We start from the raw sequence: 66,004 nt of genomic DNA, 5'->3' as shown, positions 1-66,004 counted from the left end.
CCCCACAATCAATACCATTTGGTGTTTTTCCCTTTTTTGACATTCTATCCATTCCGTACGCACAACCTTTTTTATTGGCTCAGGTGGTAGGGAACCCCAGATGTTGCATTCGCTTGGTTGCTCTCTCTGAGTTAAAAGTGGTGTCTAGAGACCATCAACAACCAGGCAATCTGGCCAACTAAATAGGAGCATCGTGTGGAGAGGCCTGCACTGGTTATTGCAGTGTGAATTTCTGCCAGTCTATCAATTTGAAGATGGGGATTGGATGTCTCAAGTCCACCTAGCTGTTTTATCAGCAGGGGGCCCCCTAGCCTTGCCACAAGGATGGCACAGTGTCGGATGCAAAATAATTGCCCCGCAGGACCATGGATTTCATCATCCTGTTAGCTGCTTGTGGCTCTCTTTCTCATTTTCTTTTCTGACCCTGCATTGTGATCTTTGTGTTCTAGCTATAGTAGGACAATCATATATTATGTAATGCTACCATATGCAATACTTACTATTAAATGAGGTTTGTACAAAGGCAGTTTTGTTACAGCTGATTGCATGATATGTGTGTATGTGTATGTGTATGTGTGTGTGTGTGTGTGTGTGTGTGTGTGTGTGTGTGTGTGTGTGCGTGTGTGCGTGTGTGCGTGCATGTGTGTGCGTGTGTGTGGATGTGTGTGGCTGTAGGGGGGGGGGGGGTTGGCTTTGCCCTCAAGGCTAATCTTCAGCATGCAGACGGATAGGCTGACACACACACACGCACGCATGCGCGCACGTGCACACACACACATAAACACACACGCACACATACATACATACATACATACATACACACACGCACATATATGTATTCACTGCAGCTCCCTTGCCTTGCCTCTCACTATGGCTACTGCATGCCGTCTCTCCATTCTTCAGCAGCTGCATTTCAAGGAACGTAAAATGAAGATGCCATTTTTTTTTATAAACATGAGAAGAGACAAAGGAGAAATAGAGAATTACAAGCAAGTTCAGAAAGTGATAAACAGTAAGAGTAAAATAAACAGACGGAACAAAACAATTTAAAAAGAGGAGCAGTGTCAGTCAAAAATTACAAATCATACGGATATTAGGGTCAGGAACATCTGGTAAGAATTAAAAAGGAAAATTGGCTGAACATGTGGGTCTAACTGAATTTGCCACAAAACCAAATTATTATCAATGTTGACGTGTCTCTGGAGTGTTTGAATTATCTCTGACCTCAACTCAGGATATATTTCAGATTGGAGAAGAGACCTAGGGACATTGTGTATGATGAGATGAGAAAAGGCTAGTATCAGCATCATCTGATATCCTGTCTCAAATGAAAGATAAACCGGGCTGATATCCTCCTCTTCTGCTGATCTGGATGATTAAAAGGTTGTTTTTGATCAGTTGTCTGTAGATAAACCTTTGCATTTCCACCTTGGGGGCAACATTGTCTACGTATGTGTTTTTACAACCATTGCTCTAATCTTTGTTTAGGAGTATAGTGTTTATTGTGTCTATGTCTTTGTCAACGCATTGTGTTGCCTATCATCAGAGTTCATCCTTTCCTATCCTATCCTATCCTATCCTATCCTGTCCTATGCTACCCTTAAGGAAAGGAAAGATGGAGAGCTTTGGAAGTTCAGAAAGACGCGTCATTAAAACAATTATCAGAGTTTCTGTTTTTTAATCTGTGAGAGTATTTACTATTATCAAGACCTCCTCTCTGCACCAGTCAAGTGTTTCCTAGAACTTCTCAAGTATTGTCATTGATTAGCACATCCGGGGAAAACCATGTTACACTTGTAGGACTGATAATGCCTTGGGGCGTACTATTCTATGGACATTCTACCTTTTCATCTACCCATGCAAGAGCACAATGCTCGGCTCCCCTCCAGTGTTCAGGATGGGGAGTGTTTTGGCAGGCTGGATGTTGCCCCTTGAGTAACTCTGGGACTCTGTGATTTGTGAGCAGCAGCTAACATTGAACCAGACATTACTTGGATGGTGTGGAAGTTAGATAAGGCCTTCAAAAAAATATGTTATCATGCTGCATCTGTTGGTAGACGATCGGAGGACTAAAACTGATTTGTTGGTTGCTGGTAGGTAGGTAAGGTGCCAGCGCAGACTGGAACCATCACAAAAACTTTTTAAGGATTTAAGTTTTTTTAATATTTTAGATTCCTGTAGATAGTTATACAGTGTGTACGTACATGAAGAATACTATTTACACTGCTTGTTCTAGCATTCTTGCTTGCATTTTTTCCTTAAAACAACTCAAATATATTTCACTACAAAAAAGTCTTTACTAAACTTACGATGATAGGTTTTCTTGTAGCAAGACATTTTTCATCATTGTTTATCTTCTCAGCCTCATCACTCACTGCATCCTCACCATTATTCTCCCGATTAGGTCTATAAAAAACGCAAACCATTTCTGCTGAACAATGTTAGTCTAAAACAAGATTTTGTGCCTCTAAAAGACCAGTTTGTAATTGTGCATACTTGAGAACACTGTACACAATGTATTTGTGTGATTACATATTAGTCCCCTTGAATACACAAAGCTCCAAGTCTGAGTGGTTGAGATTGGATCGAAACAATAAGCCCTACTCTACGGCGCTTTAATTATGCAAATACTATGCATGTTTCAATCAAATTTTGTACTCGTAATGATTTGAATTAATCACAAGGCATTTAAGAAAACTTACCACAAATGACTGAGTGCAGTGAAGAACAGTTTGGGTGATGCTATGAAGAATTATTTGGCTGGTGTAATCAAGAAACAAAACAATGTAGCAAAATTAACTAGCAATAAATCAATCTCTTCTGCCTGATTTCACTGTGTCCTCTTATCTCATAAAAACTAAGATGGATCATAATACAAGTGGTCAAACTTTGTTGGTACTGTGTGGATTCTCAAAATTCAATGATTTGAATTCTGCAGCAAAATACCAAACAAAGCGTTAAAACAGTCTCACACAGGCTGTTCTCTTGAGATCAGCAAGCTGTTCTCATAACTCAGACAGAAAAGACTGTTTTCTCAGAGGAAAACCCACAATTCACCTGCGTCTGCTGAAGATGCAATGAGGAGACTTGATACTAATGCCCAGTGTGTGGCTGAAGCTAATAGGCTACCCACAGGGACCTTAGCAACAAAGCTAATGCTAATAGATATGCATTAATATTCATTTATGAATATACTGTTATTTATGTCTGTGTTAATGGTAGAGGATACCAGCTGTTCAGTTGAGCAGCATGCGATGTGGATTGTATAACTGATCAAGTATAGAAAAGCAAACCTAAGAGTCTGTGAGTGTGTGTGTGTGTGCTTGTCTGTCTGTGTGTGTGTCTGACTGTCTGTGTGTGAACGTGTGTGTGTGTGTGTGTGTGTGTGTTTGTGTGTGTTGTGTTTGTGTCAGTACATAGGGATAATTAAGATACGTATGCCTTGAAATACTGGCTTTAACCCTGCATTAACTGATTTTATGGCACTTGGATGCATCAGAGACAAGCTGTAAACATGTAATATCAGATATTTGGAACCTCTTTAGCGACGCCGTACCGTGTACGGGGAATGTTCTCCACTGAAGCGAAGTTGTTTTCTCCACTTATGTACGTTTTCATGAATTGCGAGCATTACATTTTCAGGAACATGCTCACGCTGCACACCATTTGAAAGCTTAAAGTCTCATGAGTCAATTAAGTCCACACGTCAACACATATAAGGATTTAGAGCAGTTAAATAACTGTTTTAAAGTTAAAGAAAATAAAGATAAACGGAAATATTCTGCACCAGCAGTGTCTAAAGTGGAGTGTGAATCCATAACTTTTTCCTTGTGCCAAAAACTTCTTTTCCCTACATCGCCAACAATCCAAGGAATTAGAATATCCAAGCCATTTTATCCAAAACGAACTGTTCCCCTCACAATCTTGTAGTTTCTGGCCGAGTTTCAACAAAAATGAAGCTAAACAGTTCATCCTTTCAGGCTTTTGATTAATTCTCTCTTCTCTCCCGCGTCTGCCACAGTGTAACTGAGCACACCGGCAGATTTTCTGCGTCTAAGGATTTGATTGACAGGTTGTGTCAGCCAGTCAGTCTAGTGTAATCCGAGATGGCCCTAACAGAATCAATCATGTCGCAGAGTTCATGGTGGAGCAACATGGGAAAGATTGACATTTATTCCTTCCAGTTAAAACTAGATGTTATGACACCAGCCAACCTGTTTAGCCAATAAGTAGACAAATTGATTGATACCAAACTTGACCAGAACATTTTAACCCTATGATGGCTGCAGCTGTGTCAAAGCGAAATAGGGCCTTCTCATTGGATTTTACTATTTCATCAATTTATAATTACTCATTTCTATAAATGTATGTATGTACAGTGCCTTGCAAAATAATTTGACCCCTTTGAACTTTTCGACCTTTTGACACATTTCAGGCTTCAAACAAACATATATAGCTGTATTTTTTTGTGAAGAATAAACAATTTATAATCAATTTATTGGACATTTCCAACTTTTTTAACAAATAAAAAATCAGCCCCCTTAAGTTAAATCTTTGTAGTGCTACCTTTTGCTTCGATTACAGCTGTAAGTCGCTTGGGGTATGTCTCTATAAGTTTTGCACATCGAGAGACTGAAATGTTTGCCCTCCCCTCCTTGCAAAAAAGCTCGAGCTCAGTGAGGTTGGATGGAGAGCGTTTGTGAACAGCAGTTTTCAGTTCTTTCCACAGATTCTCAATTGGATTCAGATCTGGACTTTAACTTAGCTTGGCCATTCCAACACCTGGATATGTTTCTTTGTGAACCGATCCATTGTAGATTTTGCTGTATGTTTTGGATCATTCTCAGGTATTTTTCAGATTCCTTCAGGTTTTCTTCTAGAATGGACGCTGCCATTTGGTGATGGGAAGGTAGTGCACAGTAGGTCTTTAGAGCTTTTCAATGAAAACAGCTAAAATACGCTTAAAACGCTCCACTGAGCTGAGGTGAACTGCAGAGTTGATTGTTCATAATCTGTGGGTTTGTCTCTACTCACACATACACATAATTTGACCCATTGTTGGTGTACAAATATTGATTACATCAGTTTTAACCATGTAAAATGAGTATTACAAACACGGTGACAAAGGTGGGTCATACAAGGTACCTTGTGTATTTTTAAATGTCTGTCATGTTCCTGTTTGTTGAATTCAAATTGTGACTGCTGTTTGTCTTTGACAACTCAATTTAGCGATATTTGTTATATCTTGTCATAGTTTTTGAGATGATGTATTCAATTATTTTGCAGTTTTTTGACCAATGCACAAGCCTGGCAAAGTAAGCCTAAATTAATTTCATAGGCTAAGTTTCCCTACAAGATTGTAGTCTGGAAAGGACTCAATCAGCGTACTATTGGGAGTGGTATAGATGATGACGTGACGCGCAGCCTCTCAAAACCCCTGGTCTACCTGACAACTATTTCATGTAGGAATGCAAATTTAAAATGAACATGATTTCAAAACTGTTTTTGTTTCTTCAAATACACCTGAGGAAGGCCATATTTTGGGCCAAAACAATGTTTGCCTGATTCTGCACTATTAAATATTTTCTTGGAGCATTTAACTGTTGTGTGGAATTTTTCCATTTTTTTCTTGCTGCACAACAATTCCTTGCAAAGGATTTAAATTAAACTCAGTGTTTCAGGGAGGAGAAGCACTGCCAGTCATTTACTGCTTGAAACGATGTCTGCCCCAAGCAAATTCCATTTGAGCCTTGCCAGACCACAACTTGCAAAGCAAAGCTACAATGGTTCTGCATTTTGTTCACACATAATTTTGGCTTTTTTGGACTGTTGTTCGTCACTGGTTGTCTTAGAAACTCATGCATCAACTAGCTGAATCTCAGACCTCCTTCACAGCTGACAGCTCCAGTTTTTATTTGTGATTAAGCCCCTTCAAAGTCATAGTTACTGTAACAACTTTGCAATTTGTTGCCTGAGTAAAAGCAGCATTGAGGTTCCAATGTCAAAAGGAAATATCAGAGGAGGAGACATTTCAACAGCCTGGCCCTCAGGGAGTAAATCCCACATTCCTTCCTTGTTATCTTATCTCACAAGTTTCCCCACTAACTAGATCTGGTGTCACACTAAATCTGATAGTGTTTATTATGGCCAATCATATCACACAAATGCCAATTTCAGATACTGTAAATGTATTTATTGGTTCATCATGGTCATTTAATCCTATGTGTCTTTTGCAAAACACAGTTTTCTCCAAGGTCAAAGCAGTTCACATTGTCAACTTATAAGTATAGTTGTCGTAAATGTTTTACACTTTTTTCCTGTTGTCATGTTAACATTATGAAAAAGTGGAACAAAGTGAAAAGTCTAACCTCTCAGAGGTTTATGTTGCCTAACCAACTCCTGAAAGAATTGCAAAATGAAAACATTTTATAATGAAAACCTGTCAACTCCTGCTGAGTGTTCAAGTGATTTAAGATTAAAAATGCAATAATGAGTTTTGTGATTACCATCTCTCTGTCTCCACAGAATGCACGCCTGTCTGTGACACTTTTTTTTCCCATTGAAAAGCACAGCAATGCCATTTCAAATATGACTCCTTCCTGAGCTGAAATCCTAGCTTGCTATGATTGGGGTGACACACAAAACTGGTGTCTCAACCCCTGATGTGTAATTTATGGAAAAGGCAGAAATCCTTTATGCACTCAGGTGTCTAGCTGTGTGTATTAATCAAAAGATGTGACAGAATGCAGAAGGACGAGGCACTTGATGTTTTGACAGTTGGAGTGGCGCTGTGAGATGTAGGAATGCTGTATGATTCATCATTTAGGTGCTTCTATCAAAGAGAAAATACACCGGTGCTCCAGAGAGAGAGAGGGAGCAAAAGAGAGATACTGTGTGTGTGTGTGTGTGTGTGTGTGTGTGTGTGTCTGTGTGCGTGTGTCTGTGTGCGTGTATGTGTGTGCGTGTGCGTGTGTGAATGTGTTATGTAAGCAGCATGTTTTAAACATCCACAGGGAGTCAAAGTTTAAGAAGTTTTCTCTTTGAGTGTGACGGAGTGACAAAAAGTTGAATGTGTGTTTCAACAGCCCTTTACTGAGCTGTGGTCTCTGTGATGGCCGGACTCAAATGTGCTTATCAATACCCTTCTGAGGTACCTGCTATAACAAAATACAATGATGACGCATTGATATTCTTTGGTCTTTGGTACATGAACCATCATCTGGGTGGTTTTGCTTTTAATTAAGACTCTGATGGAGTGTTTCCACCCTAGCAGGGAGAAAATGCGAAGTGAGATGAGATAGCAAAGGTAGAGATATCTGACTCTCTGATCCAAATTTGACCTGTTTTGCTTCGGCATAAAACTCAAGTTTTGCACATTTGTAAATGGGTACAGACAATCATAATTTAAAATAATTCCGAAACCTAGGTACTAGAATAAAACTCTACTACACACTGGCCAACCCACATTGTAAATGACAGAACCTTTATTAGAGACACATCTTGGGGATAGTATTGACTTTAGTTCGACTTAACCATGCTGATGGATGTAATATTTACCCTTGCAATATTTCATAGAAACGTGGCTGTGAATCTTTCAGTTTGTCCAAGTATTGTTAATTCCAGCTGCTCTGGAATCAATGTGCTTAATAAATAGCATTTTACAGAGTCTGACCTCCAGGTCTAAACTGATGAGTGCATTTGTCTCAGTGACGAGGCAGACAAAGGGAAAAGCTAATCACACTATCATCATCAGTGCGTGGAATCAGATAGAGAAAGCGAGTAAGAGAGGCAGAGAGAGACAGAGGAAATGAAGAAAAAAGACCATGGGTATTTTGAGCATTATTTACACCAACTCCAAATAAAGAAAGAGAGATGAATGCTGCCATGGTAGAGTGACCATAGATAATATATTTTCGTTTCATGTTCAGTCATGACAGCGGACATATAATACAAAGATACTCTAAAGATAATAAATTCTTAGTAAATGTTCACATGGAAACTGACCATATATCCAGTCTCTCTTTAAGGCTCTCCAAGGTAACATCAGCGTAATTTGTTTGAAGATTGGCCAAAAAGCTGATTCAGCCAAAAGCAGCAGCTCTATGTGATCTAGGTGAATTATATCCCTGAGGGTGCATACTAACATCGTAACATTTCAGCTTTTCACAGTTTCAGATAATTTGTCTAAATTTAGGAAGGTTTGCATTAAGAAACTTTACGTAAACCGGACTTCAAATGATTATTCTGCAAACAGGTAAAAGCATGGTTTGACAAATTTAACAGATGAAAACTGTTGAGGCAGTGGTTGCAGATGGGAGATAATAAAGTCATTGCTATGCTGCAGAGAGAGAGACAAAAATAAGACTGTTCTGTTCTTTTTTTTTAGACCTCTAGTTCTCTGTTTTGTTGTACATTCCCACAAATTAAAATTACAGGGCCTGGCTAACAAGAATATCTTCCTTTAATAGATTTTAATAGCTAACAAAAAACAGAAACAGAGACCAACTCCAAACGAATTATAATGTTGCTTTGCATTTACTGGAAGTTCATCATTAGATCAATGTGTTATATCTGGATTCATTTCCTTTGAACTCCAAAATAGCAGTTGATCAAATCTTTTTTTTGTCTCTTATTTTACCCTTAGTGAAATGGCACCTTAGCGTTGATAACTTCAGTGAAAATTTGACCCATTCTCTTTGATTACATAAGAACAGTTAGGCTCCATATGCTGTAGTCACCCTAAAAACTGTAATTATATGACAGTGGGTTAAAATATCCACCTTAAGTTATCCACCTACAAGGTAATGATCTTACTAAATCTATTTTCAACAGCAGCAATTGGGTCATTGATTATCATGTAAGCATGATCAAATTGTAAACTAGCAAATGGCCAGTTAGAGAAAATGAGGCAACACAGACAGAGAGCCTATACTCAAGGTAAGAGGCAAGAACACAACATTTGCTTTACACATTTCATTAAACAGACTTCTGCAGCAACAGGCAGGTCATGTGCTCCCGGCCTGGTGGGTTCTCCAGCATGTTATTCATGCCAGCAGTAGAAAAATCCGTCTTGGATCTGGATCAAAGTGAAACATTTTGTATTTCTCTCCAGATCTCCCTCTCTGCTCTCAGACATTTAAAATTATAATGTATGCTTCCTCTCTAATCGTTGACGTGAATATGTATTTCCATCACCTGTCACTTTATGTCCGTAGCCACTACTGCAGTCGTTCTGTTTTAATGCCAGCCCTGAGAAATGCCCTACATCTGCCCTTGCCCCCACTCCCCCCTCACCTCCTCTGAGGCCCATTCATCTGTGTGAGTAATCAAGTGTTTGCACAGCAATGAGTTTTGTGATTGTGATAAATTTTGAAAGATAAATCAATTTTTAAAGTTTAATATTTAAGGGAAGAGAGAGTGTGGCGAGTTGTTGAATAATGCATTTGGTTATTTAGAGTTAAAGACAGAGGGAGATTCTGGACTGGCTCCATGCCGGAGGATATGAGAGCTCCAAAACAGTCTGCTAATGCAAAAGAAACATTTTCCTCCGCCTTCTTGTTTGAATTTCATAACTCAGAAGCGTGCCGTGTTGCTTTAAGTACACACTCTTTCTTTTCCTCCACCACACACACGCAGACACACACACACACACACACACACACACACACACCAACACACACACTTTCCCATAAACCAGACTTCTATTTCCACTGCACCTGACTCACTTATTTTTAACAACTCCTTTTCAAGCTTGGATTCTCAATATGGATAAATATCACAGACTGTGTGATAAATATATGCACCACTAACAATTGCAGAAACTTCACAGTGTCATTTAGAGCTTAGCTAGCAATTTAATTTCCATTAGGTATTCATGTATTACACTGTAGATTATGATGTGTTGATTACAGATAACTACCTCTCATTTGTGATGTACAATAATTTGCTTCAACCCTGTCTCCTGGTAATTCTGTATACTACTAACGTGTTTTTCAATTTACATTTTAGGGTAAAGTAATTGCTGCCAGGACCAAGTTTAGTGGGGAATTAAATTCTCTCCAGGTAAGTGCTATGGTCAGGATGGATAAGAGACATACAAAATGCAGGATTCTTTCTTGAGACCAGGGTTTGTATCCATATTTACAAATGGTTTAATTAGGCAACAAAAGTCCTTTGGTTTAGGTTGGCTGAACATTTGTGAGTTTGATTAAAGGCTTATAGAGTAAACAGTAGTAGCTTACAATCGTGCTTCAATTCACCTTTTCGATATTTAAAGGGAAACTTCGGTATTTCATTGTATTCAAAGCAGATCAAGTGATTCAACAAGTCGCCCCAGGGTTGTGCTGCGATGGGAGTGCGCTTTGTGTGATGTTCTGTTGTGTCCTTCAACAACCCCTCCCCCCAATGTAGCATAAGTAGACATTATATTTCACAATTATTGTTTTCTTTCCCATCATTTATAGCTCTTGATATTTTCAACTGAAGTAATAATTAAATAAGAAATAAGATGGTATAAAAAGTAACATTTTAATGTTCCCAACACTGCTGTGGAATACACCAGATAAATGTCATACAAAAAATGTGTGCTCACACAGTATCAGAAAAGTAAGTTGGAAGAAATAGAACAGCACATGGAACAGAGACTATTATAGTATCATTGTATCTTATTTGCAAAGCTCCCAATCTCTCTGAAGAGCATATTGTCATGTGAGTAGAGCTTGGTTTTGTTTCTCAGAATGTATCTCTACTCACAATTCTTTTCTTTTCACTTCCTCTATCTGCTGATCCCACTGTGCAATCAGATACGCAATTGTTACTGTTTCTTTAGACAAAACCACATTTTGAATGTAGGCGACTACTGAAGATGAGTCCCCTGAAATTGTGTTACAATTGCTTCTATTCTGCTCTAGCACCTACTCCTCTCCTTTTAGTTCACCTCCCTGTTACTAAAGAGGACAAATACATGCAAAAAATGAAAGCTGTGTACTTTGACCCTCTTTCCTCTGTCCTTTCCTCACTGCAACTAATGCAGTTTAATAGGTTTGATTCACCATGACATAATAGGCTCAGTCTGCATGTATACCATAGGCATGGTACAATTTGTGTAGCAAAGATAAATCCAAAGTGTTGTTAGCTCAGCTTCTGTGGGATCATCTATTTTAAACTTTATGTCCTGTTGGTCTATTTGTGCTGTCCAGTGGGCCTGGTTAAGCTAAAGCCTGCGGAAAATCAATACAAGCCTTGGGAAACCCTGCAGGGAAAATGTTGCAGTCTAGGGATAAAAATGAAAAAGATTGGTAAATAAGAGTCATTTTGTTGGTAGCTCTCTGTGTGCAGACACATGGTATGTTACTCAGTTGATATCTCAGAAGGTTAGATCAGTTACAGCTTTATTGATCCCCAGTAGGGAAATTTGGTTGTTGCAACACTACAGTGTCTGTTGCTCAAAGTACAGTATGTCAGGTTGTTGTTCAATAAGTCTCAAATGTAGCGGATCAGATTTTAATGTAGGACTTTGCATGGACATTGGGAGGAAATTGTGATCACATTTTATGTTAGCATTTTTCTAAATAAAGCACTTCCACTTTCACAACACACTTTAGAACTCTTTAGAGAATTCAGGTCAGGGTCACTACTAAACAACAACACTGAAGCTGGAAAGATTCGTTGTCTTGCTCAAATACATTTCAGCAGAGCAACTCACTGGCAATCACATTCGCATTTTACAGGCACAATTTCACACCTAATTCAATTAATGTGAATGGAATCATTGTGATAAAGCTTGTTCATTCACAGCAGGAGAATAGACTTAAACCTAAGGAGAGCTGTGCCGTGAATTTCCGCCATCTTAACATTTAGTCCAAAATGGAGTAAACTAATGTTTTGCTGTCTTCACTGGTAAAACGAATTAAAGTGCAAAGGTACCATAGTGTCTACTCAGATGTGACATGCTATCAAGTATATGTTCTTAAATGTGCCTTGCTTTTATTTCATAAACTAGTGCCCTAGATAGCTTCTGGTACTGCCCTACTGTACACATAAAGACATGTGGCTCTTCCACTTTCTGGCAGTGGTGGAAAAAGTATTCAGATCAGTTATTAAACTCGGGTATTAAAATTTCTACTTAAACAAAAGTCAGTTCATACATATTATTGGCAAAAAGTACTTATTTCAGGATTATTAATAGTGATGCATTAATGTGTTAGAAGCATTTTAATGTTGCAGCTTCTTGAGGTTCAGCTAAATTAACTAATAATAATTGGTGTTAGATCAAAACAATTGAATGTAAAAGTGAAGTAAAAAGTAGCCTTAAATGGAAAAACTCAACTTAACTAAAAGAATCTCAGAATGCACATACTGTAAATACTGCACTGTTAATAATTTCCACCACTGTCTTCTGGTGCAGCTGAGCCCTAAACTCTGTTCACTGGGGCGCCCTGTTGTGTTGTGTTGGTGTTCTTTAATTCCCCATAGTTATCAATTGTCTCACCCAGGCTCTTCTTCGAGCGTTAGATAGACATCACTCATATATGTAAAATAACAAAGGTTTGCATACACCTTCAGAGACATGCATCCATCTTGCTTCTGTGTCTTTCTCTGTGCTTGTGTGTCTCACATGTCTCTCTGCGTGCATTGGGTTACTGACGACTGCAGACACTGAAAACACATAGAGATTGCTCTTCTCCCAGCTTGACTGATCAGATGCTCCCTGGTGGATGCTGCTAGATAAAGTGAAGAGGAGCATATAAGGGAGTGGGAGTGAGACTGGCTGCCGATGGATTAACAGCCATGTTTACATAGTGATTGATTTAGTCTACTGGAGCTGCCCAGGAAGGATTTATTGATTCTGAAGGGAGATGGGAAGAGTATTAGAAAGTGTGATGTAGAGGATATAGAAAGACACAGAGAGAGAAAAGGGAAATGCAGGTGTATCTGTGGGTGAGAGACAGAAGGAAGGAGATCTTTTAAAACAGCAGAAAGTGTGAAGTCTGTGTTTGCATACATAACTCTAACCATGGATGCCTGGTTATGTTTTAAAATGGAGGAGTAAACTTGGAAAGACAAACAATTAGGAGTGGTGGTCTGGGTGGTAATTTACAACAGATTTGCTGCATTTCTACACCCCCCAAACCTCTTAGATTGAATCAAGAAACAGCTATCTGTACTAGCCTACGGAAGAGGATCAGGGCCACGAATTCTGAATGAAAAAAAAGTCAGAATTCTGACTTTATAAGTAATCTCAGAATTCTGATTTTGAAGTCAGAATTCTGACTTTATTACATACATTACATTACATTTTTTCACATGTGGCCACAATCCTCTTCCGTAAAAGATTAGATCCCGCTAGGCCTACAACATTTTATAATATTGTGTTATTAACCACCTTACACTAAAAAAGCCGACTCTTTGATTTGGCTCCTTTGCAAACGTCTTATCTCCACATCTCCAAATCATGTCTGATCAGCAAGCTAACGTTACTGTGCTGTCTGGCAAAGTTAGCTACCTTAAACTCGCAAATCAATTCAGCAGTTTTGCGACAGTACAATTGTACTAATAGCCAATTTAAAGTTTGGCTGGAGTCAGGTTAATTCAACATGCACTAACCTTCATCAGAAAATCTTCCTATGTTTAGTTTCTGATCGCATTTAAGCTAAATGGCATGTTTCTTACCTTTGTAAAAAGTCAGACTATTGTGTGGATTGACAGACTGTGATTGCTAGCCAAATATGGCAAAGAATCAGCTATAGCTTCAAGTGAACCAACTCAAATGGGGAAGGGTGGTCCAAAAATGTGTGATTTTTTATTACTTGTTTTTGTCAGTTGCTGAAAAATAGTATCTATATATTAACGTCTGAGGATTTATTGTTCTATGTGTACATAAAGAGGCCACTCCTTGCTTTTCTGCAGAAGGAGACATAGGGGCTCCAGAAGAGGTTACTGGAAGAAGTCAACCCAGATATGACATAATGGTATTACCTATCATTCAGTGCACCTTTGGGGTGAACAGAGCAGGAGAGGGCTGATAGGGGAGGATAAATGGAGCAAAAGAAGGTGCTCTCAGGGCCTCATCCTAACTCTGACTTCTGTCGACTGACTTCATCGTAAGAGACAGGCTTTAAAAGCATGTCAGACCGTGAATCTGAGACAGTTGGTTGGTAAGATGTAGACTGCAATAGAAGGAATGTGGAGGGTAGTAAAAATTTGACTTTGGAAGCATGTTGAATTGAGGGATGATCCAGAAACTCATTCTTCAGGGGCAGGTGTGCGACCATAACTTTGGGCCCAGAGTGAAAAGAGAGTACCTTACTCTCTAAAAGATGGTGAATTTTAGAGTTAAATTCGCAAGGGGGTTGTATTGTGGATGTACTTGGGAGAATGTGCTGAAAATAACCCAACATTGTATTATCGTGGTTGTATTGCATTGCATTTGTCATGTCAGTTATTGCCAGGTATTGCTCTTTAAATTTGGAGACGGTAGTTGTGGTTTTGCTTTGCTAGGGCCAAACACAATAAATAGTTCAGAATGTCCCCACAGATGTAAACCAGAATTTAAGTCATTCATTTTATGTAGAGAATTTTAAAAAAGATTGGATAATTGAAGGATAATTTACAAAATATTGATGGTAGTGTGGGACAGACATTGCAGACATTGATTAATAATAGATGGAGAAAAGTGAATTATCAGACATCAATCCTGTAATTATGTTGCCAGTGTTATTTATGTCTCTGAAGGATTATTTTGTCTCATGCTGATACTGCCTCATTGTAGCTCCCGAGAAACCACACGCACACACAAAGGGCACCTGCAATTGTTTGCATGATCCTTAAGATATCTATTAATTATATACACACTTTCCTGTTTGCCATGTGCTGTTTATCTGACTTTCTATCTTGATTATTATTATTATTTTTTGATCGCCCTATTTTCCTTATTTCTTTCCATCCCCTGGACTTGAAGAAGACAAAAGGGGGTGAAGGAAGAAGGGTTGCCAGACAGATGGAAGGGAGGAATAAGGAAAATGCATAAGCAGGAGCCCTGTGCACTAAAACCACCTAATATAGAATTTATTCCAGGCTCCACACACACACACACATACACACACATACACAAACACACACATACACACACACACACACACACACACACACACACACACATACACACACACACACACACACACACACACACACACACACATCATTCTCAGTGGGGATCTCTTTATTATTAAAATGTCTAGCGGTGCCCTCTAGGCCCTTCTCCATCACATCACCCGGCAGCCCGGTCCCTCACACCTCGGATGCTATGACTAGTCCTCATTAGTTGTACTAATATACCTCTCTACCACTCTCTCTCTCTCTTTCTCTCTCTCTCTCTCTCTCTCTCTCTCTCTCTCTTTCTCTGTTGGGCAACTGGACATAGTGTGAAACTCCTTTGCTCCGTTGGTGCTATGTGTCTCTTGCTGATTGACAGTTCTAAAACATACTGCTGCTAAAATCTCACTGGCAGAACATTAAAGTAATAACCTTCAAGAGACCAGCACCCACTTTCCACCTGGTATGGATCTGCTACATAGGTTGTGTTTTGAACTGGTGTGGTTGACATTACATGTGATATGCCTGTTTCAACCAAAACACAGATTGCAAAACAAGTAACATTTATATCCTCTTAATTGCTTGTTAGATTTTCTTACTATTCAAGTAAAATATACAAAAACTGTGTTATTGTTCTCTGTGCTCTGTTCTCTGTAAGAATCCATGAAAGGGTGACAGTACAGTGCACAGTACCAGGACCTGTACTGTGACATGTAAAAATATCAATGAAAAAATTATTATTGATTTTGCTGTTACTGTGTATTATGTGTATGTACAAACAACAAAGTTAAGAAGGAAATTACACAAATTGAGCCACGCATGTGGACTAACTGCTGATGACCAACCATCTCTTGTTGTCACAGAACATGTAATCTCTTGAGTATGATGAGGATATTTCTTTGTCATTATTATATTAGTATTGCTATTATTACTTCTTTTTTTTAACAGGTGCTAGGTTGTCTTTAAAATACACCATAACCTTTATGACATTTTGAAATAAAATATGATTACATTTCAGATTTGGATTTGCAGCATCGCCCATCTATTCATCATTCACAGAAACATGAATTATTTAGGGAAAACAGTGTGTAAATATTCCATATGTTTAAGTTCAGCCTGGTGATTAATTCTTAAAATTGTCTTCCGCTTAACAGCATTGGATGTTTTTGATGAATGAAAAGAAGAAAAGAAAGCGATGAAGCCACCAGTGAATTGGTATGATGAAGAGGTATATGCAACAGGCGCTTACTTTAAGGTAAGCAGACATTTTAGGGTACTACTTGTGCTACATGAAAATATAAAAAACAATTTATTTGGACATATTTATTTGCTGTGTGATGGTTTAGGGCATTCAGTAATAGTCTAGTCTCCCACAGCCTTGAAGAAAAAAATTATTAATTATTATCAAAAATTGAAGAAACGCTTCCAGAAACAAAAACAATTCCAACTACACTGTTAGCATTTGTAAAAGATATATTAATTTGCTATGTCGGAAGTAGATTATATGGAATTTGTCTTGATGTTTTTGCTGAGCACATACCATTGTGAATTTTACTGACCTCAAAAACAATGTTTGAACTATGTTGCTTGTTTTGTACACGATAATGAAGGCAAAATAAATCATTCCTATAAAACAAAAAGGCACGTGTCATGTTCCCCATAACAGCTCATTTCAAAAACACAGCTTTAGTCACATTTATCATCTTCAACTGCACCTGGGGCGTTTTGTTGTTGCTGTGCATTTCATCTGGCTCCAGCACCAACCTCTCTCTCACACCCCTTTTAGCAAATTAGACCGTTTAATTAGTAAAAGCTCATTTGAATCAAATCATTTACGTGGTGCAGCCAGCCTTTGCCAGGATATTCTAATTGATTATTGTTGCCTGAGGTGCTGTTGGCATGTGTGGATGTGCCTTTGTGTGAGTATGAATTCTTGTAAATGAGTAAATTACTTTGTGGTAATGATATATGGAAAGAAACGTTATCACTGTAGTGATTGCATTGTTCATGTATCCATGTACAACAATGTAAACCAGCCTGAGTACAAACTGAGTACTTTCAGTTTCTCTTACGTATTTGCTATTAAACCAGTATTTTCCCACTTTGTGGTAAATATTTCCAGTACATTATACTTGTAAGAGCCACCCTTCCTGTTTATTTTTCTTTAATTTCCATTTGTGATTGAACACATCTCAGTGCTGAAGTGCCTCTTAGCCACTTTTAGTGACTCCATTCAATCACCTCTACAGGCACCAACAACCAGTAGGAAACAAAGTTCCTTGATTTCATTGTATCCTTTCATAAAGCTCCATTTGGGAACAAAACCCTTTCTGTGGTCCCTCCAAAATGCTTCTGTTGAGCTGGGCCCCATTATGAAAGGAGCAAACCTACTTCCCCGCTGCTCTTTGAGTGAATAAGGAGGAGCTGAGTGTTTGGTGGTTTGAAGGATACAAGATAAACAAGATAAAAGACAACAGATTATGAGAACTCATCCAGCGGTGCAATGTATGGCCTTTCAGTGGCGAGTTCCTCTTTCTGTTCAGCAGCTGCACAACAAAGAGACATTCAATTATAACCAAATGGTTACCATGGCACCCCGTGTGAGTACATGTTTCAAATCTCTCTTTTCTTTCTTTGCATCTCTGAGGCTTTTTTAGGGAGCATCATAATAATTACAACCAGAGACTAAGAGAATGTGTCTGTGGTTAAAGGTGAAGAGACAACTTTTTTCTGCGTAAACAACGTAAATGGACACAACATTCTCAACTGCAATATTGTGCAGTGTCAATACAATAAAATTGAGTGGAAGTAAAGTTATACATTCTTGTAACATTTGCCGTAGAAAGACTGGACAAGCCCTGGTTGCTTTTAAAGAACTCCAACCTGAATCTGAAAGACATAACAAGCAGATAATTGTAGAAGTAAATAAAGGTGGATATGAGTTATTACCACAGCATTGCACTATTATAGCCAGGAAGTGATTAACCTGAAAGATTGAAACACAGCCTCTAGCTCACTTAATAACATGTTGTAACTCATTTGTTGTCCAAAACCTTTTACATGCTGCAACTGTTTATTGAGGAACAGAGACTGGGCACATAGACCTCCTGCCTAGTTATAGAAAGTAACTATCTTGAAAACCACAGCTTTGTTGTGTTTGGGGTCTGGCTGGCCGTGAGTATTTGTTTTGTTTTCTATTTTTCTGAGTTTGCTGTCAATCCGCCTTGTTTTGTTCCCTGCTGTTTCTTTTTCTTCTCCCTCTCCCTCCAACGCACACCTGTATCACATCCTCAATCACATGCTCCCGCCGCTCACACCTGCCTTCCATCCACAATCAACCACAGTATATCTACCCCGGCTCTTCAATCCATCTTCGCTTGATCGTTACCCCAGTAACCCTGGTAAAACTCTCACAAGCTACCTTATTGCTTGAGTGTCCTAGCCTCCGTGTTTTTCCTCCGCAGTCTTTGCCTCCACTCCTGTGTTCCGTCTCAGGTCAGCTGGCTTCGCCCCTCAGTCTCCCTCCCACGGCACCCTGCATCCGCCTGTCTCTTTCTCCGCTGCCTACTTCAGTGTCTTCCCCTCAGACCCTCGCTCCTGCTTTCCCCACGCCATCCACAAGTAACTTCCCTCTCAAGCCTCCCCAAGCCTCCCGGTCTGCATCCCTGTCCTTGGTGTCTGCCTCCCCATTTCCCCTCTCCCTCTGTCAATAAATCTGTTTGCAAATAGAGTCCTGCATTCGAGTCCACTTGTTATTGTCACAAGCTTGTCTTTTTTACTTAATAATGTAAATGTGCTGTATTTATATAGCGCTTTTCCAGTCTTAACGACTGCTCAAAGCACTTTTACATCTACAGGAAACATTCACCATTCACACACATTCATACACTGTGGCCGGGGCTGCCGTACAAGGTGCCACCTGCTCATCAGATAAACATTCACACACATTCACACTCCGATGCGCAGCACCGGGGGCAACTCGGGGTTCAGTGTCTTGCCCAAGGACACTTCGACAATGACTGCAGGGGCGGGGATCGAACCACCAATCTTTCAATTGGCAGGCAACCGCTCTACCACTGAGCCACAGCCGCCCCATAATATGTATGTAGAATAAACAAATGAGGTACAACATGTCAATGAATAGCTTTAGAGGAGCATTTGTTTTAACTTTCGACAGAGCAAAGCGATTATCCCTTGCATTCAATCATCTTACTAAGCTAATCACCTCCTGGTTCTAGCTCTATACATAACACCCTGCCATGTGGGCCATGTGGGGTCTTCTCATCCCACTTGAGAAAGTGAATAAGCCTGTTTCCTAAAATGTAATTTAAAAAAACTTACAAAGCTTGCATTTATTTAGCTCCAATGGACTCGGTCCACTTTGAGCTTCATTAGCCACAGCTATGACAAAAAGACTTAAATACTGCATCTGAAATTGGCTGTATGCACCACCACTGCGGAATCACACTGTGGTAGGAAGACATGCTGTGTCGTGTTTGGTCAATGATTCTTTAGTCCATGGGAAGTGATTGGATGCTGGGAGACAAGGAATAATTCCACATCTCTTCCAGCTTTGGGGAGATCTCACCAAAACCAATTTTGCTCTGCCTTTGGACACAGATTTGCATGCTGCACCAAACAGAAAATATTTAGAAATGTATAAATATTTCAGTCTGAAAATGCATGGTGTAGCAGTTTACATAACTGCTCTATTAGTTGAGGCCTTAATACCATTCATGGTAGGAAAAAGGGAAAGATTAAGAAACAGCAAATATGTGTCTGTGTGTGCGTGCGTGTGTGGAGGGGTGATACTGAATGTCTCATAAAGAGATGCCATGTCACATAACATGAACTAACATGTTATGATCTACACGGTTTTAGCCAAATTGACACATCCATCAACAACAAGCAGCCAAGTGGTGCAGAGAGAGAGAGGGTGACAAAGAAAGAGGTGTGAAACAAGAGATGGTTTAAGGGCGTGCATAAATGCAAAGTTAAATTTAAAACTTTTAAACGTGGAACAGAAAAATATAATTTGACTTTTGAACCTTTAATACAGTTTTATTGTATTTGTACATGTTACATACACACCCTTCCCCACAAAGCTATAAAAACAGGGCCGGATCTGCATCTGCAGGGGAAAGGGGGGACAGTAAAGCTTTGCCTCCCCCAGCTGCCCCCTGACTTTGGTGTTCTTAAAACTACTTCAACAATTTGAAACTATGTCCACAAGCTTCTCAAAGCATTGCATTAACAATAAATTGACCATAAGTGTCAGGTTCTGCCATGTTTAATTGTTGTCATCAGTATTTCCAGTTTTATTTTGTAGTAATCATCCGCTCTCATTTCAGGTCTCTTGTCTTCCTCTCTCTGTCTGCTTTCCAGCCCGTATGTGATTACTGTCTCCGCCCCTAATTTGATCCACCTGTTTGTTTTTCGCTTCCTCATTTCCCAGTGCTTAAATCGTCACCATTCCCACTCACCGTTGCCAGTTTGTAGTTACTCTCACTTTCTCACTCCTGCGGTTTCCCTTGTGTTTGTTTTCCCGGTGTTGGACTTTTGACTATTTCCTGAAGACGATTGTTATTGCTGTTGTACCTTTGCCTGCATTGTTCTTGGAACAATAAATCTATGCTGATGCTGAAGACGATTCAGCCCCAGCAATAACAACGCATCCATTAATTAGCAAGTGAAATCGCTCCCTTGTGATATGTAAGAGCATTTTGCCCTTTGATTAGTTTACAGTAATGCAAAGTACTAAAACTTATTTGATTAGCTGAGCCTGAACGTTAGCATAAAAACACTTATACTCACATATCACAGCAATGAGGCTGCAAAAATTAAACCAGATTACATCCTTTACTGTCAAATTGTGAAAATAACAAATTAAATGGGATTAAGAACTGTTGACATAACTGTGTGCATGTGATAAATATTCAGATTTTATATTTGTTATACTTATTAGCTACATGGCCTTACAGTGCAGTGTAATACAAGGATAACCAAACCATCTGAACTCTTGCAGGCCAGATTAGCTGGAGAAATTAGCTGAAGCCTAAAAGTGACAAGCAAAAATAGAGAAGGACACAGGACAGAGAGGATGAGGGAAATGAAGAAGGAGAAGGCATCAAACTGGAGAGATCCGGAGAATCAGAGCAGTAGAAGGTCCCAGATGGAGATGAAGAAATAAGTGAAGGAAGAGGAAAAGGAAGAATTGAATGTGATGGATGAAAAGGAGGCTTCAAATCAAGATAGATGGCCATAGGAAGGGAGTGATCACCAGGAGGAGGCAGACGAAGATGACAGGGAGGAAGCTGGTAATAACAATAATAACAATAAATTGAATTTGTATAACGCTTTTCACAGACCCAAAGTTGCTTTCCATGGCAAGGTAGAAAACAAAACAAAACAAAAAACACTTGAGGCCGGACTTGAAGATGGTAAGGGATTCAGAGTCACAGATCTCTTGGGGGAGGGAGCTCCAGAGCCTGGAACTTCCTGGGGGGGCCAGTTGGTGGAGGGCTTTGTAGGTGAGGAGCAGGATTTGTTGGTGATCCAGTGGGAGATGGGAAGCCAGTGGAGTTGTTTTAGGACTGGAGGGATGTGGTTGCAGGATTGGCTGTGGGTGATGAGTCGGGCAGCTGTGTTCTGGATCAATTCGAGTCACTTAATGGTAGGCCGGCAGTTACCCCTGGACCATCAGCTATTTTTGTTGTTTATGTTGTAAGGTTAGAGATTTACAAATGGGTCTCATTTCATCAGTATTTATGATCAAACCAAAGGTAACCCTAACCCATATGGGGATTCCTATGTACTGTCTTCCCATGCCACCCCATGCACAGTTTTCTAGACCCGCCACTGTCTACAAGCTCCTCTTTATTTTTTTACTCTCAGAAATCCTGCTGTGAATCAAATTTAGGGGAATCTATGACAGAACCAACAGGCTCCTTTCTGTTTTGTTTTTGATCAAATTATTTGGACCAGAGATGGATGGAACAAAGAGCTTCTTCCCATCTATGTATCTTTGTCTCTTGTTGTCTGAAAATGCCAGAGCCTGTGTGTCAACAAATCCATTTTTATTTCTTCTGTGATCCAAACCAGATGCAACTGTAGTCAGATCAGTGAGATTAACTGTGGATAGAGATAGGTGTTTGAGGTTCCTTTCTCTTTTGGTAATGAATTGGGGGAAGATAAAGGGAATGTGGACAGAGATAACAGAAAATAGCAGAAAATACTGTGTTCAAATAGTCAAACATCCGTAATGGAAGCATGTTATCTTATGATGTAGCCACATATACACAAATCAATACCTTGAATGTTTCATAGGCAATGTTACACACTTGGATGTGTGGAAGAATTGTCCAGGCGTGCATGATTTTTAAGAACATTCATTCTTCCAATAGCTTATATACAACATACATACACACAGGCACACAGACATATGACATCCATGCACACATGCATAGTACAAAAATACAAAGAAAAGCAAGGTTTAAGTTAAAGTTGAAAACTGTCCATACAGACAAAAAGACAGCATGGTGTATTGACCATTCAGGCAAGCTAGCAAAACAGGCAGGTGGCTAATATGGCAGCCCAGTCAGCCGTTGCCACAGAGACAACGGAATGTGTTCCCGCGCCCGGGGATCACGGGCCACGTGTGGTTGTTTCATTTCCCCATTGTTGCGTTCCCCAGAGCAGCCCAATATCATGGCAGTTCGTGAAATGGTCACATTCGAAAATCGTGACCTGTACACAAAATAAACAAGAAAATTATGTACACATATAAATATATCAAAATAACGTCATCATTTCACGAACTGCCGTGAGACTGGGTTGAAAATAGCCAGTAAGGGAGTCAAAAAGTGGCAATCAGTCCAGTCCAAAGTAGTCCAGGGTAGTTATGTGTGTGTATAACGGCTTAAACACTGAAGTCAATCACAGCCCCTGCCCCTGTGTAGTTTTGAAGAGCTTAATGGCCCTACGGACAAAGGACTTACGCAGCCTGTCTGTTTTGCAAGACAGAGACAGGAGCCTACTACTGAACACGCTCTTCTGCTTGGAGAAAGTGGTGTGCAGGGGGTACCAATTATAGAGATAAATCTGTTTCACCACACTAGTGTAACCTTTCTTCAAACAGTGCAGAAAACACAAATGACCATGTTACATTACTGGGCTACCCGCACTCATATTCAGTCTAGCACAATACATGTATTCCCATAGTCCATGCACATGAAGCCGCCGGCAACTACAAGGAATTCCCTTTAACTGCTTAGCTATAGCTCGAGCCAAGTGCCCTTTTCAGAGATGTACTAATAAACTTTTCTATCACATTAACCCACATTTCATTACTGATATCCACTATCTGTTTTTTCACATCTGTATTGGTACAACAACACCTACGCAACTACGATGCTCACCTGTAATCACAGAACATAGCCTCATTCACGACTGCACTAACTCAGGATTTACTGAATTGTGCAGGACCCCTCATAGCTGCCCACAGTGCCTGTGTCTTTGTACTCACCCATACCTCACACCTTATGCAGAACAACACATTAACATAATCAAGCAAAATACCAAAAGAGAAAGAGGGAATGCCTTTATGACTTTACATAGCCAATACTGCTTCTACACCATCATACAAGCTATCAAGCCAACAACTCTTTAATATCAATTTAAACCGGATAAAATGATTAAAACAAACTTCATCCAATTGAACCCTTAAAGCTAATGTGTTCACTGGAAACAGATGGGATGAAGGAGTTTCCTGCGCACTGGCAAACATTTGTTACCATGAACATGACCCCAACACCATTGTTTAAAAAAATGGTAATTTACATTTCCCTTGCAGGATTTATTAAGAATGTTAAATTAAATTCAGTGCTTTTAACACAACACTATAAAAATACCACGGCCAGTAAAACCAAAACACTTATATCACTAAAAATAAATCCAAGGCTGTGAATCCAATTACATTTAACAGTTGTCAGCCAGCATGTAAATATATACCTTGATTTTGACAGTAACTATTAAAACCCATAGCACTCTGACCTGCATTCATTTTTTATCACACTTGCTGTAGTCTCGCTTTGCCAGACCTTCCTCCGCAGCACTGTCGAAGAGGGTTTCGCAAGTCCACACAGCATTCCAGAATGGAATAAGAACGTGTTGTCCAATTTCGCTCCGGTAACGCTGGCACCAAGAGTTCAAAACATGCTCGAGTGCATCTCTGTGTTACTGCATCACAGTACAGTACACCCATGTGAGGGGCGCCCGCCCTCCCTCTCTATGTTGCCTGTGCCTGTCATGCGGTGGACTTTGTTGCTTTGGAGCTCTGGGCATTAAGGGAGGTTCGGCACCACTCATCTGATAAATACAATACAGCTTTTCTTGTTTTTGGAGCAAGAGGTGATCAATTTGAGTAGCGCTGGGTGAAATTCTGAGTTGAACACAGGAGCGAAGGGAACAAAGCTTTGGGAGAAAGGAGCAAGAGAGAAGCTGACAGTGAATGATTCACACATCCAGCAGACACAGAGCAACATTAGCATTAATTTGGAGTTGAGTTTGTGTCCAAAATGTATTCTTGTTTTAGCTTTGCTTTGTTCTCCACCAACTCCTGAGGGAAATATTTGACTTTTTTAGTAGCTTAGTGCTCTAATGGGTTCACCAGGTAGTTTCTGAAATTGTTTGTTGTTTGACAGCTGCCTGCTGCGACCGAAAATTAGTCAGATGAGAGCAATGGATTGAATAAAAACAGTAAAGTATCAGGCTGATAAAACAAAACAACAGCCCTTGTTAACATGCATATATTGTTTACAGCAGCATTGACCTGATTTAAATGTTTTATGCAATTAAATTGCGGTCAATAATAGAAGCAATAACCAGTTAGCTCCCACGCACGCACGAGACTAAAAACAACTCTGTGGAAGTTACATATATGGTTGCCATCTGTGGCTTATGGTTAAGTGGAGGTTTAACAATAGCAATGAAACAAAAACCTACTGCAGAAGACTGCATGAACATGAAGAAATGCATTAAATTAAAGCACCAGTTTAGTGAAGACAAGAGCAAAGCAGCTGTTGCAATATTTCACACATTTAAACATAAGACTTAAAACATACACCTATAATTTCTGACACATATAGAACAAAAGATAAGTGTTAGAAAACACAGTTTACAACCTGCTGTAGATTTTTAGTTGTTAGATTTACTCTTCATCTTTGACCTATCAAATTGCTGCCACAGTGCAAGTACTGTCAAGCACTGTCATCCAGCATTTTAGACAAACAGTTTTTAAACTAATGAGCAGCCTCTTTAACCAACATGCTGCCTTCAGAGCACATGGTTAGCAGAGGGATTTCCAATAGAAGCTGCAAAAATACCTTTTGGCTGACTATCCAAACGCCAAGGTTGCTGTCAGTGATTAGGCAAGTGGTCTAGCTAACTGACTGAGCTAACTGACCAGATAATCAGAACTTAGTTGTCCGCATTTCCCCTTTCCACACTGTGGCAGTCGGCCTTTGGAGCTCAGCGGAGCAGACAACCTGAGCTCACAGGTTGGGAGAAGAGAAAGTCAATACCTCTGACTTCCCTGGAAACCCCCAAAGAAATGAGCTGGAAAAAAACAAAAACAGACTAAGAAATCTACAGAGTCACTTACAGATTACATACACTATGAGACATGATCAATCAATCAGCCATACATATATATACATATATACTGTATATGTGTGTGTCAAAAACAATAGTTGCATGCAATGCATCCTTATCTCTATATTTCGGCTTTCACATGCAGAAACCGCAGTATTTTTTAAGTAAGGCAGGAAATAGAGGCATAGAGAAAAATCCATCAGCCTTTCCTATTTCTGATCCCAATTCTCAACCAAGGCATTATTTTCGAAAAGAGCTGCTTCAAGCGCCTCCTGAGCCTCGGTGGTTTGGTACTCAAACATGCAACAGGTGTGCTTTTTCTTCCACTCCTTCCCTCTCTCACAGTGTCTTTCTCATGCACTGAGAGAGGTACAGGTGATTCTCTCCTCATTGCCATCGGCAGTCAGCTGTGTATGAAGGTCAATCCCTTGAAAGAGGGCATGAGAGGAACAAGCCAATCAGAGGGGAGATGAGACAAAAGTGTGATTGACTGGCTGGGGAAGGGGAGGAGTGGCCAAGGGGGTGGGGGGGGGGGGGGGGGGGATAAAGGCACCAAACTAAATATGCATACCCAATGAGGAATCAGGAGATGAAAGGGCCTTGTTGCTATGGCAACACATCTGGCATGGTGTAATATCAGTGTGGCTTCGTTGATATGAGGACTTCAGGGTTTTAGGCCATGAGGGTTTGAGTGAGGTTAGGTGAAGTGCTCAAACACATTTTTGTGTGCGTGTATATTGATTACATACTTCTGTAATTGCACATGTGCTAACAATCTGCCACAAAGTGACTTGAAATGCAACTGTTAAAACTGCCTCTATCAATTTCTTTGCAACCTCTTTGCTCCTGAAGTTACCAACCAAGCATTTAGAACTACGTTTAGATTTTTGTTCAAAGCTTTTGTTTTCACCATATGTCTGACAATTAAATATCCAGCATTATAATTTTTAATTCTAGAAAATCATCATACTTTTTGTATGACATTGTTTTAATATTTATGAAACTACATGAAAACATTGAAGATGTTCATACAGTTACACATGTCTACTTTTATCACACCGTCTCCAAAAACAGACCTGAGGACTGAACAGATTGTCCTCACATGGTCCTGAGTCTGCTAAATGATTGATCAGATTATCAGATTTAAGTTGTCATTTCCTTGATGCTCCAAGGGTTGGAGCCCTTTAGCTGATAAAGAAACACAGATAACACTGATCAGGAAAGTATAATGCAATTTATCATACAGTAAATCTCAAATGGTTTATAACAGATAAGGAAATGATATATTTGTTTGGCTTTTTACCACATCCATTTTTCAATTTCTCAGCACACTAGCATCATATGTACTGTATTTGAAAAGATAAAATCACCTGTTAGAGAAATGTATTATTCTGACTGTGGAAGGTGGAAGATAACCTTGGTAGACTGCTTCTGTGTATGATACAGAAAATTGTCATATTTTGAAATCTTAAGGGTCTTTGAAGGATCTTGGGTACAAATAAATTTCCTTTTCTGAAATCTGTTTCAGTGTTGTGCCTCTAATCTTGTCAAAAGTATCATTTTATCAATAGAAGGACAAGTGATACAATAGACCGGTCACTACTAGTAGATGGATAAAGGCAAGAGAAGAAGAGTGGAAGACTTTTGACTGCCACAAGACAAAAACAGAGAAAAATTCATGAGAGTCATATGGAGAAAATGCCTTCCCCTCCTCCTCCACCACCACCTCCTCCACATCTCTTTCCTCTCTCATTTATTTCAATTTGTCATGCTTTACTTTTCCCTCAAGAGAGCACGCTTGCTGGTGAGCGGCCCCATATAGGCCGCGAAATTGTGTCTGCGTCTAGCCTGTAATGAAACATTTAGATGCAGGGGAGAGTGATGGTTGCGCATTAATACAAGTGGTGGTGTTGCCAATACAAGCCTCGGCTCCAAGCAGCCAGCTCAGCCTGCCACACCAAGCAGCATGGGGGTGACAGATGTCTGGCCTCTCAAGTCAACACAGTTTTTTTCTTTGTGGAGGGGTCAAGGGTTTTCCAATGGTGCGTAATGGTTGAGAGCATTTGTTGACATCTGATAAGGTGATAATGGCATCCTGGAAGGAAGGTCCTGGACTAACATGTACAGGTCAAAACATTTTAGTATTGCCAATAGTGTAATGATGAGCAGGATTGTAACAATGTTGATATGAGCTGATAAGAATGATTGACAGCTTAACACATAAAAATACTTGTAAAAATAAGGCATTATTTTCATCATAGTAATTTATACAAGTATAGCGCAGCATTAAATAGAAATAATTTGAGTAAAGTACTTAAAATGTGTACTTAAGTACAGTACTTATATACTTAATATACATACCGTTATCTGTCAATTATTGTTATTGTTTATGCAGTCATTGTAGCAACCCTTAATAAAATACCAAACACAATCAAAAACGGTAGCTATTCTATTTTTAATTGCTGTGAAAAATCTAGACAAAAAATATAGTTTTGACGATTGTTGCTCACTGGATGTTAATCAACCTCTGCCGTTTCCAGCTCTGTAGATAAATTATTCTCAAACCCCTTCATAGTCAACACTCCACCACATGTTGTTGCACACAATATGATGTTAGCTTTGTAAGTGTTAAAATTGTAAAGCAGTTTATCATTTTGCTTCAAAAGCATTAGCATTCATCTGCAGTCAGAAAGGGGCTAACCCTTGCCTTGGGTTGCTAACTGAAATAAAAGCAACAGACACAGCATACACTTATTATGTATCAGTGTTGTACACATGTTGCCTTATGCAAATAGCCCCTCCCATCTTGCTGTGTAGATCATTCGCAACAGTGCCGTTGATTCCTGAATTTTAAAATGTTGCACATCACATTATATGAGAAAAGTATTATGTGTAAAACATTTGTTGGCATGGCACAACCTAAGATTGCTCTTTTAGCACATCAAAGCTTCAAGCAAGTACAATTTTCATCTTCTTTGATGACCCTTAGCTATGCCTACCTGTTTTTTTTAGCCCTAAAGCATGCAACAGCTACAAAACCATTCCAATTTACCAGATGCATTTGTCTACATCTTCATACAGTGCTCCATGTAATATAATGCCCATGTATTCTACATTGTCATCCTTCATTCAAAATTTCAAAAATATTTCAAAAATAAAAACCCAAATAGTACACAGTGAAGTTCACAGTTTCCTTTTTTGCGTTTATTTTTTTTTCAGTACTGCTATTGGCTTCAGGCAAACACACTCCCTCTTGATTACATGCATAGCTCCAATGAGACTACATTTTGAGAGATCTTTTACGTGCAAGTTTTTCAGACCCTGGGTTAAGGGTTTGACATTGTATGGCAAGGAGAACACACTTTTGTCATTGAGAGATCAAAGGGAAGTGGGTTGGATTCTTACATCTCTGTGCTGTAGAAGCCAATAGGCAGGCTGATACTGATCTATTGAATACTACTTTGAGTTTTGCAAGAAAAGTCTGTGTAAGAGACAGAGAGAGAAGCAGGAAAATCTTGTCTTTGTTGCCCAGTTCTGTATTTCTACCACCTGGTTCACAAAATTATTCTTACCTCTTCTTACTAGAACTAGGTTTGTGTTGGTCAAAAAAGGAGTATGTGAGAACACACGGGAGAAAAAAACAATGCTACGTGCTACTGCATTTGAGTCAGAACACACAATAGGTCACTCCTAGAGATGGAGGCTGCAGCAGCTAAAGACAAGGCCAACTCCAGTACAAACAGAAATCTGAACAAGGAAACAATGTCAAATCAGTACTGATGGTATATGTAGTCCACCAAAGAAATACGTTCCTCAGTGTGTGCTTTTTTGACTGAGAAAGTTAGTTATCCTGCTCGCAGAGCATGCTACATGTACCAGGATGCATTGCGTACAATCAACAAGTTTGTTGAGCTCTTTTAGCTTTTTTAGTTAAAGTGACTATGTGTATTTCTGAATTTCTGTCATATTTTATACAAGGGTTTTAAATTAACCTTTTTTTAATGGAGATTTTAGTAAGACCTCTACCCAGGTCCGATTTCTCACACAAAGTCAAAGAATAATTTGTGGCAGGTAGAGAGTGCTATAGTAACACATTCTGAAGGGTCAATAATTTCTTTGTAACACCAGAAAAGCCTGTGTAATTGTATCCAGCCAGCTGAGCTAAGTAAATTGAAGCACTAGATTACTCTATATAGGTCAAATTGTATTTTAATGTTTTTTTAGAAGTTAGTTGTTATAGTTATGGCTGATGCTGGGGCACCACCTTCACAGAAAAGAAGGAAATTAAACAAAGAACTAAAAGCTTAAAGGGAAAGGGAAAGTGAACGGGCGATAACCGGGTCAACTTTGGTTGGGCTTTTAACAGATGGAAACAATTATGGGATTGAAAATGATTCCAAAACGTCCCCAAATTGGCCCTCATGTATGTAACATGTCTATTTCATTCATGAAATACCTTTACAATGTGTGGTGTGGTTGTACATCAGTAGCCAACATAAAAAAATGTCCCCCTTCCATTTAACCTGTTTTATTCCTTTGGTAGTGTTTGTGTTGGCCTACTAATTTCTTTCCCTTGTCCCCCTGTAACCTTACTTGTGTAAAGCATCCGTGGGTTTCATGAAATGCGCTCTATTACTCTAAATTATAATGACATTGGTTGCTACAACAAACTTCTAATGCTTCGGCTTGTGACTCAGTGACATTGATACACGGTTTAGCTCACGATACATCCAGGCTAAGTTACGTAAGCAAACATTTGAAACGCAGCAATAAATCTGTAACGTGTTCTTATATTGTAAATGTATGATTTCTTTCTGAGCGAAACATTCATCGCGACTTACGACCTCCCCATAACGCTAACTCTGTAATACAGTAGTCAATGCAGCACCATAAAGAAAAGACCCTTACAACAGCAGGTGTGGCAGAAACACCACGACTTTTGTCAAGAAAGAAAATATTCTTGTAACTAAACAGAACAATACAACTGTTCACCTTCTGGGTTTAAGTTTGTCTTTTTCACGAACCAAGACTAGATTTATTACCTGGTTAATCATAAACACAGTTCATTCAAACTGGAAAACACTACTTAAAACTTACCAAATCTGACTGGTATTTCCACTCTTCCAACAATCACCAACTCAGTATTGTTCTAAATAAATCCTTAATTTACAGAGCAAGATGTGAAAATATACCAGCTCCACATGCTGTATTTCCCCGTGTCTGTCTCTGCTGTCCCTGGTGCTTGATGGCGGTTGTCCCTCCTTCAGAGGCCGATCGTTAAATTAGCAAAATAAAATAAAAAAATAACAGGCCCATTATTGCCCTGCTAGCCTTGGTTGTCTTTTCCAGTTTATCTTGAGGAAGACTGTTTTCACCACACCTCTGTTCAAGTGAGCAGTAAAACCTTCATGCAGAGTAACACACTGTCACGGTGCAGTAACAGTATCCAGTGAAAACTGCCCATGCTGACATTCATTGAACAATACTTATTGTGATTCTGTTTGTGTCAGAGGGCAATTTGGGCAAAGGCACCACCAGTAGGCGTTTGCTCTCTGCAGCTCAGGTTCTGGAGGCTCCCAGCCGCTGGCCATGTTGTCTCCGCTGCAACTGCCCTCTTTCTCAGCCTCCCTTAGCCTCTCTCTGGCCAAATACAAAAGCAGCTGAACATCTGTGAGTCAGCCAAAACAGTAAAAAAATATATTGTCCATAACATGCTCTCGCTGAAAGAAACATAGCTAGTTTATAATACAAGAGAAGACAAGAACAGGGAAGTTTGTGGAGTAGCACTGAAGTAGTACTGTGTTTTTTTGTAAAGCAGATTTTGCAGCTGAGACTGACTAAGCCTCACAGACACAGATAACAGTGGAACAAACGGCAGGTTTTATTCACAACATAGCCTTAAAATCCCTGAAAATCACTGACTTGTCCGTTTAATGAAAGAATGGGGAGAGAAAAAGAGGGGGACAGCAGTTGAATTAGCATTTGATAAAAGAAACCACAAATGAGTTTGAAGACATTTATTCTTTCACATGACTATTGTCTTGTGGGACTAGCATGTGTGATCATTGCTTGTGTCAGTGTCTTGTGTCATTACATTGAACCATAGCTGATGTATGCTCTATCGGCTTGTACATTTGCCTATAGGTTCCCAGAACCAATTAAAAAATGGCTCAAATATTCCTCAGTAAGTTCATCCATTTGCACTGTGCAATCAGCTCGACAGTCTTATGACATAGCCATCGTGGCTAATGTAATTAGTCTGTAGTTATAAAAAGAAAGGCGGTAATGAATTGTTTAATTCTGGAGCGAGAGTAATCCGTTTTCCTGCTTAAAAGTTTTATTATCTCATTGTAACACATCCTCTCTGAGAGGAGATGTTGCACTTGCCTGTTTAACATTATACATTTGTGTAGTGCACAATATGAGGGACAAATCCTGCATTAACACATGAACACACAGTGGTAATAACAGTCACACAGTCATGCACACGCACACAGGCGAGAGGCATCATAACTCCCTGTCCTGTTGGCCCTGTCAGTCTTATCTCCCCCTCAGGCGATGACGGGAGCAGAGGTGGAGCAACTCTGGGTGGGAGTGCCTCAGGTCTCTTACAAAGGGGCCCACATAGTCACTTCTGTCCGCTGGAGGGTGAAATGAGCCCAGGTAGAGCATACTGAACAGTGGCTGGTGTAGCGAGACCAGATAGAAGGCTCTTCCACCTTTAGCCCTCAAGCATGTTTTCCAGCTGATAAATTGCATATCTGGTCTGGGAGTGTGAAGCGGGGACGGTCCGTCAGTTTTTGGAGTTGAGAGGTGCTCAGCTTGTGAGTGTGTTGGGAAGCTACTGGTGGCTATGGGGTTGTCAGCTCAAAATTCACTGATTCGCTCACAGCTGAGGTTTGCTTGGCTGGCCATGAGCGGCTCTGACTCAATCAATTAATAAAGCTCAGTACAGTACCACAAATTATGCTCACCCTGACCACTAAGGTAAGCTTTTTTATGACTAGATAACTGGTAATATTGGACATACATTGTGTCTGCTATACAGTGCAGGTAAGCATTAAATTGTGCTTTTTTGCTGGTAAATGTATCCGAAAAGTAAATGTAGCTCTTTTAGAAAGTTCTCATATTGATAATACAGCACAACTAACTGTAAAACCTTGTGCTGTTTATAACCCAATGCATCACCTCTCCCCAAGAGCAAAAACCAACAACTCTCATCCGATTGATTTAGATGCAAATGGTGTACTCACACATGGTGGAAAATGACACTTGTTTCCTATTTTCTTACCCCCTTACCCCTCCTCCCCCTCCTCCCCTATGTGCACTGCTTTGCAAATTAAGTGGAGTGTTTGTGACAGCTTGATGCTGGCGGAAGCAACAGCAAGCAGAGCTTTGGATTGCAAATGTTCCCCGAGGGGGCCGGCCCTGGTTTGATATACTTAATAAACTTCAAATCCGACAGGCTGGCAGAGGCAGCACGCTGCTGCTTATTTCTCTTACTTCCCACAGTGAGATATGGGGCCCTGTGGAAATGGGAATGGGGAAAGTTTAGACACATTTGTAGGAAGGATCAGCAAAAAACGTGTGTGTGTGTGTGTGTGTGTGTGTGTGTGTGTGTGTGTGTGTGTGTGTGTGTGTGTGTGTGTGTGTGTGTTTGTGCACACAATTTTGGCTGCCTGTTATGGAAAACTGAACAATATTCTGTAGCAGTAAGGGATTGTGTATACCGCATGTGCTGGGCAGGTACATCAAATCATCAAATTATCAAATAAAGAAGCATCCACAGGAGTGGAGACAGAAAAATAATGCAACCCAATACAAACACCCTGCAAAAATCCAATTTTTTAAGCTTATGTTTTGTATGTTAGTGCTCTAAGAGGTGCCAATTCCACTGCTTTTGCACATTATCATGTCGTAATCATGGCATGTACAGTATGTATGTTTGTATTTTTGATTTTGTTTGGAATTTAACAAAGCTGGGACTCTGTATGGAGCTAAATCAGGGCCAAATGTTTTGTTAATTTAAAAAAACATGCACTATATAGTTGAAAAACTAAAGCTTGAAATTGAAAATTTAGGTTTTGGTATTAAATTGGAAAATAAAATGTATTCAAACTAAAAATAGGTGTACCAATAATTTTTTCAGTTTGAATAAAATTTAGATTGCGTTCTGGAATTATTTTTAATACATTTTTAATTTTAATTTTTCACTTTCATATTTTTTTTCAGTTCCACAATTCATTTTTTTAGATTAAAAACTTATTTTTTACGGCTTCAAATCTTATTTTTCAGTTTCAGATTGTTTTCAGATGTTTTTTTACTTTCTTCAGTCAAGTTGCTTTCAAGAAATGGTGTTACTGCGACAACTCTAACTATGAAAGTCTGTCAGTGACAAAGTTCACTATAAGACACTAAAACTATATACACTATAAGAGCAATAAACTGTGCCAGATTGTGTGTGTGTATATATACTGTATACATACTGTATATATTCAATACGTTTATTTAAAAAAACAATGCTCAAGTTCTCACTTCAATCAACTTTTTTAACGGAAGTCTCTTGCTCTCTCTCTCTCTCTCTCTCGCGTTCTCTCTCACACTTGCTCTTTCTTACACAAACACACACACACACACCTCCCCATCCGGTCTCTCAGCATCAGCATAATCAGTGTTTAAAATTGTGTTAACAATTATAAGGCGTTAATAGGCAAAAAACCTTTTTAAGAGTATGATATAAAAAACGTACCCTCGTGTTCCTCTGACATTTGCTCAGGAGCAGGGGTTGTGTAATGAACAGAAGGCATCTGTGGAATCTCTGGCAAAGCTTCTGATCTTCCCAGCTTTTGCAGGGCCAGTTCTTTGTCAATGTTGAAGGAATAGTTCCCCATGCATTGCTCTCTAGATTTAAGCCTGTTTAAAGGAATGATTAACCGGGCTTTGGTCTCAATAGGCCTATTTACTTCTTCAGAGACATTCAAAGTCTGCGCTTCTTCTTCTTCTTCTTCTTCTTCCGCTATTTACTCAATATTGCCGTAAAAGACGGTTGTATTATGGTTACGTGTGTAATATGCTCTGCTGGAAAGATCAATAGTTACGAATTGTAACTCCTAGCCCTCTAAGAGCTGGCGCTATTGGGTTCATTCCTTCGCGCATGCACAGTTGTGAAGATTATCTTTCTTGCCTTTGTGTCCAGCACAGGCCCCAATTACGCCCGCCAATACTGTATACAAGCGGACCCATCCCTTCTGCAATGCAGAAGGGATTAGGATAGAAGGAAGAACACACATGCAACGGAAAATTATTCCATGGATATAGGCTTGCATGATTGGTAAGAAACGGCATCATGACTGACAATTTATGGGACAGCGGCAGAACACACATGCATATTGCTAGCTTGAAAAAAAATAGGGAAACGAACAACGGATCCGCTCATATCAAATACAGTTGGGGCCTGTGCTGGACGCAAGGGAGGGAAAGAAAATCTTCAAAACTGCACATGCACAAAAGGATGAACCCAATAGCGTCAGGTCTTAGCGGGCAAAGCCTATATGAAATAGAACAATTAAGTCTTGTGTAGTAAAAGACAAATTTGTGTCAGTTATTTTACTTGTGTCATGAAAAAACAACAGCCTTTAATCGTTAAACATAGCCTACAGTAATCTGTTTTTGTCAGGATAATATCTCTGAATTCATCATTGGTACATGTTAGGAAGATCAGAAATAAAGGTTGAAAAAGAATATTTTCACCACACTTAGCGGTAATCGTAATCATTAATACTAATCAATATTACTCACCAGGAAAGTGCAGTGCCGATCTCTGCATCATTTTTTACCTCCTCTCCCGCTGAAGCATGTAAACGAAATTGTTCCATGTGAAAAATTGACTAGGGTCCTCTTTTCAATACATGCACAATGCACATACATTGAGAGGTACACGTTTTTTTTTAAAAGATACATGCGAGGGTAATGTTTTCTCGGTAAAAAGAAAATACACCGTCTATATCTTTGTTTGCTCAGCAGAGAATGACCTTTGAACTGAGACCCTCATAACAGAGACAACTGACAATGCTGTGTAACAGATTTTTAACTGATCATGCTACTGTCTGGTTTTCTAACATACTGTGCGGGAACGTTTGTGTGCCTGTTGACCCTTCACGCCTATTAGTGGTACCCTTGAGTTTGATTTACAGATTGACTTCATTGGTTACGTTAGTTAACCCTCCCTATCACCCCATCTGTCCTCCCATCTATTTCCCTACCCTTCTTCTCTCATTGGTTTGCTGTGCTTGGTTATATTTACAACTGCTAATTTAAAAATATAAATAGCCATTATTAATTTTTCATAAATATTTTTCCTCATGTTTGGTATTTGTAAAGTTATATACTAGTATACATATTAAAATTTTCTTGGTGTCAGTCTCCCCTACACCTTCCTCAAGCTGTTAGAGCTATCAGCAGGGCCCATTCGTGGAGCAGGTAAAAATTTACCAGACATAGTATAATCCTGCAACATCTCTCATGAGTTACTTTTAATCCTCCCCTAGTAAATTAAAGTGAGAAATTGAATTAGAAGCTTTTCTTGTCCAATAATACAGATTTAGAACAAAGTATCTGATAGAGCGCAAATACCGTAGTCTCCTCTATTCTGACATATCCTCAGAAGTCTAATCTCTCACGTACATGCAGTGTTTGATGTCCAATTAACCAGAATGCACACAACTGAATATCGCATTTAAACCCCATTATCTAGACAAGGGAAATGTTCACAGCTACCTTAGAGTTTCCTGTCAAAAAAACATGATCTGCATTTCCAATAATGCCAGCTATTTCTAGACTTGGAGAAGAGATAAGTGCTGTGTTGGGTTCTTTCACAGTGTGTATAGACTCTTTAGTTGAACATTATTGGCAGTTAAATAGGACATGCTTGACTCACAGTTACACTTTACCTACAACCATAGACTTTAAAAAAGAACCTAAGTCTGGAAGTAGCTGTTATCACTGGAAATGCAGATTAATATATGCCTACAACAGAACCCGTCACTCCAGATATACTGTAATACTGAGCTCTCCCTATGACAAACAAAGTTGAATGCCAAACTGTTAAGATTACACCACAGGTTCATAGGGCTTCAACCTATATCAGGATGGAAAATTCTACAAAACAGATAAGAAGCAACTTCATGATTTTCTAGCTGTGGTTTAACACTGACTGCGCCACAACATGTTTTCATGTTGCATCCTCGAGAATGAAGGCAGGGCCACTTGCAGCAGATTGCCACAGACTGACCCTCATACAACAACATATACATATGTGTGGATTTCAGTTATTCAGCAACTCCAAATACCTAAATTTATTCTGGTAATGGGAACGTCTTACTGTCTACTCTAGCTAGTTAGCTGCAAGTTAAGCTGGATTCCAGTACCTAGGTAAAGGTGACCAAATACTGTATATTGTTTAAAATCTGAATTTTCTACTTCAATAAAATATTTAATCTTTTTTCAGTTGATTGCATCTTTATAATGTGCAGTTTGGCTCTCTTGTTTAAATTATAAACTTGTTAGACGATACCGTTTCTCAAAGTATGGCCAATGGAGTCCCTCAGGGGTATTTTGTGGGTACCATCAAAAAAGTCATAGTATAGTATGTGTATCCCCTTCCTGCACCTGTCACCTTAGGACAGCGCTAAGTATCAAATAGGAAAATTAGGATTGACTTAAATTGTAGATCCGATGAGGAGACTGCTGAGCTTTACCTGCCTAACTGTTGAATTAGACCTGCAGTATCTACCCAAAATGAGACACGCAACAACAGACTGACGGTTTAAAAAAAGGTGTGTTGAACCCGGTAAATCCTAAATCCTTCACAGCACAGTATCTCAACAAGGTAGGTAAATTAAAGTGAATACTGCATTGCATTACTTCCGTACCTACTACCCTCTTTCACAGAGAATGTCCAAGGTGAGTATTGCAATGGGAAAGATATGAAGATGTGGATGAGACCATTTCCAAAGGTGAGTAGCAACAAGGATGGAGATGTAGATGGATGACAGCAGAAGATGGAAGAGGAACCGAGGACTAAGGCCACAATTGAAGGACTCTCAAAAGAAAAAAACTTAAAAATCTTTTCTGACTTCTGACTCACTTTTGTCATTTACACACACACAAACACACACACACACACACACACACACCATTCATAAGTCAAGGGGAAAGCGGAGAGAGTGGTACCCAGGTAAGATGACCACTCCACTCAGTTTTTTCACGCTAAAAATGGCACCTAACAACTGAAGTTTCAAGTACAATAATTCAAGGATTTCAAGGAACAATAATACATACAGGTTGTGATTTGACTCAAGCTTAGGAGAAGATACTTTTGGTGCTTTTTCCTCATGGAAAATAATAATACATTTATGATTTTAGATTAGAGACACACATTTAGAACACAAATACATTAGAAAACAGCTACATTCTTAGAACAGATTACAAATAACATGGGGTTTAACTAACCACGGTTACACATGTCATAAGAAAATGTCATAAAAAGTCACAGGATGGTAGGCCTATGTCAGTAAAAGTCATGGGACAGATAGATAGATAGCTAGATAGCTAGATAGATAAATAGATAGATAGATAGATAGATAGATAGATAGATAGATAGATAGATAGATAGATAGACATATTTTCTTTCCATTACCCCTTTTGTACATACTATAGAGAAGAAGATTTAAACCTGAAAATGGCCAAATGATGTGCTCTCAACATGTGTTGAACGAACGGCATCAACACCCCACAGTTTCAGTCATTACTTTTGGGTATCTCTCTGACCTCAGGACCTTTCTTGTATACCATCCCACTTGTTGTCGCCCTGTCATTCCTTTCCTGTCAATATTCACTGTCATTTCTCAATTAATGGTAAAAAATCTGTTCAATAATTCCTTTGTCAACTGCAGTACCGGCACTTTTTACTCTTCAGCCTACCTGCAATTTTTCTTGGCCCACCCTTCAGAATCAGAACCCATCAAAAGTTTGCTTCTCCATTTGATGCTAGTTTGAAAAAGCAACTGAAAACCTAGACACTAATAAAGAAGTGGGTGAGTTTGTAAGTCGTTTTGTTAGCCTGTCTTCAGTAAGGAACTAAAAGACTGTGTGCTCCAGAGCCAGACATGTCAACAGAGGTCCAATTCCAACCAGAAACATAAGGTACGATTCATTAGTTTCAAACTAACGTTAAAGTTGATGTGAACAGAACCGCTAGCATTAATGAGGAGTCTGAAGCTACCAACATTAACGTTACCTTAGCCAATGACACCAACGTCAACAATAACGTGAGCAACGAAACATATGCATGGCCTGACTATCAAGGGAAAATATGATGTATGTGTGCTCCACAAACAGCTGGCTCTGTTTTAAAGATAACAAACCAGGCTGCAAATCATGTAGCAACATCGCGTTACTTGCAAATGATACTTATCTCCAAGACTTGTTTTTCACTGCAGAAATCTCAAATGTCATAATGATTTGCCAATGTAAGAGAATACCGGCACCTTTTTTCTCCACTTCAAGCACTGGTCAACTATAACAGAAATCTACAGATTTTGCTATCAGCTAAGGCTAACAAGATCCTGACAGATTGCTCTCTATTTATATTGTAAAGGATGACGGTCATGAATGTGGAGTCCACTTTATGATAAAGATCTTTGAAAACAGAATTTCAAACAAGCTTATGACCTTTCTGCTCAATGCTGCAGAGCCACTGCAGTGAGAATGTGTCTGAAGTCCGGGTGACGTGAGCCTGGTAATTGTGAACTTCTCTCCCCTTTCTCCGCTGGCTGTTGTGAAGGGAGCGTGTGCTAAGGTTGAAAAAATCCCTACCATTCCCTCTAATAAGCCCCTGTGGGACCTGAATGAACACTGCTGCAAGTACATGCAAGCCGTCTCAAAGTGAGAGCGCTAGCTACTTCCATTTTTTTTTTGGGGGGGGGGACATTCATAGTTATAGAATAATGACCTAACACCCCACTCCGCTGTGTGACACATGATTGGGTTACAATAAGTTGTCAGAATCAATCATGGTTGGGAGCTTAGTGCAGCACAAAATGCTTCCTTGTACAAGAACTGTACTACTGAGATATTGTCTGTCAATTTGTGTGACGTAAGTTAGGATATTGGTAAAGCTACTGATTTTGTACAACTTCTTTCAGCTGCTGGTATTTTAAGGGTACATCATTTAATAACAAACCTACAGTATGCAGTGTATGTGTGTATTGTTGAGATGAAAAGAGTTTTTCTTAAGGTATGTTTCCTAAATGTCACATGCACATGAATAGGAAATAGACAAAGTAATGTGATTAAAAGAAGAGATTAAAAGAAAAAACGATAAATTCATTGAGGTGCAATTGCCTTTTTCACATTTATGTTGTGCATGCTCCTGCCAACTTGATTTCTCCAACATGAGATTTCTACTTAGCCCTTTCTGTTGACATACAAAGCTCCACAACAGCTTGTTGTGGTCTACAATTGAGGCCCTCGATGAAGGCGAGCTGAATGTCAGCGGGTGCTGAAGATTGTGGCAAGGGGCTTTCGGTGTAATTAATTTCCTGGGAGCTTTGGCCCCAGATCTCCAGAGCCGCTTCCTTTCATTTGATATCAGGTCCAAGCATCTCCCCCCATGAAGCTCATGGTCCTGCTGTAGGGTTCTCCAGCCTTATCTGTAGCCCCGTCTTATCTCTAGCTTGTCCCTGCAACCTGACTGCAGGAAGATTAGCTCTGCACCTCTTGTCACCTCCTGATTTTTCTTTCAGTGAAGACAGAAAAGAGCCCTACATAAGCCAAGATTAAGCTAGTACTGTGGGTGTGCTAACCATGTTTTTCTGGAGGTCTTCTCAAGCTGTGGTGGCTAGGGTAAAGGTCAAACCTGTTTAGTTTAATCTTTCACTTTTACAAAGTAATTACACAGGGAAGGGGAGAAAAAAAGTTATCTTGGGAACATATGGTACTTCCTTATAGACCCCTGTATGTGACACTTAGAATTCCTTTCTTTTCAGTTGAAGCTCAGACCATCCTTAATGTACATTTCCTAGAGAATCCGGGGGAAATATGTTCTGTTCAAAGCTCATTTATGAGCAGTCGTACAGTAGATTTGGGTCAGTTGGTGGCTCTAAGCTGTCAGGAAGAGGGCTAAAAGCAGAAAGTTGAAGGCACTGATGATGGGACCTTTTGGGAGAGATTGCAAGCCCGGCCAATTAGCTAGTGAAAGGATGGTGTTTTGAACTTCAACCTTGCCTGCTGTACTTTCATTCAGCTGAGAGATTTGATTTTGTTCATTAAGCCCAGTGTAGTATTCTCTGCTGTCTACAGACCTATACTATTACACAAGCATCAGAGCCAAGGTCACAAACGGTCCAATTACAATTCCACTTCAGCATTTTGACATTTAGAAGAGAGAGAGAGAAAAAGGGTTAGTGCAAGAACAAATACAGTTGTATGTTCTTTTGGAGAGATACAAACCCAGACAACTCTCTGACCTTCTTTCAAACCTTTTCCCTCTGTACTCCAAAATTATTATCATATTGACATGTTGTGTGTTGTATGATTTCAAGTCTACACGTGATATGTGACTTTCTAGTTTCTAATTAGGGAGTAGTTTGTAAAGGCTTTACCAAAACTTTTAATCCAAAGACAAAAACAGCCAGCCTTCAAACTCTGACAGAATTCAGCAGCTGCTGTTCATCAGCAGCTTCTTTTTAATGGTATCCTTTTTTGGAGGGATAACATTGTGTATGTGTGTCAATTAAGAAAACCTGAAAACCCAAAGCTGCGTGCCTTTTTCTCCTACCAAGAAAAGACAAAATCAAAGCAGTATCTCCTGTTGTAAATAACTGCTAGTGTTTCATAAATAAACATGCTGAGGCAATATTTGAGTACATGCCGCTTGAATTTTTTAATTATCTCCATCCCCCAAATTGCAGTTGGAGAATCTCTCAGTTGATTGGGTTGAGTTCTTTCTATGAGAAATTGTGTGTAACATGATAAAAAGCACAATGGGGTTTGTGTGTGACTTACTTTTTTTTGTGTGTTCCCCTCTGAGACAAAGTTCAACAGCAAGGCTTTGTATTACAGACCTGCTTAATATTAAATCTGACTATGCAAAACCTAGTTTAGACAAGTAACAGTGGATGAGAATATTGTTTGTTGTTCATATTTTCAGAGATTGTTTCTTTTTTTTACAAGAGAAAAGGTTTTAAGGATGTGGAATAAGTGATGAATTTGGCAGACATAACACTTTCTAACAAAGTTGCTAAGTATTTCTTAACAGAATCTGTAACCCCACATAATTATGTAGCTAGCTAATGTGCACACAGCTTGCCCTTTGAAATAATGCTAGATTTCCACTCTAGGTGGTAGGGTAGTTAGCAGGTCATGCTGTGGAGCTCACGTCAGAGCAGACAAACATAGTTTAATCCATTCCTCACACCTTTGCTCTTGTGTTTTGGTTTTGAAAAAGTGATTAAAAAAAACTAGTGTCGCTCTTATTTGAGCTGCATTTACACAGTTTTTGCATGTGGAGAAATGCAAAGGAGTTACGGTAGTACGTTATCATTTGAAGATTACTGACATTAAAGTGTTATCATACATGACATTCTTTTCATTAGCTAGTATATAATAATAAGCGTTTTCCTCCCTCTACACCATATCTTTAGAACACACAACGCCACTGTGTGTATGATTTGGCATGTTACATCGCAGATATGCAGCAGTCTTACTTGCACAGCACGTGTGGCTATGTGTTTGCATGTGCATATACTGAGCACACAAGGATATGCACAATCCTGTCATCATTATTTAAATGAGGTCTCTCTTGCATCATTTCAAAATGCTTGACCATCTGCAGGCTTTCTCTCCACCCTCAGAGGGACTTGAACAGCATGGCAGTGGCTAACAGTGAGCCCACTGCGTTCGCACAGGAACACAGTGTAAAATCTGTCACGGCCTCTGTTTATACTTAGGCACCGCTTCATGTCTCACCCTGCTGACGAGGGTGGGTCTCAGTCTGGAGTGGGCCTGCTCCTTTTTGTGTGGAGATTTTATACTACCGGTATGTATTTAGCAAAGGATGTCCCCATTTGGCCAAACACAAATAGTGAATTACAGAGGTTGGCTAATATGTGCTCTTTCTGTAGATGCTGAAATTGTTAATTTCCAGTAAATCAGTTGAGATAAATACCCAAAAGTGTATTTTTAGGAGTAACATCAGAGTAGGGGTTGATCGGCTTCAATTTTTAGATTGGACATAAGTGTTGACATTTTTGTTTCTTTACGATGATGGTCACCATCTTTCCATAACCATCCAGTTGGTGAGTGCAAGGTAACATAACTGTCAAGGATGGTGGAGAAGGTTGGACCAAAATACTCTATATAAGCCATGTTATTGGTCCAGTGATGTGAGACTTATTGAGAAGGTTATAAAAACAAAGTAAGCTATAATAAAAAAAACATCAGGCTCACATATTTAAGAGTAACACAAACTGTCCTTTATTAGAGAAGGGCAAGCAACAAGAAAATGAAATCATTTATGTATCGGTCTCTGACCAGTCTGCCATCATTATCATCTGGGACTATCACTGCGTTGTCCCACTTACTCTCCGGAGGACCTGTATAAACCTGAAGCTGCACAGAGCACGGACGCCGCGCTGCTCATCTCTACTTTTACAGAGAGAGTGGACACTGTCATGACGCGCAGGTCTGCTTGCGGGCAGTCACCACTGGGCAGCCTCGACACACTGCCATCCCACCGGGAAAAATCTCTACTCTGCCGATTGCCACTCCGCATCTAGGTGCCAGTGTAACCATTTCTAACCATCTAAACAACTGCAATAGTAGGGGTTTAAAAATGACACTAATGGTGACAGATAATGCATGTTAATAAAAATAAAACAGAACACATGCAGAAGAAAACAGAATAATTTAAACATGTTTATTTCGGATTTCAGAGCGGCAGCGGATTTAACAAATGAGACCCCAGGATTAATCTTTGCTCTGGACCAGGCTAGCCGCAAAGAATAAATCTCCATGGTTACTTGGCTGGGTTTAATTCAACCTGGTTTTGTGCAACCAAGTCAAAGCTAAATTTATCCAGGATAACGTAAATATCCCGGCCTAATCCCTTATACTGGTTTTGTGCAACAGGCCTCTGACGAACAGAAAACAAGGGAAAAATCAGGAGAAAGGCAGAGGAATTCCCAGCACACAGCTTAATTTTTACAAGTTTTCAACATATCATGCTTTGACTTTTTTCCACATAGCCTGCTATTCCACTGTATGTTATTTTCCCAAAACATTTCAACATAGTACACACTTTTATTATACCTTGTTTCACATTCTATACTTTGACTTTTTTCAATATTCTATAACATGACATTTACAATTTACAATTTTTGCATTTACAATGCTTATTTTTTCCCTGTACATGACATTTTTCAACATGCTATAACATTACTTTTTATCACTTTTTGTATGACTTTCACATGACTTTTTGATATACTATACCATGACTTTTATATGACTTTTTGACATACTATATTATCACTTTTTGACACACTAAACCCTGTCTTTTTCATGAGCTTTTTTGACACACTATACCATAATTTTTGCATCACTTTTTTGACACACTATACCATAATTTTTGCATCACTTTTTTGACATACTACTACTATCATTTGACAAACTACTACTATCATTTGTGTTATATACATAGTATACTATGACTTTTTATCACTTTTTTCAATATTTTATACTATGACTTTTTTACACTCAACTCAACTCACTCAATACTATACTATACATTTTTATCACTTTTCCAACAAACTATTTTATGACTTTTTCATCACTTTTTACGACATGCTATAATATGACTTTTAATCACTTTTGCATACCCATACCATGACGTTTCGACATGCTATACTATGACTTTTCTTCTTTTTTAAACTTAAAATACTCCCCTTTTGTTTTAATACACTATTTGTATAATTCAAAGTACTATATTGAAATTCATAATAATACTAATTCTCACATATCTAACTTTTCCCGCACCTTTACATCTACCTTTATCCAGTATAGCTTTAGCAATTTAGCTTTTCAACATTCACAAGCTTTTTATTCCAAAAATGCATTTTCTATTTGAAAAGTATTACTTCCTCGGTTGGAACTGAAAAAATAGAAATATAGGATCACAAAAGTGAAAAAAGGGTTATCTGAGAACAGTTGCTTTCACTCGCCCTCCTATCCACCCATCGCTTTAAATGTTGCTTCAGCTAGGAATTGTGTGACAGCATTATCTCTTTTCCTTTTGTAAAGAATGGTCCAGTGTACCCTATGCTAAACGAAGAAAGGAAGCATTGAAGCACCTTTCTTTAGCGTTTACAGAATTCGTCCAGCTCTTATCATGGCCGCCACTTAGATACATCCAGGTCATTTTGCTCAGTTAAGAACCTTCCTAAGCAAAAAAGACTATTCAACCGCGGCTAGAGACGAGAGACAACTTTTGGATGATTGACAAGCAACAGCTGGGAAGGAGGATAACAGAAGCCACCGTGTCACAGTAACACAGGTGTCAGTCAAAACGGCTAATTAAAACAAAGCCAGGAGTGTTAATGAGAAATGGTGGGTGAATGTGCTGCAGCTCTCATTTCTGTCATTTTACCTTTGACAAACTTATCATTAAAGAAAGACTTGGTGATCTCCAGAAAGTTGGTAGGCAACGGAGACTTAATAGACAGAAAAGACCTCTCCACATTCTCATACTTTGATTGCTTTATTCTTGGATTACACACATGCAGAATTATGTTTATCAATGAGTTTAACCACTTCTCAACCACAAGCTGCATTTGCAACATGAAATCCTGATTTCATACTCATATATGTGCAGGTACACTTGGATGACAACAAAGAACATGCTAACTAACTCAGAAGAGGCTCAGAAGCTCATCTGCACTCTACTTAATATTCCCTTTGATATAGGAAGAGAATACCAAAACTTAATATTATAAGTGAAATTAACCAATTATTTTAGCTCATCAACAACCTTTCTGGTTTTAAGAATGCAGGGGCTCTTTTGGGATAATGCTTGGTCTAGAACCAATCATGGGTCACACCTTTACATTAAATCTGCCTCATCTGATCGAGAGGGACCAGTTTTTTTTTTTTTTTTACTGCACCTCTGATACAGAAACAATTCATCTTAAAACTACCCATACAATATGCTGTGTGACTGACAATGCTATATTGCGTAAGACAACGATGGGCAAAGCCTATACAAAATAGAACAGGTTGGTTAACCAGCAGAATTAAGTGGACATTTCTTAAGAGGATGTGAGTCCAGTCAAAGGCACAGGAAATGTCTCAGCCAGGATTTAGTCTTTCACTTCTCTCTTCTACAGTAAAGATTGATGTGGAAACAGCCAGGAACTATTATTATTTGGAATAAGAAATTCCAGATTGCACATCCTCACACTAAAAAGAAACATAATTTACATTTTAGGGCAGTGTACAGAGCATATGTGTCAAAGCTATTTTAGCTGAAGACTGTGGCTAAAATGTCCCCTGAGAGCCAGGAGAGTGAACCAAAACAGTAAATGTGCGCCCGTAAAACCAAAACAATTAGCTGAGAGACCCTAAGCGGCATTGTTGAGTTGTGTGATAAGTCTCTATGGCTTTGTTAATAAAAGTGACATTTTTCACATACTCATAGTCATTGGATTTAATGACTTATGTTTATGTCCTCTAAGTGCATTTTCACACCTACCTCATTTGGTCCGGACTTTCCGACTTTTCAGTTTGGTCTGAACCAAAATTGCAGGTGAGAATGGTGCCTTGGACCACGGTCCAGATCAAAAGATCACAAAAGTTCACTTATCAACCGATAAGTGAACCAAAGTGCTTCACAACAAATAAAACCACAGATTTAAAACAACAATACACCACTAACAAAAATTACAATAATGAATGAGAAAAGTAAGAAAAGATAAAAAAAACAAAAAACATTACAATCAATACAAATGTGCCATCAGGTGGTCCCGGTCCAAGCAAGCAGCTAGGCCAGTATTATAAAGTGTGTTACAAAGTGATGCACGTTTGTCACATTAATAAAGGCTTGACTACAATAGAGCTGTTTGAAGCAGTTTGTGAACAGTTTCTTTTCTGTTGGAGATGGTAAGTCCCTTTGGGGTGGACCGTTTCACTTTGTAAACCAATATCATGCACAAAAAATATATATATAACACAATAAAGGAAAGGGTAAAAGGCAAAAAGCATAATATGAGTATATTTACATAAAACATTGACTGCGACAGCTTCAAAGTTTGTAACTACAATAGGGCAGGGAAATGTGATGGTAGTTTACTTAACTAAACAATAAAGAAATAATGTTTTTTAAGTCAATACCTTTTAGAGATAAAATGAAAGGAAAATTGTTAAGCGCTACTTGACAACCCAAAAACATATGACATCATATCACAATATGGTGGATATTGGCCCTCTATTTACCTGAGGTTCCATACTGTGAAAATAGTTGAAGTCTATACTTGGCTGTGGTCTACAATTAACATCAGTTGTATTCCATGGTACCAGACCCAGACTCCAGAGAATAGTCACCATCTTTAGTTTGGTCTCTAGTCAGTTGAATGACCTTGTTGCGTAGGATGTCTCTCTCTGTTTCCAAGGCCTGATAATTCCTCACTAGTCTTCTCAGCAGGTTCTTGCAGCAGGAACATGACTGGGTTGAATTCTGTTGAGACTGGTCAATCTGGCACATGTCTGCTATTACGGAGCTGTTGAAAGGAAACTGATTGATATTTTCTTTTGAATGAACTGTCAAAAAACAGAAATTCAGGGTTATGATTGCAAAACGGAAACATATGCTGTGACTTATTTAACGTTTGTTAAACGAAATATAGTTGTTCTCAACTTACAGAAAAGGCGCAGGGATACATTGAGAGTGGCTTGTAGGATAAACAACACTCCTAAAGTTAAAATCCCAATTCTGAGAAGTCTTCTCATTGTGGGTTTTGCACCTACACGCACACACACACAAAGACAATCATTCTGTAATTCGGGATACTGACACTGTTATCTGACCCTCTCTAATACTGTCTAACACTTTGATGTGATGAATGGTCTTTCATTTTTCTTGCGAAACTTTTGAAAATCAAATTTCCTTTAAAGGTCGATGATCTTAGGCAACAAATCCGATCATCGTTGAGTCTTCCCTGAGGCTTCATCTTTCTAATGAATTTTTTTTAAACGTTCAGCTATTAAAGTAAACCGAAAAACATAAGATAATCCCTGATTAACAATGACGTTTTGCAGTATCCTTCAATTGAATTTCTTAATAAATGATACTGTTATAATATTTACTTGTGTTCTTACCTGACTGCTCAAGTAAGTTTGTTTTAGTTCCCTGAGGCTCATGGAAAGTGGTGAAGTCAGAAAGCTCCAAGTCTTGCGCCATTGTGAGCTACTGTGAGAAGATTTTGTCTTAAATGTTGCTATTCCAACAACGCCAAGGGTGTCACACTGATATGTTGTTGCTCCGAGGGTTTCTCAAGTCTTTCAAAGAAAGGGAAGTTGTTCTTTAGTTTGTCAAGGTTCTCATTATGACTCAGCCTCTTCAAAGGCTAAATTTAGCCAGGCTTCTGTACACGTATTTTACGTCACCTTTCAGTGTAGGTAAAAACCAATTATGAATCAATTTGATTGACATCATTTTCTTAGAAAACTTTAACAGCTAATCTTTATGCGGTTCCAAAATGCCACAAAATGAAAAGAAACCCAATTTATTAAGCTCTTGAACCAGGTTGGTCCAATCTTATGGTAAATTGATTGGCAATAATCAACTGAACTCTGATGTGCTGAATCGTTTCAATGTTTTGTATTTTTTCTAATAAACATTCACCGGTTACAAATTGATACTGTGTGTTTTTATATTAGCTAATTTGTTCTTATTAAACCACAGCACCTCACTGACATCATATGTATCACAACAAGCTGGTGTGACACCAACACTGGAAACACAATTTATAGATACATTTTAACTAAATGGAATTATTGAATTTGTTAGAATGTTAAACACAGTGCAGGCAGGTCAACATATTAACAGTACATGAACTAGTCAGATTTTTTATTAAGTGACACATTTGGCCACATTCAGAGCCAATGCACTTTTCCCTGTATTTTCAGGAAAACAGGAATTCACAAGAAAATGATATTAACAGCTGATATCAACTAACATACAAGGAGTGATAAAAGGTGAATGCATATGTTTGCAAACGGCTGTCAACCTTACAGTTAAGCTGAAACCAGGAACTTGTAAATTAGACATGTGATAAGGCTCCAGCATACACTGGTCCCTGTTCACCTTACATTTATGTATGAACTCTGATCCACCCAATATATTATTTTCCCCAGAGGTTTAAATCCAGGGGAAGAAGAGGTTAATACCTGTCACCTGAGCAGGCAGACACTGTAGAAGCTCAACTGTATCAGTTCAAATTAAAGCTTCAGTGGTGCAAATGATACAAATACTGACAAAATTGTACTACTCTCTTATCCTAACACCCTGTACCTGATAGAGTTGTGTTGATAGGTGAAACTAATGGGTGTGTTCAGCTAGAGAAGAGCTGCTTCATGATACCGAGGTGGATTACAGGGTACAACAGTGCATTCTAGTGGCCAAAAGAAAAGTACATATATTTTTAACTGACAGCACAGTGACAGAGGCCTTTTCATTTCTGATGCCATAGGTTTAGATCAAAGTTGTCTATTGCCTATTTGCTGTGGGGAACCACCATTAGAGGAGGGACAGAATATTAATTTCATTTCATTTCATTCATACTGTGAAGTAATAAATGCTAGATAGAGTAGGTCTAGACCACAATATTATTTACAGAAACCCAACACATTCCCCAAGAGTGTACATTTAAATAAATAAATACAGAATTTTGACTCATAATAATTATAGCACTAGACATAATGGAATGACATCATGGAAATTAAAGTACCACTTATACATAACTATTATGAAGTTTAACTTTATTAATTATTATTAAGGAGTAGTAGTTGCAGTGGGAGAAGAGCAGGATCCCGGCAGCAGGTCCAGGTGCCACCACAATCCAAAGATGTCTGCGAGGCGAGAAGCACAAGGACTCCACAAGAAAGCTATTTAGTATCATGGATTAATGGGACATGAATGCACAATGATGGAGAGAGATGAAAAGAGAGGAGCTCAGTTGTCATAGAATGTCCCCCAGCAGTCTAAACCTTTATAGCAGCACAACTGAGCAGGTACAAGGCAAACTTGAGACAGCCGTAACTACAGTATGAGCTTATCAAAAGAGTTTAAAGTTTTCTCTGCATTCTGGAAACAGTGTTCTAGTGGGGCAGGAGCGTACTATGAGCTCTTTAAGATATGGTGGTGCCTGACCATTAGGGGCTTTGTAGGTCAGTAGGTTACTACCACCAGGTGACTTAATAGTCCTTGACCAATGTTGATAATGTTCAACTTTAGCTAAACTGACTAAACTAATTTGTAATGCAAGTCGTGTAGTGGTATGGTACAAGTGAAGCTCATGAAAATAGACTACAAAAGAGATGAGATCTGGGGCTGTGTGGTTTAGAAGATATATCATATGTGGTATATACAGTATTTATAGCTGAGTCCATTCATGCAGAAAAAACAATCCCAAACTCTAAGGCAGCGGCACACACATACCTGCACACATGGTGAATGCACACATTCACTAGAAAACACTCAGCCATTCATGCTCATAGCACCTCTCACACTATTCCATATCATGCACCCTTGCACACACATTCCCATTCAATTACATGAATTCAGATGCACTCATGCAGGATGGACCGCACACAAACACCCAGCTGCATGCATAAAGGTATTTTAGCTGTGTGTTTGTGAGTGCATCCACATGTGAGAGCGCAGTTTTTAAAAACAATACATACATCATGGAAACAATGGCAGGCTGGTGTATGGATGCATCCACTAATGTCTACAATGCTGCCAAACAGGCCATGCTGTCACTCTGCTTGGCAGGAAACCTCATCTTTATTCTTTAAAGAATTATTTTAAGCAAAGCTAGCAGCATGGCTCAGCTAGGTATGGCAATTTGTTGCAGTTGACTGTTGATCGGTCCATCATTTTAATCCAGACGGAATATCTCAACAACTATCAAATGGATTTACACATTTTTGTTCAAATGTTGACCTTTTAAATGCAAGGTCAACATTTTACACCATAGGCATGCTATAATACTTGTGAGATTCCTAACCTCAGCTGTAGTTTCCGTTTAGTGCAAATTAGCAAATGTTAACATGCTATGGTTAACTGACATGGTGAATATTAGTGTGTAAGAGTTGTCCTTCTGAGCATAGAAGTATAATGTTAGCTTTCCACGCAAAGCATTGCACACAGCGGTTGTCAAATTTGTTTATTCTTGTTAATACGCTGATTTGTTTACTGACACTGCCCCAACTTAAAGGCCATACACCTGTTTCTTTTACACTCTGAACTTTACTTGTCCTCACATACAGTTAAAATTGCCTTTGTATTGTCACAGATGAATACTAGTTTAATCTTGAAGGGCCGACAACATCCTTTTTTGCATCACATCACCTGCGGTGTGGTCAGTGTGCACTGCTGTTTCTAAATACAGATCCTACAGACACTGCGTGCAGTTTTTTCTACGATAAACTTGTGCAGGATGACCAACGAATCATCTTATCTGAGGAAATGAGCCAGATGTGGCGTGTTGTTTCTCATTAGTGACATGCAGCTCAGTCTTTTCCTTGTTAAAACAAATACCGTGCCTTGACTTTTTGTATGACAGCTGGAGATGAGTACTCAGTTAAGTGGAAGAAAATAAATCAAAGCACTTGCCATCTTTTTGTGATGATTTGTCTAATTCTTGTCTGGCATGTCCAAGGGAGGGGCAGGAGATGAAGAGGGAGTTGAGGAATGAGTAATGAGGAGAAATGTTTTGAGTGTGTGTGTGTGTGTGTGTGTGTGTGTGTGTGTGTGTGTGTGTGTGTGTGTGTGTGTGTGTGTTGGGGCATGAGAAGAGAGAGACAGACAGACAGAGAGAAAGTGTGTTTGGACCAGCTGCACAGCAAATCTGTTTATTCTGCACAATTTGGCATCAAACACAACAGACTGCTGAGTGCCTTCTCCTGCTTGTGGTGCCCCATTAAAATGGAATTTATTGCTGCCTTAAGAGCAAGCCCAAATTACACATTTTTCCTTCTACTTTCCATCCTCCCCCTTTTACTCACTCATTTGCAACTTTTCTTTTTCTCCTGCTGTGGTGATGGTAGTGGTGTGGGCTTTTTTTCCACATCTAGCAGCAGCTGTCAGACAAGTCGTCAGATCGGCTCATTACAGACCCAAACAGGCAAGTACGGTTGGCATGCCCAGCTACCTGTCAGCCCTCTCTGCCATCTCCACTGTCACCTGAGTGAGTGGTGCTCAGACATCAAATTGAGAAGAGCCTGCACCATCCATTTTTGTGGTGGCATCTCATGCAATCAGTATACTGCAGTGTATACCGTGCCCTACACTGAATCATTTTAGGTTTTATTTTCTTCCATTTCCCCCTCAGAGGCCAGTCATAAAGGGGTGTCATCTCAAGTATGAAAACATTCTTGTCACCTGAAGGTAGCCTATGGTGTGTGGCTATTTTTTTTGAAAGGGCAGTTTAATGTACATTTTTGTGTCAGTTGAATCCAGATAACAGAGACTAAAATAACCACATCCCTGTTTAAGCATAAGGACACATAACACCATGAGCCTGACAACCTCTTACCCATTTAGTTTACACAAATTTGTAACTAGACTATGAGCTTATGCTGTAAAGAGAATGTTGACTCGGAGCCCACATCTCGCTCCATAAATCTCCTAAACCAATGATAAATTCATATTTAATGACCATGGCCATCGTCTGGGAAGGAGGAGCATTCTTTCATTATTGCCTCTTTCCCCTGCTGCTTGGTCGAGATAATTGATTTCTCTGTGGTAACAAGGTATCGACCATGCAGGGTAGCCGGCTAAGACGGCGGTTCGATTCAAAGGAGGGGTGGAGATAGGAGAAGAAAAAACAGAAGGAACGAGGGATGAAGAGATAGAGTGAGAGAGCAAGAGCATTGAAAGCCAACAAGCCATACAATTATTTGCAGTTAAAAAACTCACTGACTTTAGGTGGGTGTAGATTGGACAATGTCTCTTGTCGTATCTTGTTTTTCAGGGCTTTTATAAGCTTAGTGCAGAACGGTGTGGTATTGCAGTGTTGTATTTTTAATTCCCCAAATGGAAAACATATTGATCACACAATCTGTCACACAATTCACTGAAAACTGTGTCAAAAACAAATCTGGAGGACCATTTTTCAAGCACATGCTTAGCCTCCTAAGGAAGTATATTGGTTGTTGTCTACATGTTTATACATATGCTGCATTCTCTAAACCAGATTAACTGCTACTTCTCCCTTGCCCATTATTATGTCATTTCAAAAGCAAAACTGCATGATGCCTATCCTGATCCAGCAGTAAACGTTCCAAGAATAGTGAGCAGGTTCTACAAATGACAAAATATGTAAAACAATCTGTTTAATATAACAAATGTACATACACAAGGGGTCAAATACAAGAAATGCAAGGACTATTTGTCTTGTGGCTGGCATGGCTTTTTGCTTTAACATATTGATTAGATACATGATCAGATCGGTGGATTTGACTGGCAGTTATTGACATCTGAGGTGCTGACATTATTGACACTGACCTCAAACAGACACCCTCTTCACATTACACAGCAAGCGCCTGACATGCATACACTGAATGTCAATAACTAAAATAAACCTTATGAATTGAATAACGTATTGATTGTGTTTGGCTTCCAGAGACAGTAATAGTTTTGTTGCTTTGTTTTGGCATCACTGCCTGGAGGTCACTCTAGAAATAGAGGATTTAAATAGTGCTGTTGCTGTGTTTACCAGCTTACATTGTAATTTATTTAAGAGCTCTCAATTGGACTAGTTACTCATTTGGCCCTCGTTGGTCCCACAGCTGAGTGGAGCTCTATCACTGCACACTGGGGCATGCTGGAATATGGAGCATACAGAGACTCACTGTACACAGCCAGCTGTTTGATGTCTGCAACCGCCGAGCGCATGCTGCACCGTACAGCATAAATAAACACACAAGGCCCCAATGAGAGGACACATCGACACACAGGAGACCTTATTTCAGGCTAATGAACTATTAATGTTGATTTGAAATTCAAACATTTTCCGAGGGCCTTCTCTGCAGTCATGCATGGCTCTGTGTGTGTGTGTGTGTGTGTGTGTGTGTGTGTGTGTGTGTGTGTGTGTAAGAAAGGATAGAAGAGAGAACAAACTCATTTGGATGAACTCTGCCCAGCATATTTTGAGTCCTCTCCCAAACAGCTGGGCTCAGATCTCAAAGGACCTCATGTATTGTTGAAGCTCTGTATTGAATGAGGCCATACAAAATGTATGTCAATGAGTTCAGCCTGGCTTAGCACTCTCCACAGTAACTGTTAATGGAATAACTATAAGATGTATAAATGATCCCTGCTTTAATTCATAATAATGTTGGACCTCATCGCCTGCCCACTCAGCCCAACAGATTATGGAAATAGCTGTAATGACTATTGGAACAATGAACCAAATCACATTATGCTTCAGTGCCACATAGGCTTTGGAATAACAGACGCTGTGCTTTTGCTCTGTCATTGTAGATCTTGAATAACAATGGCCAACATTCAATTTCCACCAGGAAAATGAAGATCAAGTGTAAACATGAAGGTTTTGGGCTGTGTTAATTAGGCCTTAATAACCTACTCTGTTAATATTGTTAACACTATACCACGTGCAGGTGTAAGAGGAGGTTGTTGTTTTTTTAAGGTTGAATTGCTGGTAACACTATCCACACCCCCTACATGTATGCCTTGCATGCTCTACGGTCTCATTTTAGCAGGGCTCCTCACCCCACATGTCCAACTCATGCATGAACATCACACACCACGATGAAAGAACCAATCAAGGTTTTATTTTAAACTCAATGATGGACTTTTGTGTAATCCTTTTTGAGCTAATACAAAGAAATTAAGTTTTACATTCAGTCCACAAAATCTTTGGTGAAAGTAACATTAGTTAGACAATATTTCATTTAAGAAATAAAACCATATAATGGAATACATGTAGAAGAATCTATAAAACATAATGTAGTACAGCTGGAGTCTTACAACCTCAAATCGATGCACATTTCTTAATTTGCAGGCAAATCATGGTTCTACTGACCTTTTGTCAAACATTTCTCCTCGATAATTAATACTTAGTAAATAATCTCAACATCACTCTAAAATCTGGAGCATCTAAAGGCTGACATTGAGAGCAGCAGAGAGGAAATTTCCTCAGAGGAAGCGTTCCTTCTTGTGTATTACTGGTGATGAAACTGTACAAGAAAGCCACTGTTAATACGAATATTTAAAATAGTGAGTGTGCATGCAAATCGATATTCATAATTTAAACAAGCACTAGGTTTTATTTTGTAATGTCCACAGATGGGAGTCTCAGATGTCTGTCTTGTGAGACAGAAAATATTGTCTTAAGTGTCCTTGGTCACAGGAATAACAGTTTTTCCAATGATCGGTTACTTGTTTTCAGTGTCAGTATTACTGACTTTGTGTGCATGATATACAGTAGACCCTCTTCATTGGCCAAGGCTTGCATAACTAAAGTGGTGCAACAGCAGCCTCTAGTGGCGTGTAATCCCAGGTAGAATACACATTTCTTAAGATTGTTACATAGTGCAATATGCAACATTATTCCCATTTAGTATCAGTTTTTAAATTGCAGTATTGTTAAGGTATATAAATTGTCATGATTGGTATACATACTAACACACAATCAACATAAATAGAAAATAAAATGTTAAATCATGAAAACAAAAACAATGTCTTCAGGACAATGACAAGGCAACCAACGCCAAAAGACAAAAAGACACTGGCCAATAATACAATGGATTCCCTCTTTGTCCAATGCAGCCGTGTATTTCACGTGTGCTTGAGCACCCCCGTTGCTGTGGTTACAACCACAGGTTCAAAGATGGACCTACACCAGTGAATGCATAGATTTTTTTTAACATCAAACCAACGTGTTTAACACAAATCAGAAGATAATGATCCTTGAATTGGTAGAAAATGGTTGCTTGGTCAAAGCCTTCCAACCTCTTACAATCACATATATGGCGCCACAGTTTTGGTCAATAATGAATCATTAGTAATCAAAGATATAAAACAAACACTCATGCAGGAATCTTTTCAAAGGAGAACTCTTGTAAGAAAGTTGTGTATAAAATACTTGAATAATAAAAAATAAAAAACTCAGTGATAAAACATGTTAAAATTGCACAGTAGTTTTCCCACATGATTATGTGAAAATATATTCAGTTTTTTTGCAGTTAGTACAATACGGCTATTTTTTATCTGTCCTTTGCCATTACTTCAGTTGTGGAGAGGCGAAGAAGGTGCCCTGGCGGTTAGAGGCAGATGATGCTTTGCTTTTGCTCCCAAATCTATGAAGGAGAGGGGGAGGGAGGACAACAAGTAAGTTAGCTTCATTTGACATAAGATTGGAAATTTTTTCCTTTAGTTGAAAGCTACAAATGTATCTGGATCTGCCGATTGGCCTTTACAATAAAATCTGCAAATTTTCAAACTTTATCAAAACTGGATCTTGACCAATAGGCCTACTTTTTAGGATGTACTTCCACTAAGGGCCTATGCTCAACCTGCAATTCCCACACAGAGTTAACGTTTATAAGATTATTTTTAAATTGAACCATACCTGTGACACCTCTGTGTCAACATGGCTGCATTACACCGGCCTGCTAAACATTTATGACTAACCTTTTTTCCCAGTGGGATATTGTTAATTTCCGTTTCTTTCTTTAAAAAGGAAAAGACCTAAATAATCACCGTGTATTAATTTAATTCGTTTTTTATAAATCTGACCAACATTAATCCATAGGATATATAACTCAAGCCGTAGAGTTAACGGCGCACACACACTGTTTTGTTTTTAACTTATTATGCCTGATTAGACCCCTTCTCAGGACATTTGACTTGTCATAGTAGGAAAAGCCCATGTACAACATTAACAATTGATTTGATCATTTCAAATACCCCAGGAAGTCCTGACAGTGAGCCATAGAATAGACAATACCAGGACCCTGAAACTAAAGTCATAACTAGTGTATAGTATTATTTAGACCTGTGGTTTATCAACAAACTGTCCATTGGGGAAAAAGGTTTATTTTGAATAGAATTACCATTATCATGCCATTTGTATTATCATTTTAAATTCACAATGGAATGAAATTAGTTTCTAAAGCCCCTTTGGAAATGGAAAAACTAAATGACCAGTCAGAGGGAGGTGAGAATTTTTAAACAGATAATATAGTAATTAAGTAATTCAAAGTTTTCTTTCATTTTCAGCAGCAAGTTAGTCATATTTAGTCATACCAAAATTTCCTTTGGGATGAATAAAGTATCTATCCATCCATCCATCCAAGCACTAATCATAGTTTTTATTGTCCACACAGCAGTAATCAAAGGTTACTTTTTTTAAAGGTTAAAGGAACATGCCACCTTTTGTTGAATAGGGCTTATCACAGTCTCCCCTAGCTGTATATGTGGGCCAACGTGTCTTTTGTCTCAGTGTTTTGTTTTAGTCCAGTGCAATGAATGTTGACCTGCTTTTTCTCTGATTTGTTTCAACAGACTGTGAGAGAGCTTACATGGTGGTGCTGGAGAGGGTCTGCCTCATGCGCTGCGACAGCGAGCTTGAGGAGGGTGTTTTGGCCATCATCTGGTGCTCTGGAGTGGTCAGTGGTCCCAATATACTCACTGCAATTAATTAAATATTGACACATCAACTGATTGTGTTATGTGTCAACCAAAGATGCAGAGAATAAATGCTTAAATGGAGGTAGTCCCCTTTTGGTGATTTACCTTGGTGGTCTGGAGTATCAGTGTGGCAAGCATTGTCCATGCCTGTAATATCTGGATAAGCAAACTGGTCCCAGTACTTTCCCGGAATGCTGAGAAGGCGCTCTACAACCTACAAAGACATCAATGAAATCCAGTATTTGTAGTCAAAACCATTCTTATGAACAGAAACACTGATCTGGAAGTTAACAAAATCACATCCACCCATATGTACTGCTTTATAAGCACTGGGCTGGGGCACTGAACGTAATGCCGAGCAGTTGTTCTTTATTCTCAATGACTTTACCCTTGGTTGCCTGTTAGTGTCATGAAGGATGGTCATAGGGTCTGGGTCGGGAACAGCATGACCCACAAGAGTAGGGCCAAACACTCTGGCCAAGTTGTTTACATCCATCTTGGTATCCACACATTCAGAAACCCTGGGAAAAGAAAGGGGTAGAAAATGTCAAAGTCTTAGCAAAAATGAAAGTTGATCTGATCAGAGATGTATGAGGTTACAATTTGTCTTGTCTCAAATAATTTGGATGAAAGTCGTTCTAGAACACATAGTTGCTTACATTCCTCCCTAATGGGTGGGAGGTAATGGGAGGATGAAAAGGATAAAATAAAAGGCTTCTTAGCACTGTTGAAATGTAATGCAAATTACTTCTGTAGATGGATCATCAGGCAGGCCAGAGTGTCTCGGTTTGGTTGAGGCAGCTCGCTGATGGTCTGATACAGCATTGCGAGACTGTTGCCATCATCCTGGATTTCTAGAAAAACAATAACACCAGTCTTTTCATATTCATCCATGTGCATTTTAAAAAAGAATTGTTCTTTAAATAATAATGTTGCTTAAACATTCAGACAGAGTGAGACCACTGCGGTTACAGCAAACTTCTGTAAGTAATTCGACAGGCCTCGGAAACTCACCGGCTGCTTTTATGAAGGCTTTGTTGAGGTTGAAGGTGAGCAGTGGCTCTGGAAGGTTTCTGAGGAAGTCTTTGAGGACACCTGCAATGACGTTAATGTCGTCCACTTTATGAAGTGGAGGCAGAGTCTTTCCTCTAATCAGCTTCTCCTTCAGCTCTTTCACCATGCGCTCTTGGCCAGAGACTCTGTACAGGCCAACCTGGAGCAAGGAAAATATAAAAAAAACAGCACTCATTGTCTGGCAGCCTGTGATACCTTACTAATGAATGAGATACCCAATTAGAGAGAGAAATTATCTGTTGAAATTGCTCAAGATACAGGATCAGAACATGACATAACATGAGGGTGACAAGTTAACAAGGACATTAAAGGTTCAATGTATAGGAATTTCTCCCATCTAGCGTTGAGATCATACAGTATATCGCAATCAACTCTCTCGCGCCACGCAGTTCAGAATACAGAGTATTAGCAGATTAGCAGCACCTGTGAGTTTATCATGTGACAGCGGAAACGCAAAAGGTGGAGCAGTATGTTCTGTATGTCCCTTACTGGCTAACGTATTTCAAGATGGCGCATGAATATAGAGCGTCTACCCTAGTTCATGGAAATGTAAAATGTCAAGCCACAAGGAAAATATTCATGAAAAAAGGACAATTTTGTGAATGGGCAACACGGATTTTGATAATGAACAACTAAACACGTTACACACTGGAACTTTAATAAAGTCTGTCTCACCTCATGTAGGCCTCTTTGTTCAATCTCCCTAATGCAGTAGATAACCAAGGCTGGGATCTTTGGGGAGGTGACTGGAGCAAAGTCAGCCAGGGTGATCTGCATACAAAACACATACAATTGATCCAAACATGAAAGTAATAGAAAATAATGAAAAAATGATGTACACCTACTATTCATGTACCTCCGTGTTCTTGATGGGAGTGCCCACCGCTGTGGGATTACAGGGCAGGGGACAGCAGTCACGACACTCTGGGTGGGTCACAATCCTACAATCCTGGCAGCGGAGGTACATCTTGCCAAACTTTGTTCTTCTTCCACATGGTACGCAAAACTCAGACTTGATCACCTTAGTGATGGAGGGACCACAGTGCCCAAGGTAAGTATATACTTCATGTAGTAGTGCCCAAACAAAGTGAACCTGCTTGTAATGTTGATGCAGACAGAACAAAACGTATACGTTCTTACTGTTTTGGGAACGAACTGATGTTTCTTCTCTCCTCTATTAGCTCTGGGGGTTTGGAGCCGGGCAGGGAAATCGGAGACGGGTGTGCTTGGAGTCTCACTGGCAGTCTCGGATTGGTCAGTAGTGGTTGTATCACCTAATGCTGGAGCAACTGTAGGTGCAATCACATGTTGGTAAACATCTCCAAACCAGTGAAGAAGTTAAAAAAAATCCATTAATTTCAAACATACATTGGTTTTATAGTCAAAAGAATTTTCTTTTCTTTTGTTATAAGGTCCTGTAGAGAGGAATCATACAGAAGATCTACAAAATTCTCACCATTCTTTCTGCTGCGTGTCCAGTAAGGCAAAGTTTCAATGGTGGAGACAGCCTCGACAGCACCACCATTCACTGGCACAGTGATGGTAGTTTTGGCCACTATGGACTCATTCATCTGAATCATTTTTATAAAAAAAATATATATAAACAATATAAATAAATAAATATACATATATACATATACACACATACACACACATTGTAAATACATTTAGGGCTCCTTACAACCAAACTGAACAACATTCGAGTGACAATTATTGATTGACAATATTGAGGTTTACTATTTGTCTGCTAATTTAATAAAGAGACAATCACATCAAGCTGTATTAGTGTTACAGACAAATTTAGTGGTGCATTCAGCAGCAATGCATTACCCTTGCTGATGTTCGGCCATTGGAGCGGGGTTTCTTCATTGCCTGTGGAGGAACCTCAGGGAGTTTTCTGGAGGAGCGCTGTGGATTGAAATGTACAGAACTTAAAATAACAAAAACAAAAAATATGTACGCCAAAAAGTAAGACAAAGTTCTGCTGATGTATTGAAACACATGAATACAAAAAATGTTTTATCAAGATTACTTGATCAATAATGCATGAAAGGAGGCATATATTCCTAATGTGAGAAAAGAAATGACTCACTCGTTTCTGGCGTTTACGCAGTCTTACAGTCTTCATCGCAGAGGAATCCCAGTCCTACAGGAAAAGTGAAGAGATAGAGCATAGTACTTAATAAACTAAAATTAATAAAAACTGTTTTCCCACAATCTGATCATCAAATCAGCAGTTCTCCTAAAATGAACAGAAAAACTTTCAAAGTAAATGGGTCAATATACCAAAGAGTCATCTGTTTGGTCATAGCTGATGTCTGACATCAAAGAAGCTGATTCATCGATGGTGGTTAACCTGTAAAATAGATTAAAGTCAGCATATAATCGTACCTTATCGTATCTTAAAAGGAACATGCCAACTTATTGGGACATTAGCTTATTCTTCGTTACCCCCAGATTCAGACAAAATGATACATACCCTTCTCATCTCCGTGTGTGCTGTAACTCTGACCCCCAGCATTAGCTTAGCTTAGCAAATGTCCTGCAGGTAAATGGTTCCAACTAGCTTCTGCTTCCAGTAAGTGACAGAATAACACCAACTTGCTCCTATTTACATGTTGGGATTTGTATAGTCACAGGGTGTACAAATAACAAGGTCACATAAGACAAAGCCATATTCTAACCGCATTCTAACTAGGAATTATATTCCCAGAAAGGCCTGTGCTCGCTAATGACTTGGATTCCACAAATACACCACCAGTCCGTGTTCATTCTGATTCTCCCCTAGACCTCAGTTTGTTTGGCATTTTGTCTATCAGCTTCCAAAATGTGTAACTCATTGTCTGTGTATTCTGGCTCAGAAAGATATAGTTCTAGATCTTGGTTTGATACCAAGTAAAAATCCTTTTGAGTCAACCACGATCACCAGTGTTTTTCGCTACTGGGTTTTGCTGACAGAAGTAACTGTGCTTTTTGGTGCCAATTACTCAGCCCAAGTCGCAGTGCTTCACCTTTCTGAAAATATAGTTCCCAGTTAGTATGCGGTTAAAAGATGGCTGTGTTTTATGTGACCTTGTTACTTGTACACACTGTTGACGTTATTTTGTCACTTATTGGGATCAGTAGCTAGTTGGAACCAGTTACCTGCAGGACCTTTGCTAGGCTAAGCTAATGCTGGGGGTGAGAAAGGTATGTATCAACTTGTCTAACTCTGGGGGTGAATAAGCTAAATTCCCAATAAGTTGCGTGTTCCTTTAAGTACTTCCTGTGCCCAAGGCTAGTTGAAAATGTATTCTGGTGAATCATACCAGCTTTAATATAGGAACTATATTTTACATACAAAAATTCTATTTCCTACAATGTACAGAGCGCTGCAACTCTATACAGTTTACAACAGAAAATGCATTCCCTAACTACATAAAGTGCAGTAGTAAAGAAACTTTAACAAAAGTGAAAGCTCACGAAAGGTACAGTACTGTATCTAAAAAAAAAAAAAAAAGAATTAATAGTGCACTTCTAGCCGTTTCGGAACCAGACAATGAGGATCTGACCTTCGACTGGAGTCAAGGTTGCTCTTGGCAGCCTGTGCTGCCTGTGAGTGGGCATTGAGGAAGGCAAGGGCGGAGCGCTGCTCCTCACTCAGGTGGAGACTGTTACCATTGTTCTCGGATATCAGCAACTCCCGTATCAGCTGTAGCTGACGTTCCTGTTATACCCAAAAAAACAGCAGGTTGACAGGGACAGGTCAATATATACAAAACAAAGACAAATGCAGAAAAAATGTATTATTATTATAATAATAATAATGAACAAATAACCAGATATATATTCACATACAGTGACAAACACAGTAAGGTTTACAAAGTGCTGTGACCAATAGCATTATTTGAAGATGAACATCTAGATCTTTAATTTTTTCTACTTATCCCATCAGCAACCACACAATATACAAGACTTATAAGTAGTGCTGCACCAACCAGCTTCTCATAAACAGCCTCAGCCTTCTGCCTTCGGCGGATCTCCACATCCACCTGGTTGCGGGCATGTTTCAGTTTGACCTCCAGGGCTCCCCTTTCAGTCTCTGCTTTAGCTAGCACCTCTTTACAGGAAACCAACTCCTCACCTGCCCGCATCCACTTCTTACGGCAGTCCTCAAAGTTCACTGCCATCTGAAGGAACTCTGAATACCACAACAGAACAGGAGATTGTTGTATTGCTGCTGTGCACAATATACTATACTTCTGTAGTGGCTTTGTGTATTAGACCTCCAAAATTCCATTAGTTTGCAGTGGCTTATTTTCCTTTCTTAATTACCTCATTTAGAAATGAAAGGAAATGCATCATCTGGCTTATTTTTATGTATGCCCCAATATCTGTTTCCAGCCCTATTGTGTCATGGGCTGCACCATCAGTCTTCAGAGCATGTCTGTGGTCTGGGTCCTGTCAGCATTTGCTAGGTAAAGCAAAGCCTCTACACTACTACTTAGAGCTCAGCAATAAATCAATATTCTATCAATATCGTGATGTGGAAAAGATATTGTCTTAGATTTTGGATAGCATATTGTAATATGACATAAGTGTTGTCTTTTCCTTGTTTTAAAGGCTGCATTACAGCAAAGTGAACTGTGGGCTGTTCTAGCTGTTATATTATTAGCCTTTACCCACTTAGTCATTATAGCCACATAACTCTTGATTATTTATCAAAAATCTCATTTTAGTAACTATTTTGTGAAAGGACCAATAGTCAACACTACAATATCGTTGAGGTAACGATAGAGGTATTCGGTAAACATATGGTGCTATTTAATTTTCTTCATATTGCCCAGCTCTACTACTACTACTACTACTACTTACTGCTTCTGCATTCATCGTATGTTGCTGCTAAAGAGGTGGCAAATACTAAGACAAAGTGTGGAAATAACTTACGTGGTTCAATGCCCTCATTGAGACCGTCCACCTGGGCTCTCAGATTCTGGAACTGGTTGTACAGGTTCACAACAGACGACTCCATCGTGTCTTACTGCGACAACTTTTGGTAGGTAGAAATAGGTGGGTAGGATAATGGTTAATATGCTAGTAGGTTTACATTACTATACTTTGTTGACCTTTCACTTTGTTAACGTTTAGCGCTTTATGTATACCGCTACATTTAATGTCAGTGTTAGCTACGTTAACATCAAACATGTGAAATGTAACCTTTACAAATACCGTTAACGTTACAAATGTTAGCTACAACGTTAGCTAAAGAAAAACGTCACTCATTGTTATGTCAGTTAACGTACTTAGCTAGCTATGTTCAAGCGTTCGCCATGACTTTATCTATCCACTGTATTTGAAACAACTCTCAAAGTCATTAGATAAATTAATGTGCGCCATGTTTAACGTTAACGTTACTGCTGTGCTAACGTTAACGTTAGCTACATAACACAGCACGATTGTGTTGACTTAAAGGTTAGCTAACTATCGTTACGTTGGTCAAAAGAAAGAACAAAACACTTACCTGTGCAATAGTTTTCATGTAGTAGTAGGGCTGACATGTACCGTAACCAGTTCCGATGGTAAAAGCAGATGTTAGATGGTTTATTCCCACACCAACAACAGCTGAGCCACACCTGTCTGACAAAGTTTGCACATCCTTCTTCAAAGTTCAAAATCAGCGCCGGTTTTTTTCCTCGTTGGTTGATTTGGCAGAGGTCGGAGCGCTTTATCGCCCCCACACACCCAGTGTTGTAAATGCAGGGAATTGTGGCGATTAGTGCCATTTCAGGAGAACATGGTGTGGTCAACACAAAAAAAAAATTGCCTTATAATGACCCAGTATTGTTCTTATTGGACCATTGCATGATTTTTGAAAGGAGATCTGTGCTCAAAATCACCTTATTCGTGCATGTGTTTTTCTAATAATCAGCCTGATTTAGCATCACACTTAACACACACACAAATAAAAAAACTTCAAACAAGCATACACACCACCATATTTGTGGCACAAACATTGTACGTGTGCGTGTGTGTGTTCTGAATACTGCAAGTCCATTAGAGGTGATTTGAGATAATAGGATCTGTCAGTCAATACGCGCTCTCTGTCTTAGTCAATTATTTATCTCTATACGTACATTTCCTCCAGTCACAGATAATTTAACTGCCAGAATTCTCTTCCTACATCAATCACTGTCTGCCCTTTCTTAAACTGAGTAGACTAGTATTGCTATCTGCATTAATCTGTAATCTGGCATCAACCAAGTGCATCACCAAGAGGAAAAAAAAAAGAAAAGGGAAAAAATTAATTTTGCAAAACAGACCATTTTTTTCATTCACCACAATGATTTTATAACATAGTGCAAATATATTATCTGTCAGATGAGACAACATATTGTAAAAGGCACAATACCACATTGCTGAGTTTATTCAGACAGGCAATATTTTACAAGCAGTTTTTAAGACAGAGTGTTTACCTGAATGATGAGTTCACAGATTTTTGTTGTCTGTCTAAAATGTGCATGGATAACACAACAACAAGATCCACATTTCATAAATGCATCTCAGAAGGGAAAACAGTATAAGGAGGCACTAATGCACCAAAGTTTCAGAGGAAGCACCACAGATTGTGCTGACTGGTTAGGCCTTCTCAGTGGCACCATTGGAAAGGTAATGGATCCACAAACTGCCTCATGGGGAACACTTGGCAGATAAACATCTACTTAGGAGGATGCATTGAAGCAGAACACACCCGCTATACATCCTGTTCATATTTGTGCACACTATCCAGACCCTTCAACTTCACTTGCTTTCAGATAAATGAAACAAGCTTTTTGATACACAATAGTTCCCCCCCCCCCCCCCCCCCATTGTGCATAGTTTCTGTCCTCTTTGTGTAAACATTGAGAAAAGTGCTTATCTATTGTTGAACAGAAACAAAATAATCAATATAAATGTAAAGGGAGTGGACAGAAAAACAAGAACACCTAGAAATTGTTATTCAATCCAATACATTAGCCCTTCAATAGAAGAGTTTTGAGAAAGTTTCTCTATTTTGTTACCGATGGAGTTGTATTGCAAAGTATGCCTCTCATTTTGACCACACTATCATGCACATTGTACAATGCATTACAGCCTCACCTTAGAGTCCTACTGACACCGTATAAACATAAAAGGAACACTACAAGCGTCACAAGGTACTTTTAATTGCGGACATATCAATGA

General features: G+C 39.2%; 1 protein-coding gene and 1 long non-coding RNA gene across 4 annotated transcripts; both read right to left on the bottom strand.

The window, feature by feature from the left end:
- Positions 1 to 20,678: 20,678 nt before the first annotated feature.
- LOC117943238 lies at positions 20,679 to 39,315 on the bottom strand. The gene is made up of 3 exons (XR_004656324.1): positions 39,214 to 39,315; positions 38,700 to 38,704; positions 20,679 to 20,691 (listed from the first exon to the last, which is right to left on the bottom strand). It is a non-coding gene; the product is annotated as an uncharacterized LOC117943238 (long non-coding RNA).
- A 15,548-nt stretch (positions 39,316 to 54,863) lies between these two features.
- LOC117943225 (rac GTPase-activating protein 1-like) lies at positions 54,864 to 64,474 on the bottom strand. 3 transcript variants are annotated; one of them, XM_034869216.1, is made up of 17 exons: positions 64,303 to 64,474; positions 63,731 to 63,828; positions 62,782 to 62,984; positions 62,356 to 62,510; positions 61,091 to 61,160; positions 60,897 to 60,950; positions 60,635 to 60,712; positions 60,261 to 60,375; positions 59,945 to 60,093; positions 59,661 to 59,825; positions 59,480 to 59,575; positions 58,745 to 58,943; positions 58,479 to 58,584; positions 58,119 to 58,251; positions 57,836 to 57,944; positions 57,622 to 57,730; positions 54,864 to 56,397 (listed from the first exon to the last, which is right to left on the bottom strand). In XM_034869216.1, the coding sequence occupies exons 2-17, from the start codon at positions 63,813 to 63,815 to the stop codon at positions 56,322 to 56,324; spliced, it is 1,902 nt and encodes a 633-aa protein (XP_034725107.1). In that variant the 5' UTR covers positions 63,816 to 63,828; positions 64,303 to 64,474; the 3' UTR covers positions 54,864 to 56,321. The 3 variants fall into 3 exon arrangements, with proteins under 3 accessions (XP_034725107.1, XP_034725106.1, XP_034725108.1); XM_034869215.1 differs by having other exon boundaries at positions 63,731 to 63,833; positions 64,305 to 64,474; XM_034869217.1 differs by having other exon boundaries at positions 59,945 to 60,084; positions 63,731 to 63,833; positions 64,305 to 64,474.
- Positions 64,475 to 66,004: the final 1,530 nt, after the last annotated feature.

The sequence above is a fragment of the Etheostoma cragini genome, chromosome 4 (assembly GCF_013103735.1).
Source record: "Etheostoma cragini isolate CJK2018 chromosome 4, CSU_Ecrag_1.0, whole genome shotgun sequence".
In the NCBI taxonomy this organism is placed as follows: Eukaryota; Metazoa; Chordata; class Actinopteri; order Perciformes; family Percidae; genus Etheostoma; species Etheostoma cragini.
Note: the sequence above shows the minus strand (reverse complement) of the source record. Positions and strands in the feature narration are given on the sequence as shown.

What these genes read in the sequence shown, in the direction of transcription:
- LOC117943225 (XM_034869216.1), bottom strand. Translation starts at nt 63,815, where the DNA reads ATGGAGTCGTCTGTTGTGAACCTGTACAACCAGTTCCAGAATCTGAGA. An exon ending in AGGCTGTTTATGAGAAGCTG is followed by an intron (nt 62,511 to 62,781) that starts GTTGGTGCAGCA and finishes TGGGTATAACAG; the next exon opens with GAACGTCAGCTACAGCTGAT. An exon ending in GACACGCAGCAGAAAGAATG is followed by an intron (nt 60,094 to 60,260) that starts GTGAGAATTTTG and finishes TTGCACCTACAG; the next exon opens with TTGCTCCAGCATTAGGTGAT.